Raw genomic sequence first — 72089 nt, 5'->3', positions numbered from 1 at the left:
GTTCTGTAAAGTGTCTTTGGGGACAAAAAATATCTGTGAAAAGCACTATATAAATAAAGACTTACTTATTAGAAGAATAGTTTTTTTCTTAGGTAAGGCAAGTTTATTTGTACAGCACAATTCGTACACAAAGTAATTCAAAGTGCTTTACAGAATAAGAAATACATACAAAATCATAATTAAAACAAATCAAAACATAAATAATCATGAAGATTCAAATTAAAAAAGAGAGACATAAATTGGAGAGAAGGGTGCGGAATGAAAACCTTTCAGTTATATGCACAGTTAAACAGAAATGTTTAGAGTCTGGATTTAAACAGCGTCACAGAAGAGTCTGTCTCACATGTTCAGGAAGACTGTTCCAGGTTTTAGCTGCATGAACCTGAAACTCTGACTCCCCTTGTTTAGTCGTGACTCTGGGCACCAGCAGGAGGCCGGTCCCTGAGCTCCTCAGAGTGCGAGATGGTTCATATGACACTAACATGTCACAGATGGACTTTGGTGCTCGTCCATGGAGACACTTGTACACAAGCAGAGCTGCTTTAAAGTCTGTTCTCTGAGCCACAGGAGCCAGAGCAGAGACCTGAGCACAGGACTTATGTGCTCGTACTTCCTAGTTCGAGTAAGGACCCGAGCTGCAGTGTTCTGGATGTTCTGGATGTTCTGGATGTTCTGGATGTTCTGCAGTTGTCTCACAGCTCGTTTGGAGAGACCAGTGAGCAGACCATCACAGTATCTAACCTACTGGAGACAAACGCATGGATAAGTTTCTCCAAGTCTGCTTTAGACAGTAAACCTTTGATTTTTGCTATGTTTTTTAGATGGTAAAAGGCTGCTATTGATTTGATGTGGCTGTTAAAGTTCAAGTCTGAGTCCATTATTACCCCTAGATTTCTTGCCTGATTTGAAGGTTTTAGAGAGAGAGACTGGAGGTGACTGCTGACACTGTCCGTTTGTTTCTGGGGACCAAACACTATGACTTCAGTCTTGTCAGAGTTTAGCTGAAGAAAGTTGTTTTGCATCCACACACTGATCTGTTGGATGCAGTGACCAAGTGAGTCCACTGGTCCATAGTCTCCTACTGCCTTACACCCCTATTGGAATATTAAGCCAAAGATGTTCATTTTGTTTTCTTATATGCTTTAACTTCTTGGGTTCTTTTTAAAGACAATGCAGTAAAGTGTATTTACCTTGTTGACATGTTTGGGCTGCTTGCTGAGAGCCATCTTCAGAACTGTCCCCTGTGTTGATGGTGACGGGGGACTCACCAGAACACAAAAAGATAAAGCAGAACAGGAAAACCTAAAATCAGACCACTGTAAAAGGAACAACCACATTATGAATCGGGACGGGGCTCGGGTCATTGGATCAGAAAACAACAAGTTCAAACGCTGGATCAAGGAGGCCTTTGAAATCAGGAAACGAGGCACGGACAGCATTAACCATGATGACGGAGCGTTCCTCCTTTCACACACCTGGGACACCCTCCTCCAGAGAACACCGGGCGACGGGAGGCGTGGTCAGTCTGAGCGACCTGCCAGGTCCATCAGGCTGACCACGCCCACAGGAAGTAACAACAGCTGATATACGACACGTCACCACCAACACCAGTGACAGTTCTGAAGATGGCTCGCAGCAGCAGCCGAAACATGTCAACAAGGTAAGGTAGGTTTAAGTGCACTTACTTACTTAATAATGATTAACTTAATACTGATTTACTTACTAAATTATGATCAACTTACTGAATTTACTTTATTTATTAACTTACTTAATTAATAACATTTTTTTATTTAATGATTTAACTTATTAAATGAAACTTAATGACTTACTGAATTGATATTGAATTATTTACTTATTGACATTAATTCACTTACTGAATTTAATCTTAATTGTTATTGTTAAAATGTTAACCCTTATGAACTTTTTGGGTCATTAGTCTGACTACATTTAATTAATTTATTTATTGTTATTGTGTATTCTGATTAATGATTAACTGACTGATATTTTGAATGTATTGATTAATTGAATATGAACTAGTCACTTATATGCTTGTATGTTTATGCATACATTTAATTTATTTTGGGGTATTTAAGACCTGTTAATGTATTTAAATGATATTCATTTGTTTCTTTGGCCTTTTTAGGTCAGGTTTTTTTCTATGGACTGATTGAACTCCAGCTTCGCAGAAACTCTCAACTCAGCTAGAAACTGAATGATGGCGAGCTTACCCAAACCTTGAACTTAGATTAACTTGAATCAGAATACCAGATAACTGGACTGGTTTTTATTTTTTTATTTTGTTTTTGTTAATGTTGTGCTCTGTAAACATTTCTTTCGATATACTTCACCCAACTACAAATTTCTATCGTCTCTTCATTCACACTCAGGCTCCTATAAGAACAATCCTCCGATGCAGCGTTTGTGGCCGTAGTCTGCCCCTAGCCCTAATAAATTTGCGTTACAAACACACTTTACTGCATTGTCTTTAAAAAGAACCTGAGAAGTTAAAGCCTATTGGAATATGCTTTTGATTTGCAGTAAAAAAAAAAAAAAAAATCAAGTGTATGTTGTCTTGTACATTGTCTACAGTTTAAATTTAAATAATGTAAATAAACCTTTTTCCAGAGTCTGTGACATCAGCACGTCTGCCCAACACCTCCAAGACTAAACCTCCTACACCTGATCTGAACGGTCTCTCCCTAAACACCAGCGCCTGCACCAATCCTGAGTCAGTGCTAGTGCGGCCTCTGAAGCTCAGCGAGGGAATTTTGGAGGTTGTGAGCTTCTCATGAAGCCTGGTCTGTTCATAAACTGAGATGAGACACACTTGTGTGATGTGCTCGGAGGACCTACATACAGCTCCTTTAAAGTGACACTTGTGTTCTGAGCTCGTCTCTCCAGGCTTTTGTTCACTCTGCGTTGAGTTAGCCCACAGTTTAAGCTTGACATGGACTTGTTTGTATCAGAAACAGCAGGTTGTAATCAGAGCAGTCATGTGTGATGTCATGTAGTACTTAAAATTACAGAGGCCAGAACGCACTTAGATTGAGACCAGACCAACCTGAAATTGTGAAATGAAATAAAACTGTAGATTAAGTTATTCACTCACACACACACACACACACACACACACACAAATATATATGTATGTATAGGCTATCTCTCTCTCTCTCTCTCTCTCTCTCACACTATATATATATATATATATATATATATATATATATATATATATATATACCCGCTTATCCGGGGCCGGGTCGCGGGGGCAGCAGTCTAAGCAGGGACTCCCAGACTTCCTTCACCCCAGACACGTCCTCCAGCTCCTCCGGGGGACCCCGAGGCGTTCCCAGACCAGCCGAGAGACATAGTCCCTCCAGTGTGTCCTGGGTCTTCCCCGGGGCCTCCTCCCGGTGGGACATGCCCGGAACACTTCCCGAGGGAGACGCCCAGGAGGCATCCGAAACAGATGCCCGAGCCACCTCAACTGGCTCCTCTCGACGTGGAGGAGCAGCGGCTCTACTCCGAGCTCCTCCCGTGTGACTGAGCTCCTCACCCTATCTCTAAGGGAGCACCCAGCCACCCTGCGGAGGAAACTCATTTCGAGCGCTTGTATCCGCGATCTCGTCCTTTCGGTCACTACCCAGAGCTCATGACCAGAGGTGAGAGTAGGAACGAAGACTGACCGGTAAATCGAGAGCTTCGCCTTTCGACTCAGCTCCCTCTTCACCACAACGGTCTGATACAGCGACCGCATCACTGCCGAAGCTGCACCAATTCACCTGTCAATCTCACGTTCCGTCCTTCCCTCACTCGTGAACAAGACCCCGAGATACTTGAACTCCTCCACTTGAGGCAAAGACTCCCCACCCACCCGGAGAGGGCAAGCCACCTTTTTCCGGTCGAGAACCATGGCCTTGGATTTGGAGGAGCTGATCTTCATCCCAGCCGCTTCACACTCGGCTGCATCCGCCCCAGTGCACATTGTAGGTCCTGGTTTGATGGAGCCATCAGGACAACATCATCTGCAAACAGCAGAGATGAGATCCTGTGGTCCCCAAACCGGACCCCCTCCGGCCCCTGACTGCGCCTAGAAATTCTGTCCATAAACACAATGAACAGAACCGGTGACAAAGAGCAGCCCTGGTGGAGTCCAACATGCACCGGGAACAGGTCTGACTTACTGCCGGCAATGCGAACACAGCTCCTGCTCCGGTCATACAGGGACCGGACAGCCCTTAGCAAAGGGCCCCGGACCCCATACTCCCAGAGCACCCCCCACAGGACACCACGAGGGACACGGTCGAATGCCTTCTCCAAGTCCACAAAGCACATGTGGACTGGTTGGGCAAACTCCCATGAACCCTCGAGCACCCGATGGAGAGTGTAGAGCTGGTCCAGTGTTCCACGGCCAGGACGAAAACCACACTGCTCCTCCTGGATCCGAGGTTCGACTATCGGCCGGATTCCAGATATCTATACATATAATGACAAAATAGTGGAAATGCTGTCTTTTGCTACGAATATTTATTTATCAACATTTTTGGCATCACTGTTTTTTTGGGTGGTAGTTGCCTGTTCCAAATCTCACTACATAGAAGTCTGTGCTCGTGTATTTCTCAAGTCCTTTCTCCGAGTCTGTACCCACAAGTCTGTACCCGGAACTACATGAGTACAAAGTTTGCATATGGGGAATTGAGAAACGACCACAGTCGAATCCACTAGCCAGGCCATTCCAAGTAGGAACTGACTTGGTGCGCTTCCAGTTCCATCAACTCTGGCTCCAATTCACTTTCTGTTAAAAACATCTCTCTCTGTAACTGCTGATGTGAGCCTCCTCATTTTGGTCTTAAAATGTTGGTTCAAACACTCTACATGACCCTTCACTATTTTGTCCATAAATCAAGATATGAACTTTAATAAGAGACAAATTCATGTGCCTTCTTTCCCCGAGGTCGCTCCTGCTAGCGTTAACAACAGGGTTGATTGACACGTTGCATCCACTCCCTGCTAAACCAGTGGCGCAGGTGGGAAGGGGCATTACCTTTAGCAGCCTCGCTCCTAATTGGCGGTCAGAATTCCAAATATGGAGCTCGTTTCTAAATTCACCCATATAACTTCAGGCCTTGATGAGCTTCATTTGACTCGAACCGCACACTGTGAGTGACATCACACTCCTTTAGTCCACATATTTATATAGTCATTTTAAAGTTTTTTGTTGTTGTTTTTTTTTTGTATCATTTTAAATATAGCCTGTTTTTGTCGACTAGGGCTATATTTTAGAGAAATGAGCATCACAGCAGGTTAAAATTATTATTATTGAAAGACAGTGGCCATCTTAAGACTGAAATGGTCTGAGGCACGTTGCAGAGTGGACAGCTCCTTCTTCTCCAGGACAACCTATGGTACAGAGCAGAAGGTTGCATTGAGGGACTAAATAAGTTAAAAACAGCCAACTGTTGTTCTTGGACTGACATTTATGTTCACACCAGAGGTCCCCACTCTTCTCCAGTCCATGCCCTCAGATCTACCTCTCCTGTTTCTCTTCCCCACAGGTGTGCTACCTCAGGTTACCTACCAGGAAACACATCACAGGCCAGAACCCCATGTGCCCCAGACTCATCCTGTAGCTGTAGGTCGACTTACGCATGAGGCAGGGTCCTCCAACCTGGTCCATGGTTCAGCCCGTGCACTCGGCCTGTGCATTCAGCCTGTGCACTCAGCCTGTGTGCTCACACCTCCTCATCGTGCTGCTGCTCGTCCTTATGTCTCAGTTCTAACCTCCCTCATCCTTTTGCAGCTCACACACGCTGCCTCCGTGATCCACGGCCCACAGCTCGTGCTGTGTACAGGTCCAGGCCCACACGCCTCAGGTCTCTTCTCCGATCCATCCTGCTCTGGTGCTTCTTCTTTTAACTAATTCCAGCAAGCTATACGCTACGATACACAATCTTTTAGAAGATAGTGATGAATTTGAACTATTGTATTTATGGAAATTAGAATGAATGAATTCTGATTATTTTAAATGTTTAATAATGAATTGGATACTAGTTATTTTAAGGAGACATTGTTACTGATGAAATGTTGTTGTAAGAGTTAGTTTAATGTAAATAGTTTCTTTAATGTATTTTGTACCCGCCCAAGGACTGCAGATGAAAGGAGCTTGTAGCTAAATCTGGCACAGAGCATCTTTTCTCTCTGTGATTAATGTTTTCTGTGCACTGTCCTTGTTTTAAATAAATAAATAATGTCAGACAAAGACTTAATTGAGAAGGGGATAATTCTGAGGTCAGCTAGCTCCTTATAGAGCTGCTCCTCCCTTTACAGTAAATGCTGTGTGAAACCAGGTTTCCAGGTTACCACCGTCACAGAGGACACTTCTCCATTTTAAATAGACAAGCAGCCAAGTCATAATGTCCCAGTTGCAAACCTGCCTAAGACAACTTCATCTCCTTGACAAGAGATTCCACATACCAGGAGTTTTGAGCTGAGGGCTGACAGGACACACAGTGTCTGCTCCACCATCCCCCTGCCATTCCTTCTGCCATATTTTAATACGATGTTGTTTACACACACTGGAACATTCCTGCTCTGCCAATGACAGAACTGCCTATGATTTCCCAAAAATCCCAGCATGTCCCAGGACCCAGACAAACAGAACACTTGACCCCATAATATCAACCACCACCAGAGGTGGACTGGCAAGGGATTTGAACTGAACATAATCCAGTCTTTTCACGCAGACTGAGATCCTGCTGTAGTGCTGATTTCTTCTGCCTTTAAGTGTTCAAATCTGACACTCAGGCCTGGAGCACTGATTACTACACAGCAGGGATTGGCTAAAAAGTCACCTGCGTTGTCCTGGTAACAGGGGAGGAGCTTTATGTTCATTCATAAAAAAGTGAAAGCATGCAGAGATTAAAAACACACAAATGCAAATATGAAAATTAAAAACTGTTAAAAACGCCATCCCACTTGGACCAACTGAAGGCCTGTTTACATGAGAACGCTTGTGGGTAAAAACGACAAAATATTTTATTGGAAGTGCCTTTGTTTAGCAGAGATGGCAGTTTTATATCTTAAAAATGCAAAAATCTGAAAGCACCCTCCAGAGTGGAAAAGTTGAATACACTCCACTGTAGCGTTTCCATCTACACTGCCCAAGAGGCAAAACTCTGTGTTTACATCACATACATACATTACACAGAAACAAACATGTCGGATCATTTCCATGCGTCGGACCTTCCAGCTGCTCTGGCAGCTCTAATAAACTTCCAGGAGACATCCCAACAAATGTACAGAACATGCAGAGATACTAATAATGAACAGAGAAGGATCTGCAACCACCTCTGTCAAATTATGGATGCACCAGTTTGTTGCAGGTGAGCCAGACGGATATGGACAAGACCTGAAGAGTCAGTCGATGGCGGGTCAACTTTGTGAAAGGAGTAGCTGATGAAAATGCATGGCGTGAAAACTTGTGTCCAAAGCTGCTCTTGTTGTTTAAGTACATGCATACCCAATTGAATTCCAGACACTTTTGCATCACCCTATGCACGCAGATCTCCTCCCATAAATGCTCGTCTAAACGCAGAATAAAAAGTGAAGACGCAACTGTTCAGAACGTCATCATATAAATGTAGCCTGACACTCCTCTTATTTGCGTCAGTTCAGTATAGGAGACAACCCTGTAAGTGTGATACATCCTGCTCACTCCTTAAGCTGTTAATCTGCTAAACTCAGATAGTGCAGTTAAAAAATAATTATAAAAGGCTTAGTGAATGTGCAATAATTAATAGAATACAAGAATGCAAGAGTCCTGTTGGTGCATCACTCGTGGTCAGACTTGGTCTCATATTTACTTTGTTCTATGGTGTTTGTTTATGTGCTGCTTTGTGTTGTGTCGTCCTGTTTTTTGATAAAGCATGTTACTCCCTGTCCCAAGACAAATTTCTCCCATGGGAGACAATAAAGGATTATCTTATCTTATCTTAAAATAACGAAAATATTTGTCCAATTAGTCTTGATCTGAGCAGCCCTTGCATCTGTTCCAAAGAACCAATGTGCATGAACGCCTCTGCTGCGCGCACCGGGGACCAGACCGGAGAGAGAGCGCCGCGAGGGGAGGGAGAGAGGACAGGGGGGGAGAAAGAGAGAGTGGAAGGATGGAGGAAGTGTAGTGTACAAAGGAGAGAAGGAGAGAGAGAGAGTGAAGGGAAGGAGCGTAGTGCACAGATGAGAGAGAAAAGACCGAAGGGAGGGAGTGTAGTGTATGGAGGTAGGGAGAGAATACGGAGGGGGCCTACGTAGGGTGACAGTGTGGTGTATAGAGAGGGAGGGAGGGGGCCAAGGGAGCGCGCGTACGGAGGGAGGGGAGCGCCGAGAGAGCGCGCAGCCAGGGCGTGAGAGAAGGAGGAGGAGGAGAAGAAGGAGGAGGAGGAGGAGGCGAGCGGAGCGGTGAGTAGCCTACGATCTGGGCTGGAGGCAGAGCTCGCAAGCGTCGACAGCATGAAGGACCTCCGCGACGAATAACGGAGCATCCACAGCATCCCCCCCCCCCAGCAGCGAGAGGCACCGGAGCGGCCGCAGCATGGACGGGGAGGCGGCCTTTCTGTGCGGCGTGGTGGAAGGTGAGAGCGGCCCCGTCACGGATTAGAACAGCGACTGACTAGACTCATTTGGACCGGGATGCAAGGTTCTAGTTTCGACCCGGTTCAGTCTCGATTTGGAGCTGCGCAGATCGGTTTGGTCCTGTACGCTGTGTAGTTTTAAGATGTGGCTTTAGTCCCGGTTTTGACCCGGTTTAGTCACAGTTTTGGCCCGATGTGTTCCCGGTTTAGACCTGGTTTTGCTTAGTCCAGGTTCAGATCTTTATTTGAGTCCTGGTTTAGTCTGTTTTGGCCCGGTTTAGTCCAGGGTTAGTCCTGGCTGAGCTCTGGTGTTTATTCTCGCTGGATGATGGGATGCTGTGGAGGAGCAGTCATGCGTAAAGTGAGCATCGGAACAGCGCCCATAATGTCTGCTCCGGAACTGCTGCTGCCACGTCCTGGTTAAGACCTGGTTTAGTCCTGGTAAAATCCTGGTAAAGTCCTGGTAAAGTCCTGGTTTAGTCCTGGTTTAATCCTGGTAAGGTCCTGGTTAAGATCTGGTTTAAAACTGGTAAAGTCCTGGTTAAATCCTGGTTAAGACCTGGTTTAGTCCTGGTAAAGTCCTAGTTTAGTCCTGGTTAAATCTAGGTTAAGATCTGGTTTAAAGCTGGTATAAAGTCCTGGTGATGTCCTGGTTTAGTCCAGGGTGAAGTCCTGGTTTAGTCCTGGTAAAGTCCTGGTTTAATCCTGTTAAAATCCTGGTTTAGTCCTGGTTTAATCCTGGTAAGGTCCTAGTTAAGACCTGGTAAAATCCTGGTCTAGTCCTGGTTAAGATCTGGTTTAAAGCTGGTATAAAGTCCTGGTGAAGTCCTGGTTTAGTCCTGGTGAAGTCCTGGTTTAGTCCTGCTAAAGTCCTGGTTTAGTCCTGGTTTAATCCTGGTAAGGTCCTGGTTAAGACCTGGTTTACTTCTGGTAAAATCCTGGTTTAGTCCTGGTTAAGATCTGGTTTAAAACTGGTAAAGTCCTGGTTAAGTCCTTGTTAAGACCTGATTTAATTCTGGTAAGGTCCTGGTTCAGTCCTGGTTTAAATCTTGGTGAAGCCTGGTTAAGACCTGGTTTACTTCTGGTAAAATCCTGGTTTAGTCCTGGTTAAATCTTGGTTAAGACCTGGTTTAATCTTGGTAAAATCCTGGTTTAGTCCTGGTTAAATTCTGATTAAGACCCGGTTAAGACCTATTTTAATCCAGGTAAGGTCCTTGTTTAAGTCCTGGTGAAGTCCTAGTTAAAACCTGGTTTACATCTGGTAAAATCCTGGTCCTGGTTTAGTCCTGGTTAAGTCCTGGTTAAGTAAAAGTGAAAAAATGCCAAGTGCACTCAAATGGCCGATGTCCAAAAGATTTTTTTTAATTTTTAAATAACATTTCGGCATAAAAAAACAAAAAACAAAACAAAAAAAACACAGTATAGTAGTATACTGTGGTCCATACTATATACTACTCTACTACTATACTATTATACTGTGGTCCAAAGCAAGAAAAATATCTGACGAAGACTTTATTTTTTTTTGCCGAAACGTATTTAAAAAAAAAAAAGCTTTTGGACATCGGCCATTTGAGTGGGCTTGGCATTTTTTCACTTTTATTTTGCTGTTCCTTGCATTTGCACCTCTACAAGAACTTTGGTGTGCATTTTCTGTTTTTCATTTGATTAAACCTGGTTTAGACCTGGTTTAGACCTGATTTAGACCTGGTTTAGACCTGGTTTAGACCTGATTTAGACCTGGTTTAGACCTGGTTTAGACCTGATTTAGACCTGACTTAGACCTGGTTTAGACCTGGTTTAGACCTGATTTAGACCTGGTTTAGACCTGGTTTAGACCTGATTTAGACCTGACTTAGACCTGGTTTAGACCTGGTTTAGACCTGATTTAGACCTGGTTTAGACCTGGTTTAGACCTGATTTAGACCTGACTTAGACCTGATTTAGACCTGGTTTAGACCTGGTTTAGACCTGATTTAGACCTGACTTAGACCTGACTTAGACCTGATTTAGACCTGGTTTAGACCTGGTTTAGACCTGATTTAGACCTGCATATGTCATGCATGGGGCTGAGTGATAGTAATTGCAGGTCTTGTTTTAGAACACTAACATAATAACAATGTATCTGTCTTTTCAAAGTCAGTTGAAGATTGTGTGCATTGTTCATTTCCTCCTCAGTGTGTGGTGGTCCTGTTTGTGGAGAATGTGGATGTAGTGGAGACTGATGCAGATCAGAGCACTGTAGAGTGTTGACTTTACATGAATGTCATATCATATCATTTGGGGAAAGTACTGAAACTTGGTCTGGTCCATCTCAGCACCAGAATCATCTCAGAGCTTAGCAGGCCATCAGCTCAAACCATCAGCTCAGACAAATGTAGTTAGGTGACGTCTCATTTATGTTTCAGTATCTGACTTTCAGACGTGCTTGGACAAATGTTCTCTCAGTAAAAAAAATAAACATAATGGGGTTGGGTGGTATCCAAATTTTGATACCGATATCGTTAAAACTTTTCAGCATTTTACAGAGGTATACGGTATTACTTTATTACCAAAATGTTTTATTAAAGCCGCACTGCTATACGGTCTATGCTATGACCTGCAGAGTTATAATCTCTGAAAAGTTTCACATGAACCATCTCCAACTCGATACACGCACAGAACAGACTCACCATCAGCAGCACATCCTCTGTCACAGAAAGAACACATACTCCACTGAGTCATGTCCTGAAGCTGACCGCATCAGTGCACAAGGACCAAGCTGTGTTTATCAGCACTTCATAGTTTACGCAAATTATAGAATAGAAATAGAAAATAGAAATAGAAAGCCTTTATTGTCATTATACAATAGTATAATGAAATTTAGAGCTCTGTTCCGCTGAAAGTCCAGGATGAGTTCCTTAGTCTTGGTGATGTTCAGTGCCAAGTTGTTATTTGCACACCACTCACTGAGTTTCAGGACCTCATCTCTGTAGGACGCCTCATTCCCCTCTGTTATCAGCCTATCACTGTTGTGTCATCAGCAAATTTGACAATGATGTTCTGTGGGTGGGTGGGAGTGCAGTCGTGAGTGTAGAGCGAGTAGAGGAGTGGGCTCAGCACACAGCCCTGGGGGAGGCCTGTGCTGAGAGTGTGGATGGACGAAAGGTGGGGACCCAGTTTCACCTGCTGGGGTCGACTGACCAGAAAGTCCTTGATCCATGTGGTTTTAAGTTTTGTTTCTGTAAAACATAAACAAATGTGCTCAAAGCTGCATTAAACACATTATTACTCAATGTATATTTGAGTCGTCCTAGTAGGAAATAAAAAAAAAATAAATTAAATCAATTCATATTCATAATCCACATTCACCAAGACAGGGAGACAATGCTGGGCAAATTACACCACAATCTGCCGATGGATCGTGGATGCCTGGGCTAAAGGATCAATTTCAGGTGTCGCCTGTTTGTTTCACTTAATGTGCCTTATAATGCTCTTAAAAATAAAGTGTGAGCCAAATACAAGGAGGCAAAAACAAACTCAAACAAATGAAGCGGTCATGGATGTCTAACCTGTCCATTTTACCAAGAACTGAACCATATTTTAGGAGACAAGCCCAGCGTTTAGGTGACTTCCGTAAACACGGAACACGCTCGTCGTGTCATCCAATGCACATGTGGGACAATTTAGGGGGGTTTAAAGTTCTGGAGATCACATACATTTAATTGAAAATGTGCACAACATCGCAAAAAAATTGGATTTCACAAAAAAATCCAACTTGAGCATGCAGTCTGAGGCAGAGCAGATGATTTGGACACAGTAATCCAAATAATGAAGTTATATCAGCATGTCGACTGGACTGAAACAGAGTTGCCATTGCTGCACTGCACCATAACAATGAATTTAAGCAAAGAAACTTAAATAAACTGTATTACTATGAGACTTTTGACGATACAGTCTCACAATATTTTGGTTATTGTTGCAAATGAAAGTTGTTAGTAAGAATCCATTCACTTTGGTGTGATACTTAAGCCTCAACCAGGACCTGTGCACATTTCAGCGCAGACACCAGGCCTATTATTGCTAATTTACAGATACATAATTGTGTCAAAAAATAATTGAGATAATAAACATAGACTTTGCCAGCCCTTTCTGCAGGTCTCAAACTATCATAAAAATACCTTTACTTTTCAGTCCAGTAAAAAAAAAAAAAGTATTGGAGTAGAAAGTACAGGCACTTGCTCTCAAATCTAGTGAAGTAAAGTAAAGTGAAGTCAAGTAAAGTACAGATACTAAATGTACTAGATGTCTAAAATCTATACAGTACCGTACTTTTCTCCTTTTACTTTGTTACGTTTCACCACTGTATATACTGTCTGATGATATCTTATTTTGCAGCTTTTACCATTTAATGCTTGAAATAAAGTGCATTCATCTTGACTGAAACAAATTCAGATCAGGTACAGTTAGTAGGTTGTGGAGATGATCTGTCACTTGTATAATTCCATGATAAGACCATACTTCATAATACTCTCCATAGAGTGCTTTAACTTTGGAGGATTACAGCCAAAGGAACATCATTTCTATAGAAAAAAGCAGGAGGAGCCTCTTCTCCAGGAGGGCTGTGACTTATTGTAGGAGCTATTTGCTTATTTTGTTGATTCTAAAATTTGTTTATTATTTTTGTTTGTTAGTTAGCTTACTAATTTAGTTTTGTTAATTTGTATAATATATTTTTTGCTATGTTAATATTATTCTTGCTAATTTCTTAGTTTAAATTGGTATTATTTACGTTAGCACCTCCTTTTTGTTTTTGGTTTAATTCGGGTCACCTAGGGGATAAAAGAGGGTGGTACACATAGACCAGAGTGCACCTGGGTGGGCCTATGGTTTTTTACCAGTCACGAGGAGAGGCAGCAGGAGTCGCCTTAAACATGTTTTCCTTGTTGTTTGCCCAAACTGGAAAATAAACCTTGGAAAATCATCTTTTGTCATGGACATTGATTTGTACTGCGTAAACCACATACCCATGGTGCTTTTGTTTGTTACTTTTATTTGACAAATAGTCACTTCAGCAGTAAAAAACCTTGCCCTTGGACCTTCAGGACGATTCATTGGATCGATATCAAGTGGATTATTGTGGATTAATGCGCGGATGGCAGCGTAAAGTTTGTTTGATTCATGCCTTTGTTCTCCGGACAGCGTCAGCGGGAAAGTTGCCTCTACCTTTAAACGCTCTCTCCTCCTCTCAAAAGTCAATGGTATGTGTAATATGATTGCTAATGCTGTAAAGGAAAACGGCCAAACTATTGGAGTTTGATGATAGTGATTTATATTGCCATACAAGTCGTCAAAACGGAGATTAATCAAAGCTGGATTTATGTGCAGTACCTTTACGCACCGCTAGTAACCACGTAACAAGTTGGAAAGAAAAAAAAAAAAAAAGGTGTTGTTGCTGTGTGCCCATTGTAATTTGAATTGTGGATCTTGAACAAAAGAAACTCACAACTGATTAAAAAATGTCGAACGTTTCAAAAGTACAAACAGCTGTGGAACATGACCTGCAAGTGTCAGGCAAAAGGAGCCTCAAATTTACGCCCAAAGGTCTGAGCCTTAGAATGCAAACTTGCCAAGAAAAACGGAAAGGGAAATGCAAACAAGCAAAAAGACTGATGGAGGATTTGAACATATTAATGAAATCAAAGCATAATGCAAATTCAGTGATGTCACTTCTCAACGTGTTCGTTCAATGCCAGCAAGACGCACAAAGTGCGCATGATGCGTTCACAAATCTGCCGTTACCTTTGGATGAACTCTCAACACAAAATGAATATTTTGCAAATAAAATGAGTACTTACTGTGAATTTGTTGAGTGTGTCAAGAGCTGGTTGAGTGATCTGGGTCTTTCATATGTGCCACCATCAAATACGGATAATAATCAAAATGTGGATGACTTGGGTCCAGAGGACAGTGCCTCAAATGTGTGCTTTGAAAAGTCCAGTGTATCAAAGACGCTCTCAAACCTCCACTGTGTCCATGCGCCTCAAAGCAGAGGCCGACAAAGCAGCGCTACTGGAACGTGTTGCAGCTCTGAATAAAAAACATGAAATTGAGGCACGGGAGGAAAAAATAAAAATCGAAAGTGAAAAATTGAAAAGGCAAAAGGAACAACTCGAACTTCAAACACAACTCGCTGTTGCAAATGCTAAGCTCCGTGTTTTGGACAACAGTTCTTCTCAATGTGGCTCCAAAAACTCCAAAATTTCCAATGGCATGAACTCGTATGTCACCAAAGCAATGCAATTAAATCCATGTGCAGACGCATTTATGCCTGAGCAAAAAGACAATACCAATGTGCATGTTACCACCACAGTGCAACCACAAGTCGTTTGCTCCAAACAAAACTTCAGTAAAAATGTTTCTGAAAATAAAAGTGTTGATTGTTGCACACAAATTGCTCAACCCATTCCATCTGACGAGTTCCAAACACAGCCGAAAATAAATAATTTACCAAATATAATGGACATAATGCAAAGACAAAATGACATCACTGCCCTACTGGTCCAGCAAAATCTGAGCTCAGTACTGCCCCCTCGAAATATCCCTGTTTTTGATGGAGACCCTCTCCAGTATCAATCTTTCATAAGAGCATTTGAAAATGGTGTGGAAGCAAAGACAACAGATTTGAGTGACTGTCTGCACTTTCTCGAACAATACACCAGGGGGCAGCCGAGAGACCTTGTTCACAGTTGTCAGCACCTACCTGCAGAACAGGGCTATTACAAAGCCAAAAATCTTCTTGCTGAGCATTTTGGTAATGAACATGAACATGAATTGCACATGCATATATGGAAAAGATTAATAACTGGCCATCAATTAAAAGTGAAGACATTGAAGCACTACAGTCTCTTTCACTGTTCCTCAAAGGATGCTCAAACTTAACTGAACATATTGCTCACATGAAAAAACTGGATTTGCCAACAAATATGAGAAATATCATTCTAAAGCTTCCTTACAAACTAAGGGAAAGATGGCGGTGTGTGGCTTGTGAGCTCCAAGAGAGGAGGGGTCAAAGAGCACTGCTCATTGATCTTGTTGCATTCATTGAAAAACAGGTCAAAATTGCATCTGATCCACTTTTTGGTAATATTCAAGATCCACAGCACGTCACATCCAAAACCTCCAATAGCAGTCACATAAAACAAAGGAAAAAGAGTTTTGCCACCAATGTCACAGCTGTAAACAAATTCACAACAAATAAAGTGAAATCTTCTGTAAATTCTGCATGTTTATTCTGCTCAGTGAACAATCACACTCTGCAAAAGTGCTTTAAATTAAAAGAAAAGACACACAAAGACAAAGTGAACTTTATTAAAGAAAAGGGAATCTGTTTTGGTTGTCTGAAAACTGGTCACATAAGTAAAGAATGCAAAAATCAAATGGAGTGTTCTGTATGCCATCAAAGACACCCAAATGTTCTTCACATTGACAATGATACTGCATCCCTCAAGCGCCGTCTGCAGCCTGTCACCAGCTCCACCACTTCTACAATGACTCAAACCTGTGGCCATATTGGGGCCGGTGACCAAGACCAATCTGTACTGTCTATTGTTGCTGTCCAAGTCAGGAGCCAAAGCACGAGTGCACCAGTGCAGACATACGCCGCCTTGGATCCAGGCAGTACCGGCACATTTTGCACAGAAAGTCTGTCAAGGAAACTGAATGTAAAAGGCAAAAAGGCATGTATTCTGCTGCAAACAATGGGGCATAAAAGCGTTGTGAATACAAATATTATTTCTGGACTTGAAATTGCTGCACTTAATGAAAATGAGTACACTGAGCTTCCTGATGTGATGACACAGAAGTCAATGCCTGTTTCAAGATGTAATGTCCCACAGCAAGAAGATGTAGACAAGTGGCCATACTTGAAAAATTTTAAGCTCCACGACATTAATGCTGAAGTTGAATTGCTTATTGGTACTGATGCAGCCAAAGTGATGGAGCCGTGGGAGCTAATCAACAGCCAGGGGGGATGGGCCCTATGCTGTTCGGACCCGAGTTGGATGGGTCATTAATGGTCCACTTCGTGGTGAGGGCAAAGGCAAGATTGGCTTTTCTGCTGTCACTGCAAATAGAATCTCTGTGGAACATCTTGAGAACATGCTGGTTCAACAATACAATCATGATTTCAATGAAAAAACATCACAAGAGCAAAAGGAAATGTCCAGGGAAGAAATTAAGTTTATGAATATAATGAACAGTTGTGCAGCACTGATTAATGGACATTACTGTGTAGATCTGCCGTTTAAAGAGCCAAATGTCAATTTACCACAGAACCGCTGTATTGCAGAGCAACGTCTTCAAAGTCTGAAAAGGAAGTTTGACAAAAATGAATCCTTCAGAGCAGAGTACATTTCTTTTGTTGAGGACATGATTTGTAATGGATATGCTGAACTGGTACCTGATGATCTGCTGATGGACAATGAGGGGACAGTGTGGTATATTCCACATCATGGTGTTCATCACCCCAGAAAAAACAAGTTGAGAGTTGTCTTTGATTGTGCTGTGACCTATAAGGGGACTTCACTTAACAGTCAGCTTCTGCAGGGGCCTGATCTGACAAACTCTGTGGTGGGAGTTCTTCTGTGCTTCAGACAAGAGCATATAGCTCTCATGGCAGATATCCAGGCCATGTACCATCAGGTCTACGTCCCAGAGCAACAGAGAAATGTCTTGCGCTTCCTCTGGTGGCCTAAAGGTGACACTACATTGCCTCCAAAAGAATATCGCATGAAAGTTCACTTGTTTGGAGCTGTGCAAATTATGCTCTAAGAAGAACAGCAGAAGACAATGCTCCTCACTTTCCACCTGAAGTTGTTGCCACAGTGAAACATAATTTTTATGTGGATGATTGTCTAAAATCTCTGCCCACAGAAGGAGAAGCTATAAAAATGGTTCAAGATTTGACAGCTCTCTGCAGTAAAGGCGGATTCAAACTTTCAAAGTGGGTCAGCAATAGCCGTGCAGTGCTGCACACAGTTTCAGCCAGTAACAAAGCAAAAGAAATACTAGAAATGGATTTGGATGGAGATGAGCTCCCAGTGGAGCGAGCACTGGGGCTCCAGTGGTGCACTGAAAGTGACACATTTAAGTTCAAATCATCACTTCAAGAACAGCCACACACAAGAAGAGGAATATTGTCAGTGGTGAGCTCACTGCATGATCCTTTGGGTTTTCTTGCCCCATTCACAATCACTGCCAAGCTGCTCCTGCAAGAGCTCTGCAGAAGAAATCTGGGCTGGGATGATGCTGTGCACCCCCACTTTTCTAAACAGTGGTCTGACTGGCTGCAAGATCTAAAGAGAATAGCAGTGTTCAGAGTCGATCGGTGCATTAAGTCTAAAGATTTCAGTCCTGTTACAATGCAGCTCCACCATTTCTCTGATGCCAGCCAGGTGGGATATGGCACAGTGTCATATTTACTACTCCAAAGTGTCCATCATGTCCACCTCTCATTCCTCCTGGGAAAGGCCAGAGTTGCTCCTCTCAAGCAGACCACCATCCCTCGTCTGGAGCTCACAGCTGCTGTCCTCGCTGTTCATATTGATCAAATGCTACAAAGAGAGTTACATCTTGAGTTGGAGAAATCAGTTTTTTGGACCGACAGTACCACAGTCCTGAAATGCATCAGTAATGAAACCAAGAGATTTCACACCTTTGTCGCAAACAGAGTCTCGCTCATCAGAGATCATACTCATGTTGATCAGTGGAGGTATGTGAGCACTAAAGAAAACCCAGCGGATGAGGCTTCACGAGGAATGAGAGCCGAAGACTTCATGGAGCACAGCAGATGGATCAGAGGGCCTCAGTTTCTGTTGGATCCTAAATACAATTTGCCAAAGTTGGATTTACACAGTGAGCCTATTTCTGCTGATGACCCTGAAGTAAAAAAGGATGTAACAGTCAGTGCTGTCGTGGAGGAGAACAGTCCCACCAGTTACCTCATCTCCTACTCTTCATCCTGGGTGAAGTTGAGGCAAAATGTGGCTTGGTTTATAAAGTTGAAGGAGCTCCTCAAAGTGCTGTCAAAGAAAAGAGAGGAGTTTTCACAGTCAGAAAATGATAAAACCACTAAAGAGCAGAATGTAGCACAAAAAATGCAGCAGTTCAAAGGCACAGTAAAAGGACAATATTTAACATGTGCAGATCAAGACCAAAACCAGTGAGTTGGAGAGACCAGTGACCAAGCTCTGTCTGCTGCTGGAAGCGGCTATGGACTCAAATTAAACTCAAACCTCTGTCTGTCTCTATTCTGCATCCTATGCTCTGTCTATCATGTTCTCTTGCAGGTTTATCAGAAGAAAGAAGAAAAAAAAATTCAGCTAAGGCTAATGCATCACACATATCTAATACTGATACCGTATTAGAACAGCTCCTAGTTCAATTGAGTGGTAATTGTGATTTAATGCACAATTAGGGGCCGGAGTGTAGGAGCTATTTGCTTATTTTGTTGATTCTAAAATTTGTTTATTATTTTTGTTTGTTAGTTAGCTTACTAATTTAGTTTTGTTAATTTGTATAATATATTTTTTGCTATGATAATATTATTCTTGCTAATTTCTTAGTTTAAATTGGTATTATTTACGTTAGCACCTCCTTTTTGTTTTTGGTTTAATTCGGGTCACCTAGGGGATAAAAGAGGGTGGTACACGTAGACCAGAGTGACCTGGGGCCTATGGTTTTTTACCAGTCACGAGGAGAGGCAGCAGGAGTCGCCTTAAACATGTTTTCCTTGTTGTTTGCCCAAACTGGAAATAAACCTTGGAAAATCATCTTTTGTCATGGACATTGATTTGTACTGCGTAAACCACATACCCATGGTGCCCAAAGGTGATTATTTGAGTTATGTTTAGTTCTGAGTTTGCCCACGCTTTTGTTTGTTACTTTTATTTGACAAATAGTCACTTCACTTATAATGACAAATAAATACATCTAAACTAATAGTTGAATACTGTCTGTCTAATAATATCTGTGTATCTCTATATACTATCTATGTAAAAGGTTTCTGTGTGCGTCACGCCCTCTGGCATGTCCAAGTTGATCTTTCAACTGATTAACTGGAAATAATTATGTTTATTATGGAGTTGTAATATTCTTATAATCAACAGTATGACTGTTGTCACTGAAGATGCTGCATAAGTCCTACATAAACATTGTGTTGTATGGGAATAGTTTTAGTAGCCTTATATTTTCACTCTACTAACACTGTAAGATTTTGTATTATTAGTATTAGTATTTCAATAGTTGTTTATCTTGATTTGGAGTACATGTGTGTCCTGTGGTTGCTTTGCTTTGTAACACTGGAATTTGTTACCTTATGCTAAAAAGTCAAACTGAGCTCTTGGTGCTTATACTCCTCTCTCTCACCCACAAGGTGAGCATTTGATTTTAGTACCATTTAATTCATCTGAATCATTTAAGAAAACTTTGATTTCACTCAACATTTAATGTAATACAAAGGTTCTTTGTTTGTCAGTCATGGAAAAAACACAACAGAACAAAACATGACAGAACAAAATGTATGCTTCAAGCTTTTGTGATTCCAAAGAAAACTTATGGCCAGACACAGTATTCATGTTTTCAAGAATACCAAAATTATTATTCTCATTATTTAAACAGCTTCTCTATAGGTTCTATCTTTAAGTGGAATTAATCTGGGCCTTGGTACGTACAGGTCCGTGCAAATTCCTGCTTTCAGCACTGACTTCAATTTTCATGACAGCATCGCCAGAGTTGGACATGGTGGCTTTAATAGTAAGAAGGTCATTCTCAGATGTGACAGAGGAGCCTTTAGCTTTAGCTCTCACAAACCCTTCCTCTTCATTTTTGAACATGCGCTTAAACAGGTGTTTGTCACACTCTGTGTTACTGTCAACAAAGCCTATGGCAAACACAATGGAGTGGAGGTTGAGGTCATAGGGCACCTTGAAGAGAGCGGCCACCTTCCCCACACACTGCTGCTGGTCGTACAGGTCATATGAGAACACTGCCCCTGTCCCTCGCATCGATCTAGGGGACTTTGTGAAGAGCCCCTTTCCAGAACAAGAGGGTTTGATGGTGATATTTAAGGGTTCTTTACAGATTCCCGTATCAGTGTGCACTCTGGAACACAACACATTTTCACTTACACAGACATATGTATGGGTCTTATAATGTTCCCTCTTCTCATTTGCTTTATGTTTCAATTTTATATTAAAATTCACAGAAATTAATAAAATAACAAATCTGCACCACAGGCATTTCTATATAAAAAAAATTAAATAATACAAAACAAAACAAAATATGTGCTACTGAAAAGATGAAGAAATGATCAGAATGGATTTAATAGGGAGCTGTGTCTTACCTTGGGTTGCACAGGATATAAGTTGAACACTCATTCTGGATTTGAACAGAGCATTGTCGATTTGGGAGAGCTTTAGAAAGCAACCCGCCAGCTGTAGAGCTTATATCCACAACATTTTCTACTATGTCCACTACATCAGCGACATCCCCCAACACATCAGTCACATCAGGCTGCTCTTCTTCTTCTGCCATATTGGTGTCTACCAAACATAAAAACAGTGAAGCTATAGTCTCAAGGCACAACTCAACCACAAGCAAACAGTGTGTACACGTACCCGACCTGATCTGTCCAGGACCTGACTCTGTCCACTATCACACAGTCAGATGAGCTTTATAAGATAAAGAAAACATCATCATCATCAAGGTTCAAAGGTCTTGATCCTTCTTGATTATAATTCTGGGAAATGTCTTGGAGTTTATCTTTTATTTTATGTTTGTCTTGGTTATGTTGCCATAGTGAGCAAAAAGAGCTGATGAAATACATACATACATACGTACATACATACGTACATACATACATACATACATACATACATACATACATACATACATACGTACATACATACATACAGTACATACATACATACGTACATACATACATACATACATACACAGTACATACGTACATACATACATACATACATACATACATACATACACACATAGTACATACATACATACGTACATACATACATGTACATACATACATACATACATACACACATAGTACATACGTACATACATACGTACATACATACATACATACATAGTACATACATACATACATACATACATACATACACATAGTACATACATACATACATACATACATACGTACATACATACATACATGTACATACATACATACATACATACGTACATACATACATACATACATACACATACATACATACATACATACATACACATACATACATACATACACATAGTACATACGTACATACATACATACATACATACATACATACGTACATACATACATGTACATACATACATACGTACATACATACATACATACATACATACATACATACATACATACATACATACATACATACATACATACATACATACATACATACATACATACATACATACATAGTACATACATATGTACGTACGTGCCTTTGTGAAGCCGGGGCAGGAGTTCATACTCACTGAGCAGTGGCAGTTTGGGGGGAGGTGGTTGTCTTATGCTTGATGTCCTGCAGGTTGTGTTTAGCTCTAGTTTGGTCTATTTTCCTGAGTTGAGTTCTTTTAGGCTTCTCTCCACTTGAAGGTGCATTGTGTAACTTTTTTGGTGGAGGGTCCGTCAAATGCTTTTCTTCATGTAGATGTTATTGCTTTGTCTGGAATGTTTCACAGTATGGCATTTAACCTTTCTATTATCATGGAGACCAAACCAGACCAAGTTACAGGTCAGATCTGTAGAGAGGCAACCCTTAGCTATAAAAGCTATAAAATCTTTGAACTACAAAACCACATGTAATTGAATAATATAAGGTAAAGCTGTTTATGGTCATACTGTGGAACATTCCAGGCAGAGCAATGACATCTTCATAGAAACAAGCAGGTGACGGACTGGGTGCCCAACCAGGAAGTTACATAGTTACAAGTTACATACTTCGCACTCTAAACATGAAAAGACCCTTGTATTTAAAGGTAGAATCTCTGTTTGCCCTTTATAGTAATGTGTTCTGTGTAGCTGTCCCGCTTTAGTTTATGTCCCAGACTGTACCTTTGTATTCGTAGTACTTTTACGCCACCTACTTTCTTTTCATCTGTTCGTTTTTAGAAGAGATACTCTGCCTTCTCTCTAAGCTAATAATAGTTTGAATAACTAAGATTTCAAACAGGATTTAAAAAGGACAGCAAAATGGACTTTTCAGAGCTCTCAACCATCTTATTATATAGTTTCCTTCTCATCGACCCTCTGAAGTTGTATTTAGAGTGAGGTCTGTCGCCTTTTCCAATATCAATTCATTACGACACGTCTCTATTTAGATGGGCCAGTTTTCCAAATGTTTTGGTATCCCTATTCCGACACGTACATTTTTTTTTTTTGGAGAGTTGTCATAGTCTACCCAGGTGGGTCTCTCACAGTTTTTTTTATCAGTTCTGTAGCGGTGCGGTGGAGTGTCCAAATTGCAATGTGTAGCCAAGCTTGGCTAACAGCCACCTAGATGGAATTGATTTGGCCAAAAGAAATGGCTTTGCGGCCTGTCAGTAGCTAACATCAAGGCTCATGCCATGCTTTTGTTAACTAACTTGTTAACTTGGTTGCTTTCATTGTCACCGAAGAGGGTCTGATCACATTCTAACATCATTCTGTTTATGTACATTTAACATGACGCTGGTACTGCTCGAACTGTACAAATAAATCACAGGTGTCAAACATATGGCCCGGGGGCCAGATCCGGCCCTCCAAGACCTTTAATGTGGCCCTTGGGTGATTTTCTACTAAAATATCTTAATTATATTTTCTATTAAAATATTGGTCATTTTCTGCGGTGCTGAGCACAGAAGCGTCTCCAGCGTCTCTGTATGTGGCCCCTCCCACCAGAGCAGCACAAATGAAGACTTGTCTCTTTCCAAACGCTCTTAAAGGACGATCGTTTTGACTGTTGACCGTGACACCCTCATCAGAAAAATGTCCAACATGAGAAAAGTGGAGCCGAGTGCAGGATTTTCCAAGATAAATGGACTTATTCTTATTTACATACAAGTTCATGTTAAAACATTGTGTTGAAATTGAATTTTTCTTAAAGTTTCAGGTTGTTCATAATATAATATTATAATAAGAAAGAGTTCATCATTTAAAAAATATTTCTGTAATAGATTTGCATTTCTCTGCACAAATATTTGAATTTATTGTTATTTTTGAGGTTTATATGACATGAGTTTTCTGATCCGGCCCCTTTGGGATCAAAGTCGGTTGGATACGGCCCCCGAACCAAAATGAGTTTGACACCCCTGAAATATGATGATACTTATGGATATAACCTCAAGTGAAACACACGTGTTGCCGCTTTGCTTCGACCATAGACAGACAGACACAAAACTTTTTCTGACTGGTTGATTACACGCTACAGGAAAGCCCATTAGAGATTTTTTGTTGCACATTTGGAACGCCCATGCTGCAGATCGACTCTCCTCGAAATAGGTGTTTTTGAGCTGCGACAGTGTCATCTCATTGAGCTGGCGCAATTAACTTGATCATTTGGTTATTTATTTAGGCTATATGGTGTTCTCCACAGATAGCATATGTGCCGTTTTATTAGATATTTTCCCGAAGGCTGGCCTATGCTCTTTTTTAAAATGCATGACTGTTTCTCACGGTGATCAGTTAGGACATTTTCCCATTGTCTGATATCCGATGGTGTTTTGCACCGGCCCAAGCATCTTATGATATATGGGAGCGCAAAGTATAATAGGCAATCACATTATATTGTACAATATAATATTATTCATGATGGAAAAGCGGAATGTTTGAAAAATAGTAAAGTGCCGCTACACCAACAATGGAAAAAAAAAAAGCCGAAGTAGTGCGACAGTGTCACGGGTTCGTCCGAAATAAATGTAAAAATGATGGCTCAGTCAAAAAACTTCACTTAAGTGGGTTTTTATTCGCACCACAGCTCCAAGTGCAGAGTGAAATATTTACAGTGACAAAAAAAAAAAATGAGGTGGTAGACAGAAGTATTTACAAACATATGTACAATAATCACTTACAGTTGCAGCACCCACGTAGTCAGGCCAAATACCCACTGCAAATGACTGGAGCTCCCTCCTTTATACCCCCTTAGCCCCTCCCCCCGGGCTAACCAATTAACGAAAATGGGGTTTTAAGGAATTAACATAAGCAAAATTGTATTGAGGAACACAAATCAACTTGGAAATAAACATAATAAAAATAACTTAAAGAACCCCTCATAAGGTTAACATAAGTTTCATTAAACAACTTCAAAAACCCACAAATGACCCCAAATAGACCACAATGGTCGAGTCCACGATCACATGTCCCCCTGGAGCGCGCCACTATGCGCTATTTAAAGCACAACCAGGAAGTGCCTCGGTTTGGCCCTAAACTCAAGAACGGCGCGGAGGCTGCTGCAGGTTGGAAAGCAGCGTCGGCGTCGAGTGTGCAGCTCGAACGCACGAGCCGGGAAACCGTTCAGATGTTGAGGAAAAACAGGACCGCGAGACACACGAGCGGTCCTGCATAAACCAGTCTATCGGAGCTTAGCTCCGCAAAACGGGGAGGGAAGGAAGCGTCGTGCGTGCTCTTTGGCCAGATGCAGACGCGCCAGTCGGGAGATGACGGGGCAACACAGACGCTCCGTCACAGACAGTTAGACGTGAATGTCTAAATAGAGGCATGTCACAATAGCAGCATGTAACCATTTGGAGTGATTCGTGCATGTTTGAGTCATCTTTATTCTCCTGTATTCAAGATGTCATTTCCCTGATCAACCCCCGTTTTACTGCCTCCACTGCTCTGTACTTACTTCCTACTCCTATTTTATTTTTGGATTTGGTGATGTGCGTAGGACTCAGCATTGTCACATAACTATTTTGGCACAAATGAAAACAAATCTGCTTCTCGCTAGTGTGATTTGAGCTATCCACAGTTCGGAGCCCCAATGTGCGGTGCTTTGTTGTGATGATGTTTACGGCGACGTCAGCTCCCATTGGACACCGCAGTTTACTAGAAATAATCTTTAAATAATCCCCACTTTCTGAAATCTTGAGCTATCCATTTTTGTCAGTATCTTAACACATACATATTCCCTGCTGCCAGAAACCTCAGTGTCATTTTTGACTGTCAACTTCCACCTTCACAACAAAAAAGTTGCCCAATCCTCTTTTCTCCATCTTTGCACAATTAGCAAAATCAAAACGATCCCGCCCTGATCTTGAAAAAGTCATCCACGTGCTCATCTTCTCTCGTCTAAACTATTGTATCTCCTTCCTCTCTGGCGTCAACTCCAAATCCATCTCCCACCTCCGACTGGTTCAGCTCGGCTCCTCACTGGGTTTAACAGACATCAACACATGACCCTGTTTTACTTCTCTGGCTGCCTGTGTGCTTTAGAATCGATTTGAAGATTTTACTGATCACTTTTAAAGCTCCTTTAGGTCTTGCACCAAGTTACATTTCAAAACTTTTAACCCCGTCCGAGCCTCCCGCAACTGTTCCAAAGTCCGGACTCCGGACGAGGGTGATGGAGCCTTTTCAGTCCGGGCTCCTTGGCTTTGGAACGACCTGCCTGAGGAGATACGGCTCACACCATCACTGTCTTCTTTTTAATCACTTCCTAAGACTAATTTTTATTGGTTGGCCTTCCTTTAACTGGTTTTAGCTTGATTTTTACTCCTTATTACTTTTTATTCTATTTCTTTTTATTTATTTATTATATTTAATTTAATTGCTTACCATAGGTGTGACATTTTTATGCTTTTTGTTTTGTTCTTTGTGATTTGTACAGCACCTTGTTTTTGTTTTTGTATTTATTTATTAAAGGGACAATGCATATTAAAAGACTAAATAATGTAGCAGACAAACATGTAATTGTAAATATGCAGGACTGTAGCCAAAGCTAATTTCCATCCTTAGTCCTCTAAAAGTGCTTTATAAATAAAGATTTATTATTATTATCTGCACAGATATAACAAATAATACACTACTCTTTGCTATAGTCCTCAGTTTCTATAGAAAATGTCAGTGACTGTACACTACATGTAATGCAGTGCATTAAACCAAGCCTTCACATAGCCCTGGTTCACTCTCTGACCTACTTGTACTGGAAACACAAAGGAGCGGAGGGAGGCTTGAGATGGTCCAGACTAAAAATAGCCCCGAGATGGAGAGTGGTGCAGATGAGTTGTGTTTGCAGAGCCCAGGAGGTGTGGCCGCTCCAGCACTGCAATCAGGCCTGCAAAAAAAGAACACATTCACTTAAACACTCATTATTTTAGCTTTCAGACATGTTATAATTATTGTTCCCTCATCAAAAACATACCTGGACTTTTCGTACTGCTGTGTGCTTACATTTACAAGTCTGGGCATGTTCATCATTGTGTAGTTTAATTGTTTTCCCCTTGGTAATTCCGTCTGCTGCCAGTAGCTGTCAACGAAGCATTTCTTAACACCAAATTCCATTTGAACAACTGGTTACATGCGGCCATTCAAATATACTGCCACTCCGACATTGACATCTAATTGTCGAACTAGTCGCAATTCCATTTTTCGTCAAACGCCCTTGCACTTTTTTTTCCCTTGTTCAGAGTGGCAGCACTTAAGTTTTGTTTTTCAATATTCCGCCATTCCGACACGCAAGGTAATTATTAAGTTGTGGCAGTGCTCTTTTTGGGACAATATTTTCATGGACTGGTGGCATAGGGGAGGAGATGCAGTGTGTGCTACGTATGGGAGGAGATGCGGTCCGCACAGCATGGTCCAGATTTTTGTACTATTTTAGTTCTGGTTTAGTCCTGTTTAGTCCCGGAGCATGGGAAGAAGCACAGCCCATGCAGCGTACGCGAGAAGACATGGTCCACGTGGCGTATAGAAGACATGGCCCATACGACGAGAAGTGGTCCACGCAGTGTGCGCAAGATGACACTGCCCACACAGCGTACGCAAGAAGACGGGAATGGGAAGAAAAACGGTTCACTTTGCAAACAGACGGAGGCATGGTTCACGGGGCGTACGGGAGGAGGAGCGGTCTACGTGGCGTACGGGAGGAGGAGCGGTCCACGTGGCGTACGGGAGGAGGTGCGGTCCACGTGGAGTACGGGAGGAGGTGCGGTCCACGTGGAGTACGGGAGGAGGTGCGGTCCACGTGGAGTACGGGAGGAGGTGCGGTCCACGTGGAGTACGGGAGGAGGTGCGGTCCACGTGGAGTACGGGAGGAGGTGCGGTCCACGTGGAGTACGGGAGGAGGTGCGGTCCACGTGGAGTACGGGAGGAGGTGCGGTCCACGTGGAGTACGGGAGGAGGTGCGGTCCACGTGGAGTACGGGAGGAGGTGCGGTCCACGTGGCGTACAGGAGGAGGTGTGGTCCACGTGTCATATACAAGACAAAAAGGTGACACTCCGAACTATGAGTAATTTATCAGAATGGTGACATAAAAGGTGTAGAAATGAAGGGTTGTTGGAATGACTGAATATTGGGGCTGGAGTCTGTCGGAGTGGCAGTATGTTGGAATAAGTGTTATACCCCTGACCAAGTATAGTGTGATTACAAGTGAAGAAATAAACCACTTACATAGCAACAAGTCCACAAACACAGATATTTATTGATGCACTTTTGATACACTTTTTACACAATTTCTATTTCAATCTATTTAAATTACTAATTTACTTCTTATCAAAACAGATGCACTTACTAAACTTTTGCAGCCAACATTTCGTTAACAACCAGCTAGCTTCTTCTGGGCTTTGTGTCAATGATTATGGCTACCTCGGGAATATCTTATTTTTGGACATCTAAAGATTTGCTCCAATGAATCTATTTCTTCACTTTGTATTTTGAGCCACGGATTAAACCTTGGTTTTCTTCTTCTTTGCCACCATCACTGTATTGCTGCTTCTGCCTCAAACTTTTCAAGATCAAGTAGACCTCCATCAATGGGTTTTTGAATCATTCGTGTTGTTCCTGTAGTCAAATACAGAAAGCATGTGCAGTTAGAGTGAGTTTCTGAAGAACATGTGGGCATATTTGACACCCCTGACTTGAAAAAAAAAATCATGAAAAGTCTACTCATTAGTACTGACGCTCATGTTTCAGACATTTTTGTAGAACTCTGCAAGTGTTACAAGCATTTCCTTTATTTCATTTTGCCTGAATAATTTTTTCCTGAACACCGTTATTTCCACACTATTAAGCGCACTAGATTATATGGCACACTGTCATAGAGTGGTGTATTTTCAAACTTTTTTCACAAATAAATCGCACCGGACTTTAAACGAAACATTACAGTTGGATGGGTCAGTTGAACTTTGTTTGGTGCGTTTACGGTGACTCTGGGCTTTGTTCAGTTGTGGCGTGTAGGGAGGGTGTTGTCTGGGGCCGCTGGACTGTTGCCGTGTTTGCAGTGACTCAGTTGTTCAGTTGTGTCTAGAAGTAGCACATTACACTCGCTTTTTCCGTTTGTTTCTAATTTCCGTTCCTCGTCCGCGTGGAGTAATGAGTGTGTCTGTGGGTGTGTTTCGCTGTGCAGTCGCTGTCTGCTCCGTGTGTGTTTACGTGCGCTGCGGGTGGTGTGGCTTTGTAGTTTACTGGGACACCCGAGTGGATTCATGTATAGGGTGCTCTGGATTGTGGGGTGTGCAGTCATTTTTTGATGGGGTTGGAGGCTTAAGAGCGCGCCCAATAGCCCGGAAAATACGGTAGCTTTAGATTAGCGCATAGACTAGTATACACTCATGGACCACTGTGGAACCACAATCATTTAATGTTGACAATCGCATTCATTGGTGTTTGAAATTGTGTTATTGTGAAAACACAGGCCCATAGAGATGAAGCCCCCTGACTGTGTTCCCTCCTCTGTGCAGGTTTCTATGGCCGGCCCTGGTCCATGGATCAGCGGAGGGTTCTCTTCCAGTGGTAAGTTTGCCTCCACAGTGAGAATGTACCCGGGTACAAGGGGTAGAGCTGTCAGTTTGGACCATCCGATGATGTTTTACATGTATGTCTATTGTGGAATATTCAGCCGCTACTATGGTGGTACAATTCACACATTAGCAAACACAACCAAAAAGTTTTAAGACAGTCTGAAAACTCAAGAAAAGAATTCCAAAATCGATTTTAAGTTGCACTATGTAAGTTTTTGGTTGGGGGTCCGTCACCTTTTTTCAATGTGTATGTCTTTGCTCTGCCTGAAATGTTCCACAATATGGCTTTAAACAGCTCTATCTTACATTTATTCAATTGCAGATGGTTGTATAACTCAAAAATACCTCAAAAAAATATTCTGGTTTGGTCTCCATGAAGATAGAACGGTATAATGCCATACTGTGAAACATTCCAGACAAAGCAATAACGTCAATAACATGAAGAAAACTACACAATGCACCTTTAAACAATGCATTTTCAGGAGCCTGTGATCAATACAAGCATTCATGGTCCTGTTTAGGTTTGATTTTCAACAAGAAAGTGAGAGTGACTAACTGAAAAACTGTTGGATAATACTAACTAGCATGGGACTGTAACTGAAACATGTCTCTACACATTACACATTAACAGCACAAATCAGCTTACCTGTATTTCCAACCAAGTCAATTCTTTATGGTCAGACTGGCCACGTTTACATGTTTTTAATTTCGATTTAATTATTCTGAATCAAATGGTTCGGAATAAAAATATTGTCCTTCGAGTTTACATGGAAATAATAATTCAGAATTGAGGTTTACATGGACATCTGGGGGTCGGGAAGGGTTCTGTTTGGATAGAGACATGAACGTCTGCCAGAAAAAAAACACACACTTCTGCTGCTACTGACGTTTTGGTCATCTCAGTTTATCGTTACATCACAGACACAAACATGATCCAAACTTTTTCTGCAGTTGTTCCGATGATAATGAAGCAGCAGCTGAAGAATTCTCTCATCACGCTTTACGTCTGTCAGCTGAGAAGGAAGAGTGGGGAAGGGAGTGTCGATGAAAACTGAGTCAATGACTGCTCTACCTCAGCCCACTCCCATCAATCCCGCTCGCAAATCCAAAGAGCAGTGGATAAAAGTCTGAACCCAGGACTGGTGGAGCCGGATTGTCCGGATCGCGTCAGAAGGGCGACCCAACGAGCATGCACTGAATGACCAGAATTATTTTTTAAAAAGAATAAACCTTTAGATGAGCAAGGAATAAATTAATTTACCTTTAAAATCAAAATAAACCACCCACTTACTCTGGAATTTAGTTCAATTCCAAATAATCATTTTCATTAGGAACTGAGTGTTTACATGGTCTATTTAAAGTGGAATACATTTTTATTTAGAATTAAATTACTTTTAATGCTCGCATGTAAAGGTGGCAATTGTGTTACAAAAAAGCTCAGATTAAAGTATAACAAAGCTTCAGACAATGAGCTTTACTCTCCCAGGGAATGTTGATGACATCAGCTGCAAAGTGTCAGTAAATATCACAGTCAAATCAAAATTGCTATTTGAGTTAGTACAATAATCAGTGGCTGTAATTATTTAGAGAATAGAATGTCCTCTGAGAAGACTACATTTTTGAAGGTTTTATATTGTAGAGCTTTGCAGACCTCTACAAACATGTTCTGAAATACATTGGATTCTTGTGTTAGTTCAGTTTATCATTTCAGTCTTCTCTGGGATTTGAAGACTTCTGGAGATTGTCTGAACTGAATCCTACTGTTTAAAGAATCTATATTATGCAAACACAACTCCAGGTCTGTTTCTGAGGAGGTAACAACATTATAACATGACTTAAAGCTCACAAGAGTTAATTTTCTGTAATATACTGTAGAACCTTTAAACATATCACGATCTAAGCCACACTCAGATAAAGTGTGATGTGTTGTGTGCTGGTGGAGGGAGGGGCACGTGGTGGGCTGCAGGGCACTGAGGCACTGAGGCGTACAGCGTGAGGCTCTGAGGACACACTTCTGTTACAGTGACAACACAAGCTGCTACAGAACGCATCATCTGGACCATCTCATGTCTGTTTACGGTGGTGATACTTTACAGCTGATGTCATCAACGTTTCCTGGGTGTATGGTGCTAACTGTAGGTACTGGTAATCTGAGTTTTAACACAATCTCATCAGAAAGAGCTGGTTTAGTTGGAGCAGCAGTTTTTCAGTTAGTCACTCTCACCTTTTTGTTGAAAATAAACCTCTTAAACAGGACCAAGAATGCTTGCACTGATCACAGTGGGTACAACCCTTATTCCAACGTACCACCGCAGTGACATTCCGTCATTCAGACACTTTTTGATGCCGCCATTCCGTCACCTTTTGTCACTATTCTGACAACTTACTCATAATTTGGTGCGTCACCGTTTTTGCCTTGTGTTTGGAGAATACCAGTGTTTTTCTAATCCTAATGTCTAACGAACAGGGATGAAAGTCGACTGGTGCACTCTGGTGCTATGTACGGTTATAAGATTTTCTCACGTTCGCCATGTATGCTCCACCTCTAAACCAGAACTAAAACCAGGTCTAAACCAGGAGTGCAGGGACGTTTGATCAAAAACTGAAATACTGGCACTTCAGCAATTAGACGTTAATGTCGGAGTGGCGGTATGTAACTGAACACAGACTTCTGAAAATGTGTTTTTTAAATCCATAAAAAAAAAAAAAAATCTTGTTTTTTTTAGATGGAACTCAGATGCAAATCAGATTGAACTGAAGGGCGTTTTTTTGTTGTTGTTTTTTTTTAGTTTTTTTTTACCATGGTAACTAAAAGCCTGTTTAACAACTAATAAAGGCCAAACTCAAGAATGATCCACTTTAAATAACTGTCAATCATCATATCGTTGGAGCACTTTCTTCCTATGACCTCTTGTATTTAGCTGAGACTTTATATTTTATCACTTTTCAATTTTTTTTTTATTTTGACTTGTACACATTTACATAATTATGTCTTATCACCAGTCTCTTGCTCTTTTTTGCCAGTTATTTAGAATTTATTATCACCATTTTTATTTTTTCTCTTTGTTCTTAGCATTACCATAATGGCAAAACTCCACTCTGGCCTCTGAAAGTTGTGAAAATCACTTACACCATCATAGCAGTGAATAATTAGGATGCTAAAGCTTACTAAAGTGTGGAATAAGTTCGGACCACTGCAAACTCCAAATGTTTAATGGTAAAAGTCGTGCGCAGCGTCGTGAATATTACCGCACTGTCTTTGTTTTTTCTTGAGAAACAGCGTAGGCTGCTGACTGTACACTGTGGGCATGCGCCGTGTTGTGTAAGTTTGGGTGGAGGTGTGTGTGTGTGTGTGTTGTGTGTGTGTGTGTGGGAGGAGCCTACACACCATCTGTCCAGGAAGAGCAGAGAGGAGAGAGAGCACTCCAACTGCCTACACACAGAGAGCCAGAGAGCCCATGTCCTGGTCCTCACGCCTACACCACTTGTGTTTCACTATCCACGAACAGAAGTCATCCAGAGCTACTCGTACCACTGTTTTCCATTAAAGCCGACCTGTGGATACTTTGCAGTGACATCGTGCTGGGGGTGTTCTGCATGTATATGGTGGAATGTTACAGTTACCATGTTGATCAGCTCAACTGTTGAAGTTCCAGCTAAATCCGCACTTTGTGGTCAGATTGTGGTAAAACAAAGCTCAGATTAAAGTCTAACTTGAGGAGGGTGACCAAATTTTCAAAACCAAAAACTGGATTGTGGTACTTGATAATAAAATTGTGAAACAAGTGCATAATTAAGGAAAATTGTTCTGCACTTGGCCCATTCATGACTAACAAGTGAGTCAGTATAGTCAAATTTTTTTGTGTTTTGATCATTTTTAAGCAGCTTTTCTGTATTTTACCTAATCAAATGACAGTTTATACCTCTCTTTACTGTTGGTAAGGATCAAATTAGTCAAAAATAGGGACACCAGGGCAGAGTCTTGCACCTGCCTGTACCTGCACAGTACAGCACCGCACCCGCCCCTTAACCCGTGATGATATCAAAGTTAAACCCGCACCTGCCCGGACCCGTTAACATTCCACCTGTTATCCACCCATATGTGGATATGTGATAAATCACAAATCAAGCATTCTAACTGAAACATCCATCAGACTATGAATGGAAAAGTTACAACTTCAAGAATTACAATCATGAAATGAAAATGAGTTACACTTTCTTCAGTACGAGTACAAATTCACAGACGTGACTTGACTGACATCACTTCACAGGCTTTATTTACTGAGCAGAAGAAACATTGATCAAGATGCCAGGACTAACCTAGGACTGATTCCAGGACTAAACCAGGACTGAACTAGGACTAAACCAGGACTGAACCAGGACTACCCGCCCGTAAAATTCCAGATTGGTAAAACCTGCCCGTTTCAGCAACTATTTGGCTGTACCCATCATGTACCCAACCCGGTGCAGGACTCTGCACCTGGGACATTTCTTGTATAAAACTAGGACAAATCACAATCAAATCTGTTGGGACAGGAGACACAGGGCTCAAAACTGGGACTGTCCCGGGTAAATAATCTGGTCACCTTAAACTTGAGGAACAGAGCTTCAGACCGAGCAGTGCCTACAGTTAGCTTCACATCCCTTTTCAGAGCTTTTAACCATGTTATAATTGTTTTTCTTCTCACTGACCCTCTGAAATTGTATTTGGAGTGTCTCGTGCATGTTTGAGTCATCTTTTTTCTCCTGTATATTGCTCCAATGAACTCCCGTTTTCACCTCCACTGGCACACACACACACACACACACTGTGACGTACACATTTCATTTTCCAATTTTATTTTCGTAATTGGTGATACACATAGGATTCGGCAGTTTTGTGTGGTCATTTCGGTAAAATGTTGGTGAAGTGTAGATACCCATGGGAGGTGCTGACTGCTGCATGGTTCTTTGTTGTGATGACGTCTAAATCGATGACAGCTTCAGTGAGCACCGCAGTTTTACAACCTGGAAGTTACATAATGATTCACAGGCATCATAGATTAGAACTACACAAGCAGAACACGTGTGCTTTGAAACATACTGAAGTTAAGAAACGGTTTGCCATGGTCCATAGTTCTATCTCACTTACCTTATGCATTCAGAGCATCCTAATGATTCACTTAAAAGCACTTTTCACAATAAAGTCAGAGTGGAGCTCACAGTGTATTTCCTAATTCTGGGACTTTTCATTCGATGCAGACAGAACACAGCAGACTTATTTTAACCTCAAGGGTTGCTTATACAATATACATGCAGTGGGGCAAGACCAGACCAAACCTGACCAGATTTTCAAAATACAAAACTGGGACACTCCTGGGATAGGGCGAGTTGTTGGTATAAAAACAATTGTGAAAAGAGCGCGCAACATTGTCCATTCTCGTCTCACTTGTGGGTAAATATATAACCTGATGCTGTTTTTTTTTGTAGATTATTTTGGCCTTGTGGTCATTTTCAAGCACAGTCTTATGTATTTTAGCTGAAGAAATGGTAATACTAGGATATTTCTTTATTTATTTAGTACTATTGTCAGGTATCAGATTAGTCAAATATAGGGACATCTGGGACATTTCTTGTTTAAAACTAGAACAAATCACTGGTTTTGGATAAATCTGCTTGGACAGAGGACACAGGGCTCAAAACTGGGACTGTCCCAGGTAAAAAGGGGCGTCTGGTCATGCTACGCAATACACATTTTGCTCAAATATATGAAAATAAAAAATATGGTACTAACCCTTAAAATAAAAAAAGTATTGTCCATAAAAATGTCCCTTGTGTGTGGTGTCAGGATGCAGCAGTGGGGGTTGAACACGTATCTGTATGGACCTAAAGACGACCTCAAACACAGACTGCTCTGGAGAGAAGTCTACTCTTCAGACGAAGAAGGTACACATCCTGTCCTCTGTGTCTCAGCAATGTCTCTGTCCCTCTGTGTCCATCTCTGCCCTTCCTTTGTCTCTGTCTCTCTTTCATCTCTTTTTCTCTGTTCTTCTTGTGTTTCTGTCCCTCCTGACCTGTGTCTCTGTCCATGTCTGATCTGTCCCCCTGTCCCTCTCTGACCAATCCCTCTCTGATTTGTCTCTCTCTGTCCTTCCTCATGAGTCTCAGTCCCTCTGTCCATCTCTGACCGGTTTCTTTATGACCTGTCCTTCTTGTGTCTCTGTCCTTCCTGTCATTCTCTCTGTCCCCCAGTCCCTCTTAGACCTGGCTCATTTGGATCTGTCCCCCTGTCCTTCTCTGACATGTTCCTCTCTGTCTTTCTCCAACCTGTCACTCCTGTGTCCCTGACCCTCTCTGACCTGTCTCTCTGTGCCCTTGTCCCTTTGACCTGTCTCTCTTGGACCTGCTCCTCTCCCCCTCTGATCTGTCATCCTGTCCCTCTCTGACCAGTCCCTCTCTGACCTGTCCCTCTTTGTCTCTCCGTCCCTCTCTGTCCTGTCCCTCCTGTGTCCCTGTCCCTTCCTGACCTGTCCCTTTCCCCCCCTCTTACCTGTGTCTCTTTGTCCATCCAACTCTCTCTGACCCTGTCCCCCCCGTCCCTCTGTCCACAGCCCAGTTGAGGACGCTGATCGTGGAGGCAGAGCGCAGAGGCCTGACGTTCGTGTACGCCCTGTCTCCGGGACAGGACATTGTTTTCTCATCGGCCTGTGACCTGTCCCTACTCCAGAGGAAGCTGCGACAGGTGCGCCCCTGTCTTATACCTGCTGAGTGTCCTTTTAGTATTAAAGGGCTTCTGTTAAACACGCTGACATTTTGAGCTTTTAACCATATCATTTTTTTCTAACCTCATCAGAAAAGTCCTTGTAGTTTCCGATTCTGCAGGCTCGACTTTTAAAGCTTTTAACCACATTATAGTTTTTCCCCTGACCATTTCTCCTCTGAAGTCATATTTCGAGTGATTCATGCATGTTTGAGCAATCTTTATATTAGATGTTTTCAAAAAGTCATTGCTCTTATCTACCTCAGTTTTCACCAGCACTGGCCTCTGTGATGTACGCAGGTCCTCTGCAATTTTCAAAGGGACAGACTTTGGCTACGTTCAGACTGAAGCCTGAAGTGACCCAAATCCAATTTTTTTGCCCCTATGTGACCTGTATCTGTTCTTTTCATCTTTCTTCAAATGTGACCCAGACTACTTGGATATGTGCTCCTAAAACTGATACATATTCGATCTTTTGACATGCGACTTCAGTCCGAATGGTCTGGTCACATTCATCCCACAAACACTTGTTGTGAACCAATACAGCTCAACGCCGACGCGTTTGCTCACCGAAATAGGCAGCCGATGACGTATTTCCTCCTGCGAGAGTGGTACAAGTAGGCGCTCACAAATGTACACAAACGTTCTTGTTTTCATACGAAGATTGTGTATGAACTCCACATGTCAGTGAAGCAGCAAAGCACACAACAATCCCACCACTCTTGATTGCGACTCTGCACCCACACGTTCCTTTCTACAGACGTGACTGCCACTGCCCCACAAAACGCCATGGCCAAAACGCTCATCCTTCTCCTTCTCAATCTCCTCCTTAAATCAAATAAGCTGTACATTTTCTGGCTCTGGTACGACAGCCGCTTTGAAATCTTCAGGTGCTCAAAGCTTGCGTCCATATTTAGGCGACTTCTGTAAACACTGAGCATGCTCGCTGAGTGTGACGTCGTCGTGTCCTCCAGTGCACATGCAGGACACTTTTGGGGCATTTAACGTTCACACTGGGGATCACATACAAGTCACATTTAATAGGAAATGTGAACAACCTCACAAAAAAATTGGATTTCACATAAAAATCTGAACTGAGTCTAAAAGCTACGTTCAGACTGCAGGGCTTAATGCTTAGCTAGTTGTTTCTTTTATGAAGGCATTTTAGAATAATCATGATTGTAAATCGAAATGATAACCCACGGGTATCAGAGATTAAAACTATAAACTATAACTAGATAATGATTTGCAGTGGTCCAAAATGTCTTTCACTTTCAGAGTGTCCTCATTATTCAATGAAGTTTATAAGAGCAGAGTTTTGCAGTCACGGTAATGCTAAGAACAACTAGTATGCTAACACAAACTTCCTGATTCTTGAACAATAACAAGCTTTATAACTGGATACAGAAGGTACACGGCAGACTTATTTAGATGTTTCCTCTGCCTGCGTCTGTTTGCATCACACAAGTCACTGTCCATCTTGTTTTCTGTATTTATAGTCCAGACTGATCATTAGTGAGCTCAAAATGACTGACTAACGATGGAAGGATTCTCTCTGGATCATTGTGTGTTGTCAGCTGCTGTCATGAACATTCCCTGTGGGTGTGATGCTAACTCAAGGCACTACTGTCACCTCTTTAGAAGTCCTGTTTAAAGTGTTCAGTTAACCTAGTCACTCTCACCATTCCACCATAGAGATACATGTAGAACTTGTTTCCCAAAGACTGGGTCACGACCCTCAGGTGGGTTGCAAGAGATTATTTTTTTGGGTCACCTTGTCTGCATGTAGGTCTGCAATATACACTTCTGACACATGAGAGAGCTAGTGACTCCTATCTGCCTGTCCTGAACGAGTGTTCCTGCAGCTAAAGTTGAGAAATGCTTGCTCAGTTGTCCAAAAAGAAGGGTGATAAATCAGATAAGGTCACTTCAGGATACTTATGAATACCTTTTATTGCTGGTTCAATTACTGAGTAATACTAATTGTTCAGAGAGACACGATCACTCAGTCGACAATAAAATATCCTCATTAATGTTCAATAATGGTCAAATCCACCTTTATTTTGTGATTTATGAATAATGTCTATTGACTTGGGTCGCGAAAGTTTGTGACTTTTAAAATATAGGTCTCCAGAAAAAAAAGTTTGGGAAAAAATGATGTAGAACACCCCAACTGATCACTGCAAAGTATCGATAAAGGAAATGACAGGGCCATGGGCTACAAAGAATAAAAAAACCCAAGTGTATCAAACAATAATGGAACTGCAGGATTACACTGAGAAGAACATAAAATGTGACCACAATACAAAGAGGATCGTGAAATGGCTGCACATCTCCTCTATAACTACAGCTGCACAAGCTGACTCTTCCCTGCTGCGCTCAGCAGATGCCTAATTACAGTTGTGATGGAGAAAAAACATGAACAAAAACCAAAACACTGCTTTAGATTAAAAACAGTCATGCTGATGGCTGAGGCTGCTGCCCCCCGCGACCCGGCCCCGGATAAGCGGACGAAAATGGATGGATGGATGGATGCTGATCTTAAATGAAGACTTTTATTTCACACAATTGTAGTCTCTGAACGAGCTTTTCTCACCATAGCTCTTTGTGGAGATGCTACTGTAGTGTTTTTGTCCTGTTTGACTCACCGTAGCTCTGTTTAGTTGTTACAGTAGTGTTTTTGTCCTGTTTGACTCACCGTAGCTCTGTTTAGTTGTTACAGTAGTGTTTTTGTCCTGTTTGACTCACCGTAGCTCTGTTTAGTTGTTACAGTAGTGTTTTTGTCCTGTTTGTCTCTGTAACTCTGTGTTGACGCAGGTGTCAGAGCTGGGCTGCCGTGCCTTCGCCCTCCTTTTTGACGACATTGACCACTCCATGTGCCAGGCGGACAGTCAGGTGTTCTCCTCGTTCGCCCACGCTCAGGTCTCTGTCACCAACCAGATGTACCAGGCCCTGGGGGAGCCTCCAGTCTTCCTCTTCTGCCCCACAGGTACCACTGATCAAAAGCCTAACTGTGTGGGCTTTTACACTTCTTCTAACTTCAGCTGGTCATTATTACAGGTTTTAGACTAAGTAGGAACACAAAAGTGGGGAAACAAATAATTATATTTCTGCTGACAAAGAATCAAAGTTCACATTTCACATTTGAACCTGTCCTGGAGTATTAACATTCCTCCATAAAAAGACAAAATAAGACACTGTATTACATAAAGGTGGAACGTCTGTGTTCACAGCCACCCCCTCTTGGCTCCATGGAGACAATCTAATATCTCTTGATAATAACTACACCTGAATTAGCTTTAATACAACACAAACAAAGGGCCCATTCATAATAAACACATAGTTTATAAAGAATGTTTCAGGAGTCTGGGTGTTAATAATGAAGTGGTCACTAAGCCTGAATCATTCTTAATAAATGATTTGTTCATTATGACGGTGTTCAGATTTCAACAGCAGCCTACACATATTTAGAGTACAACCTGCATGTACCTGCATAGTACTGTGTTTTCTATTTGAACCCTGATAGAACCAGTGTACAAAGTAGTTGTGTGCAGAGAGACAGTGTCTGTGTGCTGTGCTCTGTGCAGAATACTGTGGCTCCCTGTGCTCTCCCAGTGTGTCCAAGTCTCCATACCTCCAGACTGTGGGAGAGGAGCTGCTGCCCAGCATCTCCGTCATCTGGACAGGTCACTCACTCACATACTCACACCACTGGTATTTACAGTTAGTTGAGTAAAAAAAATAAAAATAAAATTTCTTCAGAATAGTTTGAGGCCAAATAATGGTAGTCCTTCTTCAGCAATACAATGTAACAGTACTTTTACTTGAGTAAAAGTTGTGCTTCCTCTTCCCACTGTGAGTGACTCCAAAGTGACAAAAGCTTTACGTGACAATATGAAATGATTTGAATATTTTTGCTTCTTGCCCCGCTCCTTCAGATATGATCGAGTTTGTCTCATTTTTGTTTCTACCTTTTGAAAATTTAAGATTTCTGCATTTGTCCAATGACACTAATTTCATATTGTAAATCAAATGTTATGTCTGGATAATTACTATTACTCTTATACAGTAGTTACAGTAGTACCAAATACTTTTGTACTTTTACTTGAATGATTCCCTGGACTACTTTGCACTTCCACTTGTATAATATTAATTTCTCTACACTACAGTAGTAAACTTGTACACTTGTGTTTGTGGCTTGTTCTTAGGGTGATTTGATTAGAATAGACTTTACTATCTTTTGCAGTTTTTTTTGCACCATAACACTTTATTTAGCACTCTCGGAACTGCTAAACTAAAACATAAACTTACAAATAAAACATTCTGGATGGTCTTATGGCAAATATAACACATCTGTTTTTACTGCAGGCAGTAAAGTCATCTCCAGGAAGCTGACGGTGGACTGTCTGTCTGAGGTGGAGGCCGTCCTACAGCGCCCCCCTCTGGTCTGGGACAACCTCCATGCCAACGACTACGACTCCAGGAGACTGTTCCTGGGACCTTTTAAAGGCCGTGATCCAGAGCTCCGCGGCCACCTGAGGGGCCTGCTCCTTAATCCCAACTGCGAGTTTGAAGCCAACTACATCCCTCTGCACACACTGGGCAGCTGGTACAGAGCCGGATGCCCCGACGCCAAAGGTCAGCTCAGTTACACATGTCAGAATGCAAGAACTAACACAACTAACACAGTTAGTGATAACTGCTACAGTCATATCCTGAACCACAACAAACATACAGAAGTCAAAGGACTCTTTCATACATGTTCAAACTGGATGATCTGAATTAAATGTACTGTGTGTAGTCTGCACTCTGGTGGTTTAAATTAGGTTCTACAATCACAACTGAACCAGTGTCACCAGAGTCTTCATTAGCAGATAGACACATCCAAGTTTGTCTCATTCTCAGTGTATGGACAGAACATGGCACACGTGAACGCTCAGAACCTCCAGAATTCCCTCACTGAGCTGCAGAGGCTGCACTAGCACTGATTCAGGACTGGTGCAGGTGCTGGTGTTTAGTGACCATTCAGATCTGAGAGAGACATTTTAGGTTTAAACAAACTGAATTTCAGCATTGAAACTGGCAACCCAAATATGAGACTCATGTGAGGCTCATTCTGCTTTCTGATGGATAATTGTCTTGAACCAAAACAATCAAGTTATCAATCTTGTCCAGTGTTTTTGTAATTATGAATAAATCAGCATTGCAATTGTAAAAGCTGTATTAGATTTGACCATGTTTATGAAATAATACATTACATTAATACATTATGTTCCCTCCCTTTCAGGCAGACTTGAATTGAAATCAGTTAACACCTTTTCCAAAGTACTTTTTTTAAAACAAACATGATCTTTGTAGCTGTTTTTGTTATGTTCCAGCTCTCTCTCACACACATACACGTACATAAGAGTCTCATTCTGGTCTCTGTGTCTGTCTCTCGGTGTGTTGCAGAGGAGTGGGAGTACTGCCCTGAGCGCGCCCTCACCTCAGCTCTGCAGGGCTGGATGGAGGAGCTCAACCGTCCCCTCCACACAGGTCAGACCCACAGCCCGTCCCCTCCGCACAGGTCAGACCCACAGCCTAGGGTGACCAAATGTCCGTTTTTCCCCGAACATGTCCATTTTTCATGTCCTGTCCTGGCTGTCCGTTTTTGGTTTTTTTTGGTAAGTGATGCAGATGTTCAGGTTTTCATTAGCGTTCATTGGGCCATTAAAATGAGCGTCTCTTGTAGTTCTCTGTGCACTCAGAAGGAGCGAGCAGACTCAGACAGCAAATGCACATTTGACTTTGACTTGCACAAGAAATTCCCCGCTTTCTGTCCTGGTCGGGACAAGTAGGCCATGTGCACAGAGTGTGCAAAGCAGGCACATATGTTTCAGTGTCCAGTGGGGGTGCTAGGGACCTCAGAGCTCTCCAGGACACCAAAAAACATTAAAAAGCCCCCCCCCCCACACAAATCTGCAAATCTGCAACCCCCCTCCAGTTTAGACCTGATTTTAGTCCTGATTTTAGTCCTGGTTTAGTCCTGGTTTTAGTTCTGCTTATAGTCCTGGTTTATACCTAGATTTAGTCCTGGTTTAGACCTGGTTTAGTCCTGGTTTTAGTCCTGGTTTAGTCCTGATTTAGTCCTGGTTTTAGTCCTGATTTTAGTCCTGGTTTAGACCTAAACTGTTTAGTTTAGTCTTCCTGGTTTGTGACAGAAGCGAGAATAGAGCCCATAGTAAGACTAAAGGGGAGATAAATGATAATGTTGATAATGATATCACTAAGTTCACTCCTGTGTTTGTGTGTGTGTGTGTGTGTGTGTGTGTGTGTGTGTGTGTGCAGGTCGTCAGGGCAGGCACGCAGAGTCGCGCTCTTCCTCCGGTTCCGCGGCGCACCACCAACACGGCCCAGACAGAAGCCAGTGCTCCGGCCTCAGAGGCACCATACCCCTGCCCGTGTTCCCCCTGGACCCCAGCTCTCCCCCCAGCTCACCCACACAGGCCCGCAGGGAGGCCAGCAGGGAGTCCAGCAGAGACGCTGGAGACGTGAGTCAGAAGAGGAGAGGCAGACAGAGCAGTCCAGGGAGCAGGTCTGAAGCTGGAGGAGGACCAAAAGCCCACAGCCAAAGGTGGGTAGGAAAAAGTTACATTTACATTTACATTGCAATTTTATTCCTTTGTTTGACAGGGAAAAAGTTAAGGACAAGATATCGTGCCTTTAGGGATGTAACAATAACTGAAATATCGTGATATTGTATTGTCAAAGGTCTCAGAATAATATTGTGGGTCATTACAATATATCGGATTACAAGTCTCTTTGCTTTACAGTGGTCCTTCGTTTATCGGGGGTTACGTTCTAAAAATAACCCGCGATAGGTGAAATCCGCGAAGTAGTCAACTTTATATTTTACAGTTAGATCTGTTTTAAGGCTGTAAAACCCCTCACCACACACTTTATACACTTTTCTCAGACAGAACAAGTGCAACCCTTTTTACATCCTTCTTAAAACTTATTACTGCTGTCGTCCTTTTGTTATTTCCTCCTTCTTTATGTAACAAACCAAAGATTCATTTATCCCGTATTGGAGCCCTACAGAGCAGAGTCCTACAGTACAGGGCCGCACCTGCCCAGTAACCTGAGATTATATCAGACATTTGCGCTGCCTACGCCACCGACTGAACCGAGACTAACCCTGGACTAACCCGGGACTAACCTGTAACTGATTCCAGGACTGAACTAGGACTATAACAGGACTATGACCATAACCAGGGCTAAACCAGAACTGAAACAGGACTCACTGTCAGGACAGGCTTAGAGGTGACTGCAGGAGAAAGGACCCGCGCAGAGTTCCACATCTCACAGAGGTAAAGGCGGCAATTGCCAGATCGTGCTTTGCGGACAAACTGTTCAGCGTTCTCTCTCTTAAATCCAAGATTAATCCTGGTTTAGACCTGGTCCTGACCCACAAGTGTGTAATTACTACCTGCCCTTAATACACAATACGCGTACAAAATTACAAAAAAAAAATCTGCGAAACAGTGAGACCGCGAAAGGTGAACCGCGATATAACGAGAGACAGCTGTAATTCATAGTTATGGTGATTTTAATGTGTCTTTGTGATTGTAATGTGTTTTTTATTCTGTAAGGCACTTTGAATTATTTTGTGTACGAAAATCAAATCAATTGTGCTGTACAAATAAACTTGCCTTGCTTTGCCATGATGCAGCAATGGAAGAAACTACATAGACCATGATCCTTTGGTGTTGTCAGTGCAGACTACATGACAAGACATAACTGTTACTGAGCACTTTTAAATCTTAATTCTTCATATTATAACAGTACCAAAGACTTTTCCTAGGCTTTTAAAAGTAAAAAGTAGCATATTCACAATTTTGTAAGCCTCTACAAAATATTGCCATAAAAATCGAAACATAAGATGCATATTGTGAAAATATCGTATCGAGAGGTTTTGATATCGTTACGTGCCATAAGATTTCACGAGATTAAATTGCAACAAGATTGTACACACATGAAGAAAATTATCTTGATTATTTCCCTGTTTTCCATTTGCACAGAAAAAATGTTAGAAGCCATAAACCTACGATAACAGTTACTGTGAAGCACTGTAAAGCACTTAGGTTGTCCTGAAATTATTATTACAGATATTAAATAATAGTTGTTTTTAAAATGTGAGGCCAAAAGTGTAAGATGAGCCACACTATAGGCGCTATTCACGCTTATGTCACCAGGAGCACGTTTAGAAAGACACGATTGCAACTTCCAGTGTAGTTACTGACAACAGGCTTGCCTAAAATGGATCTATTAAAACCGACTGTGATAAAGCCCACTGAAGTAAATGTGATCAGCAGTAAAATGAAGACTCCATACGTATGTGCTGTTTGTAATCATCTTGAATTTGGCGCCTCATCTCCTCTAATCACATGTATCCAGTCCACTCAGAGTTGTGTATCAGTGGGGAAATGGTGAAAACTGATGTATGGTTGTATTTGTTGATTAGCTGAACATAACGGAACTCTACAATGACATGGAAATGGGCCTGTGAAGCTGTAATCGCATCTTTCCAAATGTCTTCCTGGTTTGTGATGTAAGCGTGAATAAAGCCTTTTCATTTATTATGTGTTTTATGTTGTGTCTTGGGAATTGTCTCTCATTCATAGTAATAAAACGGATTTGACTTTAAGTGTAAACTAAACACTAAATCAACTTTTTAAATACTAAACTGTGTATATGGTGTTTTAATAATAACATTTTTGGCAGCTTTAGTGCACACTAGGTCAATTTGCAGTTCCCTAATCAAAAACAGTGTGCTGCCCCCAGTGATCACTGTATTTCAAGTACTATGTGACATCACACGGGACTGCCCTGTTACAGACAGATGATTCTTATTACAAACCCTGCCCCTCCTCCCCCCTCACTCTTCCCTTTAGTCCTCCAGACCTGCCCCCTGCTCCCCACTCACTCTTCCCTTTAGTCCTCCAGACCTGCCCCCTGCTCCCTACTCACTCTTCCCTTTAGTCCTCCAAACCCTCCCACCTCCTCCTCCCTCGCTCTCCTCTTTAGTCCTCCAGACCCGCCCCCTCCTCCTCCCTCGCTCTCCCCTTTAGTCCTCCAAACCTCGCCACCTTCTCCTCCCTCATTCTGTCCTTTAGGCCTCCAGACGCCGCCCCTCATCCCCCCCTCTCTCTCCCCTTTAGTCCTTCAGACCTGTCCCCTCCTCCTCCCTTGCTCTCACTTTTAGTCCTTCAGACCCACCTACCCCCCCCACTCACTCTCCCCTTTAGGCCTCCAGACTCTGCCCCCTCCTCCTCTGTCACTCTCCCCTTTAGGCCTCTAGACCCCGCCCCTCCTCCCCCCTCACTCTCCCTCCTCCTCCCTCACTCTCCCCTTTAGTCCTCCAGGTAGTGCCCAGTTTAGCTGCTCTATTTAAATGTGATCTTGGGCAAAGTTCAGGGGTTTAATCTCACTTTAATTACAAAATTACTACAGCACTTTTAAAGTTGAGCAGAAAAGCTGACCTTCCCTTCCCCCTTTCTTGCACCCACAGACGGACTTCCTCTGGGGGCAAAGGATGTCTGACCGAGTCCCAGGTGCGCTTATTGGTGGGTCTGCACTACCTTCCCCACGAGCACGGCCCTGCTGCCCAGAAGCTCCTGCAGGACCTCACCTGGCTCAAGGCCAACTGCCACACAGTCAGCGCCAACGGCAAGAAGAGCGCCCCCCAGAAGGTCAGAGGGCACCTTCATGTCTATCACACAAATCTGATGTACGATGTATATCACTGAAGAAGATATAGGTGATAAGCCATAATGTTGAAACAAATTTATGCCACTGACACAATAACTCTAAAGTAATGTTTAAAATATGTTCTAAATATACAGAATGATGTTTGTTTTAACTTTCCTCAGTTCAAATTTCTAAATTGTAGATGTATGACCAAAAAAATGATATAAGTTCCTCACTAGTACAAAGAAAAAGTATGCACGATAAATATTGAGCCCTACTCTGGGATCCAAAACATGCACTTCAATACTTTATTAAAATGAGTCTGGTCACCGGTGAATCTCCCAGTTTTCAGATGGGTGTGATTGACAGGGACATGCATGGTCAGTCCGTATCAAATAAATATGGTTCCCTATGAGCAAAAAGAGAGGGCAACAATATCACCAGACTGAAAAACATGGAGGATTTCTGCAGAATCAATGAGTGAAGCACTAAATTAAACTAAAATCTGATTGGACGGTCATGTTTGGGCAAACTTAAATGCTCACATTTTTCCAGAGCGCTTTTACACCTTCAAGGCTCAAAGCACTTTCCAACAAGGAACCACTCACCCATTCACACACACATTCAACCCCACAGCCTGTACGCAGACACTGGAGGCCAGGTGGGTTAAGTGTCTTGCCCAAGAACACAACACTGGAAAAAAACATAATCTAGGTAAATTAGAATGACTGAAATTAAGAACATTTTACTTTATTTGAGTAGATTCAACATGACAAGTAAAAAGTACTTGTCAAGTGAAATTTACTCAAATTATGATAAAACTTTCTTAATTCAAGTCAACTGAACTTGTCTAGATTTAGAGTTTTGTAATGAACAACAGTCATCAGTGAGAGCTGGAATCGCACTGCCACACTTCAAAAAAGCTTGACCAAAATGTAAGATATAAACACTTAAATCTATCAGACATATCTATCCACCTCTAGATTAGAATGAAGCAGTCTCAGAGCTAGTAAATAGATACTAAATCTGAAAAAAAAAAAAATCATCTGATATAAATTTTAAAATCTTGGCCAGATCAGAGAAATTTGCAGTGGATATGACCGCTCAACTAATGATATTTATGAGGAGAGCATGATTCTAACTGCCAACCTTCAGATTGTTGGACAAATGCTCTACCAACTGAGCTACTGCTGCCTTAATTCCCATTCATTTCTGCTGCCTGAGATCTGAGAAAAAATAAAAGTAAATACAAATTTCAGGACAAAGCATGTTCTAGAGTCTGTGTGTAGTTTAGATAACAATTATTTGATTACTTATAGGTTCTACGTGTAAGTTTTTGGTTGTTAGTCCGTCACACTGCAGAAAACACAATCTAGTTAAAATGACTTGAATTAAGAAAGTTTTATCATGATTTGAGTAAATTTCACTTGACAAGTAAAATTATTTGCCAGTGGAACAAGACTTTTTGTACTTAAAATATGAACATACCACTTGTTACACTTAAAATGAGAAAAACTAAATTTTTTTGCACGTAAAATAAGAAACAAAATTGAATGTTGCTTGAATTAAGAAAAACATACTTAATCCATTGGTAGATAATTTTACTTGACAAGTTGAATCTGCTCAAATAAAGTCAGATATTCTTAACATAAGCCATTTTAACTTACCTAGATATAGTTTTTTTTTCCCAGTGCACCTGCTTGTTTCTGACTGATATGTCATTGCTCCACTTGGATTGTTTCACAGTGTGACATTAAACAGCTATATCTTACATGTATTCAATTGCAGGTGGTTTTATAGCTTAAAAATACTTAGAAAAACAGACATTCTGACTGAGTGGGGTCGCCTCTCCACAGATCTTACCTGTAACTTGGTCTCATTTGATCTACATGAAGATAGAAAGCCGTAACACCATACTGTGAAACATTTCAGACAAAGCGATAACATCTCCACAGAAAACAGGTTTCGATGGTCCCTCCACCAGAAAAGCTGGGTTATAATGGATGAAGTTGTCCCGGCCTGACTCGTGCTGTTGTCCTTCAGATGGAGGAGTGGCGTGGTCGGGCCTGCAGGTTCCTGTCCCTGTGTGAGGACATCGCTGATCTCCATTGCAGCGTGGTGGGAGGGGCTAACCGTGCCGTGCTCTACGACCTGTACCCCTACGTGTGGGACCTCCGCAACACGGCTCTAGTGGCCAAGGCCTTCATCTGCTGGCTGGGTGAGGAGCACAGGCGCAGTACAGTTCTTTAAAGAGCATGTATTATGTCCATTTTGTTTCCTTTTCAAAAACATACCTAGAGTTGTGTTTTATTTCATTCACGCATTGTTGACGGCACAAAGTGGAACAAAGCATTTTGAGCTTTGGAGATATAGACAGACTAATAAATAATAAACCAAGATTACTCTAATGTGTGTGAATGAAACAAAACTCAACTCCAGGTCTGTTTTTGGTGAAGCAACAACTGTAAACACAAGGGCAGGGGCAACACACTTACATGGGCATCTCTCAAAATGCACTTTCCCGTCTGTAGTTAGTCCAGAACTCTGTGGCACGACTTTTAACAGGAACCAAAAAAACTAGAACGTATTACACCAATCCTTGCATCTTTGCACTGGCTTCCTGTTCGATTTAGATTGATTTTAAGATTTTATGGCTTATTTTTAAAGCTTTGAATGGACTGGCCCCACAGTATGTCTCGGACCTCATCCAGATATACACCAGGTCCGAGGGCTAGCTCCAGCTCGTGGTGTCTAAGACGAGACTTAAAGGGACAGTTCGGAATTTTTGACATAGGGCCTCATTTCCTAGTGTCGTCGATGTAAGTGTCTGTGTCGATAGAACAATTTTAGAAGGAAAACCAACCTTGCATTTGAAGGATTTATGTCTGATCAGCAGCAGCGAGTTTTACTTCCTTATAGAAAGCTTGGCAGAGGCGGACTGATATATGAGAAAATAGTCCCTCAACATGCGACGATTCATGCGACATGCATGCAAGGTTACTTTAATTTCAAACATTATTCTGTCAACACAGATATTCACATCAACAGTGTGGTGTAATAATACACGTCTTCAACATTCTGGCTCACTAGGAAATGAGGTCCTATGTTCAAAATTGTGTCCCTTTTTTTATTTATTTAATTTTATTTATTATTAATTTGTAAAAAAAAATAATTTTTAGCTTTACGCATTTTAACACTTTTTATTTATTGTTTTTATTTATGATTTACTGTCTTTTATTGTATTATTTTTTTTCTGTACAGCAATTTGAATCTTTATAAAATGTTCTACGTAAATAAAGTTGATTAGATTGGATATATAACTCTATGGGAGACACTGTTTTTGAAAGAAATTTCCAAACTTATGATCCAGAAATGTTTCTCCTTCTCATTATTTGTTTGCAATCAGCTCCGCAAACTTGCCATATTGATCTTCTAGCTTAAAGTCCTTTCACTTGAAACACTCTTTGGGGTTGTTACTGGTACCACTTTCTGAAGCTTAGTTTAAACTGTAGGGATTCTTCAGTGTTGTGATGTCACATGACTCAGCCTTTTGTGCGTACATTTCCTGCATGAGCTGATACTGATAGTGAAACTGTGGCCTGTGTGTTTCAGATGGGCGTGTGATGAGTGACAGCTCGGCCCTGGGCTCCTGGAGGAACTGCTTCCACTGTGAGGAGCTAGTGCCACAAACACACACATACATACACTGCATCCTGTGTCACAAATACACTTACAACGTACATTTTAAATCCAGATTTAGATTAACACACAACACTTCCAGGAACTTTTACGTTTGAGCAAAAACTCAACTGCTAAACTAATACAGGAATGTCAGAACAGGGTAATAGGTCAGGTTTTATAAGTCAGGGCTTGGAAGAAAGACCACTGGGAATATCAGGTGCAAGAATAAAAATCTTTTTAAAAATGTATCGTTTAATGTGATGATACAGTATTGATATTGAGAACTGCTGTATCGATATATAGCCAAGAGTATTTTTTTGTATATTTTACTAAATTATTTTGTCACAGCGCTATAGTTTTGTGGTTTATTCAGTGGAAGGAAACTTGTTTATGTGACGCATTTGACATTTTCACAGTTTTGATGATTAAAATCGATGTGTTTCATATGAACTTTGCACAAGAAGTGGTTTAACAAAGCCTTTTAGTATCACAGCCATGATTTAAGTCATTATATCTTATCGAACCATATTGAAACGATTTGTACTGTATTTTCCAGGCTATTAGGCGCTCTGGATTATAAGACGCACTGTCATTAAATGGTCTATTTTCGAACTTTTTTTACAAATAAACTGCACCGGACTTTAAACGAAACACAACAGTTAGAGGTCAGTGGGACTTTGTTTGGCGCGTTCACGGTCACTCTGGGCTTTGTTCAGTTGTGGCGTGTAGGGAGGGTGCTGTCTGGGACCAACGGATTGTCGGCGTGTTCACAGTGACTCAGTCGTTCATTTGTGTCTAGAAGTGGCACATTGCACTCGCTTTTTCGCTTTTTTTCATTTCTCTGTTCCATTCCTCGTCCTCGAGTGATGAGTATGGCTGCAGGTGCATTTCGCTGCGTGGTCGCTGTTTGCTCCGTGTGTGTTTGCGTGCGCTGTGGGTGGTGCGGCTTTGTAGTTTACTAAGTCGTGCTGGGACACCTGAGTGGATTTGTGTATAGGGCGCTCTGGATTTTGGGGCGTGCAGCCGTTTTTTGATAGGGTTAGAGGCTTACGAGCTCCCCTAATAGCCAGGAAAATACAGTAATATGCTGCATCAAACCAAAAGCTCACTGTATCGAGATATGTATCTATCATGGCCTATGTATCGACATATATATATATTGGCAACTTCTTAATGATACCCAGTCCTAGTCCTTAAGCAAGACACTTCACCCACATTGCAGTGTTGGTGGTGGTCAGAGGAGCGATGGTTCAGATCGGAAGCCTTACCAGGAGTGAATGAATACAGCACCAAACTGTAGAGCAGCTTTGGGCGTCTGTAAAAGCGCTGTATAAGACTAATGCATTATACACGATGACAGTAAGTAGATTTGTTAATTGCGTAGATTTAAATTTTTCACAGATCATCTTGTCCTATTTATAAACATGTAAAAACTGCAAAATGAATGACAACGTGAATATGGGCTCTGAGCAGTTAGGTAATCTGTGAAAACATCTGTGCGTTAAATATGTATGCTTCATGAAATGTTAATGAGCCACATGTCCAGAGCCGAGCACAACACAACACAAGTCATACACACGCGTCACGTTTTCATGAGCGCTTTAACTCTGAGTAAAAATAACTGAATGCTGAATAAAAATGAATTCCACTTTAAAAAGACCATGTAAACACTTAATTACTAATGAAAATAGTTATTCAGAAATAAACTTAATTCCGAAGTATTTGGATGTTTTATTCTGATTGTAAAGCCAAATGAATTTATTCCTCAAACATTTATCCTTCTTAAAAATATTTCCGGTCGTTCAGCGCATGCTTGTTGGGGTGTGGGCTGAGGTAGAGCAGACGTTGGCTCAGTTTGTCTTCTTCCTCCCTTCTCCTACACTCTTCCTTTCTCCTCCTCAGCTGACAGACGTAAAGCGTGATGAGGGAATTCATCATCATTGGAACAACTGTTTGTGTCCGTGGCGTTACGACAAACCGAGATGACAAAAAAGCCGGTAGCAGCTGAAGTGTGTGTTTTCTTCCGGTCGATGTAAACATGTTTATGCACCCCCTGTCCAATCAGAACCCTTCCCCACCCCCAGACGTTGAGCCGAATTACATAAAGGCGATTTGATGTGTTTTCCATGTAAACCTCAATTTGGAATTATTATTTCCATGTGAACTCGAAGGAGAATATTTCATTTAATTCAAAGCAATTCAGAATTCAGAATGAAAAAACATCATGTAAACGTGACCAGTGTCAGGTCTGCTCCCATCTCTATCTGATTGACTCTGAGTGTGTGATGTCACTGTGCAGGGTGTGGCCAGAGCACAGGCGGAGACCAGACGGGGGTGGAGTCTGAGCCGTGGGTCTTCAAAGGGGGCGTGTCCGGAGAGGTGCAGGTGGGTGGAGTTTATCATTTTGAGGAGGAGGGGCTAGTTTAAATTAAGAAAATCATTTTGTCTACTCAATCTCTCTATATACATTATTTTATTACATCAGGTTATGATGATGAAGTAACATTTTTATTTTAGTATGTACTCAACTATATATTTTGGATATCTTTAATTGATTAAAAGCCCACTGTGTAGTTTTTTTAGCTAAACGCATACTTTTTTTCCCTAATGTTTTCTAATATTTCCATGTAAATGTTGTTCCTTTGGCTATAATATTCCACTGTATGGCATAAAACTTATCTATCTCCATGGAGAATATTCTGAAGTCTGGTTTTAACTTCTGTTTTCATGGAGTCAAAACTTGAAAGTGTATTGTGGCTATGCTGTTTTCAGCCTTAATAAAGAATATACAAGTTAAAATGATAATGTTCAAATATTTATATCAAATAAGAATGATCCAGGCTTAGTAACTACTTCTTTAATGGCTTTGGGTTAGGAATTAGGGGTATGGTATTAATTAAAGCGGAGTTCTTATACACAACCATTTTCTACCATGTTCTAATGCTGTTCCATCATCATGTGTGTGTGTTGCAGATGCTTCTCCCAGTAGGTGGCAGCACTGAGCTCTTCACACACCCTCCTCTGTTCCCCACCTCTCGCTTGTACAACATCAGGCCCTACCACAGCAAAGACAAGGTGATGCTTGTAATGTGTGTGCTATAATACACACATTAGCAAATTCTGGGGCCTGTGATAAATATGAGCGTTCATAGTCCGGTTTAGGAGTTTGCTTTTCAAGAGAGTGACTAACTGATAGTGCTGTAGTCAAAACCGCACTTATCGAGACCAAGACCTGTCCGAGACCAGGAGAAGACCAAGACCTCTGAGGGTCAAGACCAACACAAGACCGAGACTTTTAAAGGTCAAGACCGGGACAAGACTGAGACCATGGCCCATCGAGACCAAATCGAGACCATCTTTGTCATTTTCTACATTTACATATTTGTATTTTACAGTTATTTTACATATGTATCAATGTTTTTATAAATCTATCTCCATTTGATCTCATTAATGTTCATTTAAGTCTAAAATAAGACAGGCCGAGTCCAAGCACCTTCAAGACCAAAACAAGAATGAGTTCAAACGCGGACGAGCCCGAGACAAGAGCAAGACCATAAAAAAATGCGGTCTCGAGTCTGGTCTTGAGATCAAGACACTGCAACCTGAAAAACTGCACTGGAATTATCCTGCTTTGCTGTACTGTCATTATGTCAGTGATATAAAATATGTTTACAGTATTTCTCTGTGTCCATATATCATGCTTCACACTGTGTCACTGTGACAGTCCTACACGTGTACTAAAGGTCACACACAGAGTGCATATAAATACACTTATGTTTGATTGACAGGTGGAGTTGTACCGAATGGTGCGGCAGCTTCACCTGCGCACCCAGGCCAGTCAGGAGTCCAGCGCTCACCCGGACCTCATCGGAGACAGGTGCGGCACCTTCCCTGCAAAGACATATTCAAATCTAAATGAGCATACTTATTAGCATCAGCGCTGCAGTGGTAAACTGACAGATTTTAAGCTGAGAAAAAGTTTATGATGTGAAAAGAGTCAAAAACTGTCACAAAATTGGACCTTTGTGAAACTTGTAGGACCCTCTCTGATCCTGTCAGTTTGATTCTTAAACATAAAAAAGCAAAACATGGTTGATTCCTTAATATATTTTGTATACTTCTGACTGGGTTTGGTGGATAGTAATTGTGGTAAATATTTGTCATAGTTTTACATGAATTAAGTGCCAGTTTGGGAAAAAAAGTGGAGAAGCAAAGTACAAAACTACAGGAAGCAGTACTGAGTTAAAACAGAATCCCTCTGTGTATATGTCTTTAACACGGAATCTATCCAAAATGAGGGGCCATTTATGCCCACTGAAGGCCTTTTTCTGACACTTTAAACCTTTATTTAACTAAATAAAGGTGTTTCATTCATTTTATTTGTCCAGTTATAACTATTGTGTCATTTAGATAAATTTTGGCCCTTGCTAGATAACATACCTCTACATAAGTCATATATGACACCCATGTTCAAAGAGGAAGCACAATTATGAACTTCTCCAAAATGACAAAATAAGAACAGATCCAATCATGTTTTAAAGAAATGAGTCATCTAATCTGTCATATGTCACAAATCTCATTTTGTATTTATTTTCAGTCTTTGACATTCCAAAACATAAATCATTTCTTAATGCCATATCAGACGTTCCAAGCCAGACCCAGCTAACTTTGTTGTCGTCTGTCCCGTGAGGGCAGGTGTCTGGGAGCGTGCCTGGCTCTGTGCCCTGAGTACAGCTTCATCCTGGAGGACGAGCTGGGCGTGTGTGGCTGCGTGCTGGGCGTCCTGGATGTGCGCTCCTTCTCTAAGAGGTGTCAGGCCAGCTGGTATCCTGCCATGAGGGACAAGTACCCCCCCAGAGCAGGCTGCCAACTCGCCAACGCACAGGTGGGTCTGATGGAGGAGAGCTCAGCCAGAATGATAATAAATATTTTGCAGTGACACACATTGGATGCATTCTATCTGTCTCGATGGTGGAATGTTCAGCAGTTGCCATGGAGACACAATGCCCACATTAGGAAGCACAGTCAAAAAGTTTTAAGATCATCTGAAAACACATTTAGGAGTTAGATTTTCAATAAAAAGGTGAGAGTGACTCACAACCATGCACAAGAATTCCAATGTGTATGAACTGTTGTGTGTGCACAAATGCTAAATACATTTTTTACGCCACTTTAAAGACAAATTTATGGTCGTGCTTCACATCGTCCCCTCCGCAGAGTGTCTGTGTTGACCGATGTGCATCTCCAAAATTTTGCAACAGTGCGTTGAACCTCTGCAGAAAACAAGGGAAAGCGATGCAGACGATAAGGGCTGTGATTGGTCCTCATTTTCTCTACAGGAAGGCCTCCTAGCCTGCTAGTGTTTTAGCTGTGAATTACTTTGCGGCTCATAGACCTCGATGCAGATCCATAAATCAAAAACGAGGGTGACAAGGCAACAGCGGCATTGTGCGCTGAGTCGATGTAGAACTATAAAACGGCCTTAGTGGTCATGAACAGTCACTATGGTAACGGTCACTATGGTAACGGCCACTATGGTAACGGCCACTATGGTAACGGTACTATGGTAACGGTCACTATGGTACCACGCTCACAATTGTAATGGTAACGTCACTGCTGTAACGGTCACTATGAAAATGGTTGTAGCGGTTACGGTCAATGTGGTAACACTCACAACAGTAACATCTAAGCTTATAACTCAGACTGAGATAAGAATACATTCAAAACATTTTCATTCATGTATTCATTTTTGGTTTTGTGTACAATCTCTTCCAAATATAACTAAGCACCCGCGTGTGTGCAGGACCTGGTGGAGCGCATGCAGGAGGACCAGGGGGAGTACCCGGACTCACTGCTCTACCACTTTCCCTCTCAGCTTCGCCTGGATGCCCTCCCGGAGCTGGTGGACGTGAGCGTGAGCCGCACCCTGCTCACCGCGTTGCTCACTGCCCTCAAAGCAAACGGTCAGCATTCAACTTTGTACAGTGTTTGTAAAAGATGGCAATTATGATTAGGTTTGCGTTTTATATTTTCATATAACAAAGCAATCACTATAGTAATTATTGATACTTTGCAGTGACATCACGCTGGGGGTGTTCTACGTGTATTTCTGTGGTGGAATGTTCAGTCATTACCATGGACACACAATGCACACATTAGCAAACACTGACAAATAAGGTTTAAGGCAGCTCTTTCTGGTCAGATTGTGTTGAAATAAACCTCAGATTAAAGTCTAACATCCCTCTGATAGAGCAGTGCTTACTGTTAGCATTTGTGTTTGTTTGGCCCAGGTTCACAGGGTGTGTTCTGTGAGGTCCAGCCCACTGACCGCCAACGTCTGGAGTTTCTCACCAAACTGGGCTTCCTGGAGATCCTGAGGGGAGAGGCCCGGAGCAGAGAGGGCGTGGTCATGGGGCGTCTGCTCTAAGCCACGCCCACCACACACACACACACACACAACACTGCACACAGGAGTACACACCTCTAATCTAAAAACAAGTGTGGACATGAACAAAGGCCATTCTAACATTTTATTACATAGAAAGGCTCATTTAGATAATAGATCAGATTAATACATAGTAAGTAGCGATAGAACAATCACTAGTGAAATGTATTCACTCTAAAAATATAATATAATGTTGTATAAAGAGCAGTGTGATTGGTCGAACCGGTATCCACACTTCAAACTCTTGACCAGAAAGCTGCAAATTTATTCAAAAAACACTGTATACACAGTTTAGTAAAGAAAAAAAATGGATTTTCCTCCTGACTTACAACTAGAAATGTATACAGCGACTCCTGCGCTGGTGTGGACAGGCTGGACAGAGGGGTAGTGGACACAGTTAAACCTCAGTAGTGCTGTGATTCATTATGGCCTATTCATTACTCTATATATACTCCATAGTCACGCTTACAAACCAGGAAGACATTTGGAAACATGCGATGACATCTTCTGGTGGGCTCTGTTCGCAGTAGTAAATCTGACAAAATCTAGCAAAAATGAGAAAATGTCCCAGGTTTCTTCATTTCCATGTCATTGTAGTGTTCCGTTATGTTCGCTCATATCATTTCCCCACTGACACACAACTCCGAGTGCACTGGGTACATGTGATTAGAAGAGATGAGGCACCAAATTCCAGATGATTCCAAACAGCACATATGTAAACCTGAATAAGTTACCAAACTCAAAATAATTGAGGGAATCGATTGAATCAATTATTTTAAGTTGATGAACTTAAAAGTTACAGTCTTCCAGAACTTAAAAGGTTGGATGGCTTGCTACTTGTACTTTATGGTGACAGCTGAATTAAAAGTAATTTAGCTCAACTCAAATATTTGCAGTTAGATTTTTCAAACCACTGGAATAATCACATTTTCAGTTTTGCATGTAGTTTATGATTTTGTACACACATTGTACACAGAATCCAGTACAGAATCTGTATCTACTCACATTATATTATACATATCTTATACTAGAAATACATGATATTATACATATAGACACATTATATGTTCGATTATACACGCCCTAGGAAGGGGATTTAAACCTGAGTTCTCCTTGTGAAAGTCAGGGGATTTACTAGTCTAATCAATATTATATAATATGTATATAGTTTAATAATACATACATACTTACATACATACAATACATATTATAGTATACACATAGTACATTATACACACATTACATGTTATTTTTTAATTACTTAATGCTATTAAGTTGTGTTAAAGATGATTGATGTGGCTGTGGAAGAAGGAAACAGAGCTGCTGCATGTAACTCGGCATCAGTGAGTTGATGGTGAGATTTTGGCGACTGCAGTCGAACTGACTCAATGCAAAAAGACGACAAAAGCTTTTAGAGGCGATAAAAGAAGACGGCCCCATTTCAAAAAAAAACTGAAAATGTGGACACCTGTGGCTTTTCAGGTGTGGCCTATATAGGTACAATTTAAAAAAAAATGTTAAAATGTTGTTGATGCGGCTTATAATCATGTCTGGAAATTATGGTAATTAAGTTAGCTAATTAGCTAATTAGCTAATAAGCTATTTCCAAAACTTTTGAGTATACACAACTTAATCTGTTTAATTACTTTGAACGTTCAGGTTTACAGTGTACATATGCAGTCTTCATTTTACCGCTGATCACATTTACCTCAATGGGCTTTATCACAGTCGGTCAGCGAGCCCAGTGTCGGGAACTACACCAGAAGTTGTCATCGTATGCTTCCAAATCTTCCTGGTTTGTGATGTAGATGTGAATAGAGCCTATAGACCCAGGCCCTTTGGGTGTTACACAGGTCTAGAAAGTCAAACCCAATGGCGTGACGTAGGCCTGTGCCACGAGCCACTTCTGGCTCACATGTGCTTAGCCTCTCACCAACAGAAAAGCTCTTGTTTGTGTCCACACTGCTCTAACAAACACCTGACATCTTAATGTTTACATGCATGAATCACCACACTCACTTAGCTCTGAACAGGGACACACATCTCTCCTTTTCAATGCAATACTTTGAGTCTGGGTGGTTCTGAACACAGCATGCACTCTCATTCACTCGTGCATGAGATTTATGCAGTAAAATACCCAATAGTTTACAAGTTTTCCTTTGTAAAAGATACCTCTCCCTTTTGATAAGTGTGAATATTGTTGTAAATATTGTGTCTAGTGTCTGTATCATTTTGAATCCAACAGCAAAAGAAGAAGCACACTCCCATGAATGTCACTTTTCTAACAGAGACATTAGCACTAATATTTGTACCTTTTCTTTTATTAGCAAAGACAATACGGCACTTTCTGTCACTTTGGTTCCACTGCAGAAACCAACATCTACAAGAGTTAAGGGTGCACTGTGGAACTTTTCTGGGGGAGGGTACACTGCCTGCTTGTCTGCATGGAAACGCTATTGCTTTGCCAGGAATGTTCCAGAGTAGGGCATTACATGTCTCTATCTCCATGGAAACAAGCGGGTCCCCAGAAAAGATGCACAGTACACCTTCAAAATGACTTGAATTGGGAATGTTAAAGAGTCTGTATTACGCTCTGTTCTGATCTCTGTTATAATGTAGTTTCCTCATCACAAACAGACCTGGAGTTGTGTTTTGTTTCGATCACACATGTTTAACACACAAACCTGCACATTTAGGAAACTGAAAACCAACTTGTGATGTCACGTGGTAATATAAGAAGTGCTTTCACTGTGTTTTTAAACTCCATAAACCTTCACTAGAGTCATTTGAATGATGTCAGCGCTGGAATTGCCAATCTCTACTGAAGATAAAAGGAGCTATTAACTTTAAAACTACCACTTCATGACATCACAAGGTGGAACAGAGCATTTTGAGCTTTGAAGAGTAGACAGACTAATAAAAAAATGATTCATCAAATGTGTGAATGAAACAAAACACAACTCCAGTTCTGTTTTTACGAAGGTAACAACATAACAAGTCAACAAAAGTCAATTCTGTGTAATATCGGACCTTTAATATTGATTTGAGGGGTTTTGTTTGTTTATAAATATACAAATTGAGGTCTTTCTTTTTAGCTGTTTTTGTTCACCTACACTACCTACTACTACTTTTAGAACACCAGTTTTTTACTGTTTACTGTTGACCAAAACATATTCTAAACATTTGATTTGATTGAGATAGAACAGCTGAACACACTCACAGCTCGTTCTTTTTACAACAGAAATTAAATATTCTTCAGAAAGTTCTTCCTAAGTCTGTTGCAGAAGTTCCCATAAATGTGTGGCATTGTAGGTTGCTTCACTCTTCTGTCCAGTTCATCCCAAAGCAGCTCGACGGGGGTTTAAGTCTGGACACTGTGCTGCTGCTGGACACTCCAGGTTTTCAAGCTTTACCATGTTGTCCTTTTTTCCTGAGGTAGTTTTGGCAGAGCCTGGACTTGTGTTTTGTATCTTTTATCTTTTTTTAACCTCTGGCTTCAAGCTCTTCTTTGGACTTGCTCGACTTGAATTGCAATAAATAACTGGCAAAATTAGAATGTTCTAAAACTTAGTGTAGATATTTTATGTAGTAGCCAGGATTTTCTATAGTTGAAAACCTTTTCTAAAAATCAGAAAGCAGATTGAGCATAATTTTTGATTGCCAGGTTCAATACTGAAGTCCAGTTGTTTTAAACCTAAAATGCCTCTCTCTGATCTGAATGGTCACTCCCTAAACGCCATCCTGAATCAGTGCTAGTGCAGCCTCTGCAGCTCAGGGAGTGAATTCTGGAGGTTCTGAGCTTTTACACGAGGTCTGTTCGTATACTGAGAATGAGACGAACTTGGATGTGTCTCTATCTGCAGGCAACACAGGTTCAATTGTGATTGTAGTTCTTTTTTTCTTTAACAGTAAAAAACACGGAGAAGCCTCGTTAAAAAGTAAGAAAAGTATCTAAACTATCGACAATCACTCAAATCAACATTCTGATTTCAAGTCATTTTACTCCTAGTTGTCTTTGCAGTGCTTTTTGCAATCATTCAAATCTATGTCGTGTCGTCAGAAACTAATGCACAATAAAAACTACATGTGTGAATGTAACTCTCTGAATGTTAGACAAGGCTCCCTCTGCACTGTGACCTGAACACACAAGGTCCTGTATTCTGCTCAGACACTCTGGAAACCACTTTTGAGGAGCTGGTTTACGGTTCAAAATTTAAAATAATGTGCAGAAATTAAAGCAGAAGTACCTGATTTTTACCATCTTACAAACATGAAAAACAGAACTACCGTAAAATACCAAATAATAGCCGGGTTTCAATTAACCGCTGGGTCCTCTTTAAATGCCGGGTGCAGGTGTATATTTTGATAAATAACCACCAGTTCCAAATAAACACAGAGTCTGTATAGAAAGTAGCCTATGCTGACACCCCAAGCAGTCAGTCTGGCTGCAGTTTTTTGTGCTTTATTTAACCAAGATATCATGATTAGTGCAGCAACACCACGAAGAGCATGATGTTTATAGACTTCAGTTCAGTCCTGCCGACACCAGACTAGTTGCGTGACTGAATGGATAGGCTCTATTCTCTGCGCTGCGTCCAATCAGCCTCACCTTCACTGAAAAAGTGGAGGAACAGATGATTTTGCTGTGAAATCCCTATTTTGAAGTGATGTAAAAAAGAAAAATGGCACAACACAGCGGACTCCATTAGGCTCCTGCTGATTATTTAATCATTTCTTAGATGGCTTTAATTGAAATGGTTTGATGGATGGGCACGCCATGGCTCTCATTCCCAGCACGGGGGCCTAATCGCGGCTCTGTCCGGAGAGCTTCACCTTGGCTCTGAGGAAGACTTTAGTCACAAGGAGGAGAAAGATGTAGGACATGGTATCATTTAAGTTTGGCAATTGGGAGGATGCAGTAATGTCGTTGTAGCTGCTGTGGCGTAAGAGGAAAGTTGTGGCAAAGGGGTGAGGAAAGACAGGGGACAAGGCGGCAGGAATTGTGCCCACAAGGTCGGCAAAGTAGTCGCCAGGCCATGGTATAACAGCGACGCGTCATCTGAGGCGTGCCGTAAAAACTGTAAATTATACTCATACTGGTCAAAAGAATTTCCCAGTTTTGATGAGCAAGATTTTTGCCTGGTCTCAAATAAATGCCTGGTCTGTTACGTGATTGAAACAAACACCCCGGCTATTACTGCGTATTTTATAGTAGTTAATTTTTAACAGTTAAATTTCAGTTAACAGTGGTCCATAGTTCTTCCTCACTAACGTTATGCATTCTGAACATCCTAATTATTCACCACAATGAGATTATAATAACTTTTTATAACTTTCAGAGACCAGGGTAGAGTTTGCCATAACGGTAATGCAAAGAACAACTACCATGCATGTAGTATTTTGCTGAAATACATGGAAAAATCTGGTACAGCATCTTTAAAGTAATTCAGCATTCCTTTCTGTAAATACTAAAGGCTGTTGTTGCCAGGAGAGGGCGCAAAACTGTTATTTAGGTTGAAAATGAAAGTAATTTATAGACTGAAAAGATCTGCTAGGTATATGGACTTCCTGGAAGACATGACCCCTTATGACATTATTAGGTGTTTTTAGGAGTGTTTTAGGCTCTTGAGAAGTAAGCAGACCAAAAATGTTGGATTATATGAATGAAACAGAATATAACTACAGGTATATTTTTGACAAGAAAAATGTAATTATAACATGGTAAACACAAAAAGCAGAATATGGGACCTTTAACATGAGAAAGCACTAACAATAAAAAAAAAAATCTACTAGGCCTGGTGTAGTTCCCAGTGTATTCTACTCTGAGGTATTCTGTCTGGTTTCCATAATCCACTTTATTCTGGAAATTGCCGTGGGTGATGCCATCTTCATTTGTGTTGTATTATTTTGAATAAATTTGTGGATCTCCACTCAAAAGTTCTAGATCAGGGGTGTCAAACCCAAATTCACAGAGGGCCAAAATTAAAAACTGGGACTAAGTCATGAGCCAAACTAAATATTTATTGAAAAATTTCAACAACATCTGCATGTTTTCTCTTCTTTCAGGATATGTGATGTTAAACCTTTTCTTATTAAAATAAATGTTTAATAATAGTTTTACATAAACATTGAATCTAGAACAAGCATAATATAAAATAATAACAACATTTTAAATAAATAATGTCTCTATAGCTTAGCAGTAGCAAGCAGGCCAGCTCTGATACATATTTGATATGATCTCATGGACCAAATATAGTTATATCGCGGGCCAAATTTGGCCCCCAGACCTGAGTTTAACATGCCTGTTCTAGATGGACTATAGAGGCATTTTAAACCTCCAAGAGAATCAATGCAGTGTTCACTTCTTTGTCACATAAACATTTTACTCAAATCAAACAACTTTACATCACATTTTAGCGCCCAGGCCTTTTCTCAAATTCTCCATTGAAATATATGGGATTCCCACTTAACTGAAAGTGCCGCCACAAACAAAGTGCGGTTTAGAAGCATTTTGAGGCAAAAGTGGGTGGGGCGGAATAAAATCAATGGAGCTCAACAGTCCTGCACACTTTGAAGTTCACTGGCTGCAGAAGTTAATTTTCCATTAAGTTTCCCCATAGACTTTTCAAAAAATTCAAAAGCATTGCAGAGACTAACCAGCTGTGTGGTAACTAACAGCTGTTTTCAGTCCAAAAAGCACATTTAACACTAAAGATTTGACAAAATGTTTTAATAGTGGTGTATAACAGTTTCAGAAAACAGATTTTATGTAAAATTATAGGTCTTTGTGGCGGTGAAGGTGGAATTATAGTTCTGTGTCGACTCAGCACACACCCCTGTTGTGGCCGTTGTTTTTGATTTATGGATCTGCGTCGAGGTCTAAGTAATTCACCGCCACAACAATGCTAGGAGGCTAGGATTTAAAACTGGCATTCATGTTTACAAAATGAAGCGGGAAAACAGAGTTCCGGAAGTGTATGTAGAGCAGATGTAGAGAACCAATCACAGCTCTTATTGTCTGCTTTGCTTCCCCTGATGTCTGCGTTGGTACGACGAGTAGTTAGAGAATTTTGCAGGTGCACATAGGTCGACGTAGACGCTCTGCAGAGGGGGCTCACAGCGATGGAGACGATTTGACACAAGACCATAAATTGGGCTTTAGTTACCACAGAGCTGATTAGCCCTGAGCATGCTTTTTTTTTTTTTCCTGGAAAGTCTAAATGAATGGGACGTTGACTTCCAGATTTTGGTTAGTTGGGGCATTTTTATTGGACCAATCACAGGCTGGGGGTGGGGTTTGCATCATACTGACAGTTAAGTATGACATCGCAGGTCCTAATGTTGAGTTGTTTAAACTCAAACAGCAGAAATATGGACTTACTGCAGGTGTTTTTATTGTTCAAAATGAGCGCAGGGTCACCTCTCCACAGATCTGACCTGTGATTTGGCCTGATGGCATCACCTGCTTGTCTACAAGAAGGCTGCCACACTGAGGAACATTCCAGGCAAAGCAATAACATCAATGGTTTCTTCATCTAAAACACTCAAGACGGCAGCCACTTTCATCATTCGCTGATGTCACGTGTAACGTCACTCTCTGACTCTAGTCCTGCCTTCAAACGTCCTTTAGACCAAACAGAACCAGACGACCTCCTCTGTAGAATACAATGGGAACGTTGTATAGCTACCACTTACCCCCCATGTCCCTTAGACCTCATGTGTCCAATGTCATTTCAATAAAGTTTTATGAAAAAGAAAAATCATGATGACAAATAAAGATGTCTGACCAGACTTTTTATTATTATTATTATTATTAAACAGAAATTGTAGATCTTAAAAAAATAGCTTCAAATATTGCTCATAGGTTGTGTGTACACTTGTTACTGTGGTCCTAGTTAGTCCTGATCCTGGACTAACTGGAGCTCATGTTATTTCTGAGGTATACCTGCTTTGGTCCTGTTCTAGTCCTGCTTTAATCTAGGTCTAGTCCAGGTTTAGTTCCAAGTTTTGTCCCAGTCTCATGCTTTGATAAAGTAACATAATGACAATATAAAAACAAAGGTAATTTTTTTTTAAATCTAGCACACTGCCCCCTGGTGGTGAAAGATGAAGAACCAATTTGCCATCCAGTCTGTCAGGTTTACTGCACTGGACCAGGAGCAGCAGAGCACCATTGTGCGCTTTGCAAAAGTGGAATTATTTCATGACAAATATTTGAAAATCTGAATAAGCTGAGAATTTCGAATTTAAAAATACATACATAATTTATTGAATGAATTAAATAATTGATCTATTTGTTGTCATACTGTAGACTGTATAAGTGGAAATATCTAACCTGCTAGCTGCCATGTTCCAAATAGGAAAAGAGAACGGGCGCGATTTGCTCCAATTCACTTTCTAGGGAATTCTGCCCTTAAAATGCTGACATAACTCTACATTGTCCTGGTGTTTTTATTTCACTACTTTGTCTGTAAATCAAAATATGAAAAATTGTAACAGACAAATCAGATACCTTCTTTCCCAGAGGTAGGCTCCAGCGAGGTTTGCAACAGGTTTTATTGACAGCTACAGACCATTTTCACGATGTTCAAAATTGCCCGCTGTAGGGTAAACGTCACTTCCGGTTGATGCTTTTCTATGGCAAAATATCCGTGGAAATGTCTTGTGTATTTCCCACCAGCTTCAAAACCTGCCCCGTAACCAAATCTTCAACCTACAAAGTCCACAAAGGATAAACATTCTACCATGAAGATTTTTTATTCTAAAATTAAAATTAAAATTGATTTCTTGATGTAGATATACTATAGATACACTACAGATGTTCACAGACTGCATGTCTCGCATTTAAACTGCACAAATCTCTCAATCTATGCTAATATTGACATAATGAAATACATTTTTTATTTTAACTCTAGAGTCAGTTTGAGTTAACTTACTTATGTTTTATCCATGACCATAATGTTAGTTTTTTTCAGTTGTTCACTAATACAGTAATGTCGTTGTTCGACTTTAAGTTTTTGTCTTTCATACCTTGATAGTTGTTGATAAATTCTTCATGGACAGATTATGTCCTTTGTCGACCTTGTTGGATGAAGATTTGGTGACGGGGCAGATTTGTGAAGCTGCTGGAAAATACACGAGACATTTCCACAGATATTTTGCCATAAAAAAAAACATTAACCGGCACTTCTGACTGTTGTGAAAAAGGTCTATTGTACCTCGCGGCTAAGTGCCCGCCCAAGGGACAAGTACCTGCAACAAACTCCGTCCTGACTGGCTTTGGTATGAAACACACATTCATAATTCCTAATATGAATCTTGAGTCTAAATTAGCCACTATAACTTCTAGACTTGATCGGCCAATTACCTGGAGTCCTTTAGTGCTCTCTATACAGTCTGTATTTGCAGTACATTTTCATATTCTTTCAACAATTTTTAGGTTTAAAAAAAGTTTCAATGGTGGTCATCTGGACACTATTTTTGCAAGATGTTTAATCTTCAGAGGTCATTTTAAATTTGATGGAAATGGCTTGACACACTAGGATTTATTCTGCTCTGAGTTAATGAAGTGAAACTGCCCTGCCCTCGTTTACACCTAACATCATTATAGTCTTTGTGTCCTTATTGTGTGTTGGCTGTGTCACCTTTAGCATTGTTTTGTACTTGACTAGCATTTATTTGGCTTGTTGTGGTCTTATTCCAGCTGCGGATGGTGCTTCTGTTACACTTGATCAAAATCTCAATCCACCATCTCTGTTCAAAGAAAGACTCTCTTTCTTCACAAAAATAGCTTCTTTCACTTTTGTTGCAAATCAGTTTCTCCCTCCGCTTAAAATCTGCCCCTCGCTGTCTTCAAATGAGTGGTTTGTGGTCTACAAGGAAGGACTTGAGCTGGACTTGTGGACTAAGATCCTAGTTCTTCAAATCAGTTCCATCAAATGAAAAAGAGCTTCTGGATGGAGTTGAAAAGTTTCCAGAAGACCAAAGATGGAAACTTCTTGACACTGAACCACTTCTGGACATATGAAAAATCACAACTTATTTCTATGACTTCATATAAATAAGGATGACCAGTTTAGGAACTGCAGGTTAGGACGGACCTCCACAGTTCTTGGACGTGGTGGAGCTGGACTACACATCAGTGCTCTCTCTGTCTCTGTCCTTGGGGCTGCCGGCCTCCCATTGGTTGCGAGAGCGCAGGTTGTGCTCAGGCGACCGGACCTGGCCAATGGGGATGCGGTATGTTTTTAAAGTCCCTGTCATCAGCATCATCAGGGTGGCCACTATAGTTGCTGCCCAACTGCATGCTGGGAGTCCTATCTAGAAACAGAAGAGCGCAATTAGAGACAAGTCAGTGATCAAGAAGTTAAAAATAAGTCCCATATAGTGACCCACCATACTAATAAAGAAAAAGAGCACATAGTTAGCAATTATTTACAATTTTGAAAGAGAAACTGGCGAAGAAATTTCAACTGGCTGCATTCACATTTGAGAATTGACGGCAAATTGTACCATATAATTCTAAAGGGATTCTAGAATATTGTGAGTGCACATGAACACCACCTCTGGTTTCTTCAGACCACCATTAACAGTTATGGGGTTACTCAAATGAGTGGGTGCTGCAGGAGATGCGTACCGTCCCCAGGAGGTTGCTCAGGGCGATGTCCATGTACGCGGAGAAGAAGCCTGCATACACACAAGCACAAGAAATATAATAATTTTGACAATTTTAGTGCAAACAGGGTCAGTGCGCTTGTGATGTAGGTTGACCGTGAGCAGACTGGGGTTCAGTGAGTAAGGGTAAAAACACAGACAAAGGCGTAAAGATGTGGTCCACAGTTTTACTTTTTTAGTTTTTCAATCAATGTTTTATCGATAAAATGCTTTTAAAAAATCTTGCTGTAAAGTTGCCGTAAAGTTGATGTAACGTTGCTGTAAAGTTGTGGTAAATTTGCCGTAACGTTGCTGTAAAGTTGTGGTAAAGTTGATGTAAAGTTGCGGTAAAATTGATGTAAAGTTGTAAAGTTGCTGTAACGTTGTTGTAAAGTTGCGGTAAAGTTGATGTAAAGTTGCGGTAAAGTTGATGTAATGTTGCTGTAAAGTTGTGGTAAAATTGATGTAAAGTTGCAGTAACGTTGCTGTAAAGTTGATGTAAAGTTGCGGTAAAGTTGATGTAACGTTGCTGTGAAATTGTGGTAAAGTTGATGTAAAGTTGCGGTAAAATGTATGTAAAGTTGTTGTAAAGTTGATGTAAAGTTGCTGTAACGTTGTTGTAAAGTTGCGGTAAAGTTGATGTAAAGTTGCGGTAAAGTTGATGTAATGTTGCTGTAAAGTTGTGGTAAAATTTATGTAAAGTTGCGGTAACGTTGCTGTAAAGTTGATGTAAAGTTGCGGTAAAGTTGATGTAACGTTGCTGTGAAATTGCGGTAAAGTTGATGTAACATTGCTGTAAAGTTGCAGTAAAGTTGAAGTAAAGTTGCGGTAAAGTTGTGGTAAAGTTGATGTAACGTTGCTGTGAAATTGCGGAAAAGTTTACTGTGCCTTTACTATAGCTGTTAAAAGAGCAATCATTTACTCATCTCACACAGAAAGTTGAATAATCCAGATCTGATTCTACTGACTGTAAATGTACCCAGTGAGTGGATCTTACCGCTGGCGATGGCGAACAGGTGCGTCCTCCAGCTGAAGGTGAAGAAGAGTCCTCCTACAGCCATACAACCCAGAGCTCCGTTAAACCCGGAGAGCCCAGAGTACAGGCAGGTCTGAGACACGCCCATGGACAGACCTATGGCACACACACACAACACGTAAAGAGAGTGTGACAGGTTAAACTATACATTTTAAAAACATATTTAACATAATTTCATCAATTCTAGTTTTACAATTTTGTAGAACAACTAACAAATCTTTCTTTTTTACATGGAGTTGAAAATTAAAACTATACTTCGGAATATTCTCCATTGAAGATTATAGCTAATAGTACAACATTTCCTTGGAAACAAGCAGGTGGGAAAACCTCCTCCAGGCCCAAATAAGGTTTATGGAGATGCAGGTTCAACACGTTATTACAGAATTCAGTAAAATATAAACATACAGAAATTATATTATGCTATTTCTGATAGTTTTTTCAGAACGTTTAACCATGTAAAAGTAGCTTCCCCGCACTATTCACCTGAAGTTTTATTTGGAGTGATTCATGCATGTTTGAGAAATCTTTAATAGCTTATTTTCAGACACTATTCTGCTGATACACACCTGTTTTCACGGCCTCTGGTACATGCCCACTGCTCTCTACTCATTTCTTTCTCCAGTTTTATTTTCTTAATCATACGTGGGGTAATTTTGGTACAAATAAAGTGTGATGAGCAGTTATCCATAGGAGGGGCCCACAGCCTGCGGCGCTTTGTTGTCATGACGTTTATGGTGATGTCAGGTCCCATTGGGCACCACAGTTTTCTAACACAGAAGCACAGACTGCATATATACATGGACATAGATAATGTGCTAAGCCGCTCAAATGTTCGAATTAACCAGCACTGCATGATCATGTCGTCTGTTAAAAAAGTTCTATTCATGATGTAGAAAATGTTCAAAGTGTAACATAGTGATGGTGTCATAAATTATAACCACAGAGCACACACAAGCACAACACAATTCTTTTCTCTCTCTTGACACTCACCGGTCAGAGTCCCTATAGCAGAGCCGAGCAGAGCGTGGACGGCCAGCAGGGGGGAGTAGAGCAGCACGGCCCCCAGGATGAGGAGGGAGGGGCCCAGGGCAGAGCAGGCGTAGATCTGCCCCACCCCAAGAGGAATGCCCCGTACGACCTGCAGGGGGCACAAGCACTGGTCACCAACAAGTACTGGTATTACACAGCCAAGTACACCGATGTGTTTACAGTAACATAGAGTGCACAAAAAAATAGAATAAACAGTCCGCTAGAAATGAAGAGCTTCTCACTAATCATTTTAGACATTTATAGGGAGTAAGTAAGTGTCATTATACTGATGGAGGGTGTCAAATGCCTGTCTCCATGGAGGTGTCATTACTTTGCCTGAAATATTCCATAGTATGGCTTTAAACACAGACAGGCAGGGGACAGTCTCCATAGACAGGATTTTAAGTACAGAATTTTAGAGATTCCTTTCAAAAACAGTAAATCTCCCATACAGTTCTATCTTTTTTGAGTGTTTAGAAAAACACTATATCTATAATGAAACACAGCAATAGACCTCGGTCCTTCATCTGAAATTAGAACATGATCAGATTTTAGAACGTGAACAAGATCCCGTTCCATGATTCACAACATTACAATCAAACCATCACAGGCCTTACTATGTATAGAAAACAGGTCAGGGTAATTCAGTCAGTCCTCGTGCTTACATAACAGCTGACAGCAGAGGGCGCAAATGAGCATAGGCTAAAACCATGAATCTGAAAGTTGTCATGATAAATTTCACACTTTTGATACTAAAGAATAAACTGGATACTGTTGTCGAAGAAATTATATATCTCTTGTCAAAGCCTGATCCAGTCACATCTCAGAAGCTAAGCAAGCTCGGGCCTGGGTAATACTTGGATGGGAGACACTGGGAAAATCGGGTGCCACAGGGGGACTCCAGTCACAAAAACTGTCCTTATGCCCTTAGACAAAACACTTTACCCTCAGTGCCTAGTATGAAAGTGGTGTGTGTGAGTGATGGTGGTGGTTGAAGGAACCGATGGCACTGATTGCCATGGATGAATAATACTGAATAATGCTCTGCCAAGTGTCTTTGTGACAAATGTCTGTGAAAAGTGCTATAGAAATAAGTAAAGAAGAAGAAAAAAGTAATTCATCCATTTATGAGTTTTTGGAATACAGACAAAAGTTTATTCTCGTTACAGCAGATATGGACTGGACCTAGGTCTGCCCTGGCCAGAGACCAACAGCCTCTCCTCCCTGAGCATCTCCTACCCAAGCATCTCCCAGAACATCTCCCAGAACATCTCAGCTCTGAGTCTCTGCCCCCAAGGGTCTGAGCTCCGAGTCTTTATACAGAAATGCAAGTTACATACATACCAAAGCAGAGTGACTTTTGTTTCACGGGCTGGTGCTAATCAACTTAATATACACTTGAAGACAGCGAAGACAACACACAGTTTCCTGAGGGTAGGGACAGGTGTGTCTGCAGTTGTCACAATACTCAATACCGATTCTGATACCACGATGATAATGAAAACACTTTCTTTAAACAATAGAATGTAAGTAAGTAAGTAAGACTTTATTTACAGAGCACCTTTCACAGATCAGACATCACAAAGTGCTTTACAAAGTGCAATAAACAACATGTACAAGAACAGAGGAATTACAGACACAGTCAACCAAAAGCTTGTCTAAACAGCAGTATCTTGAGTTGCTTTTTAAAAAAGTCAGTAGAGTCTGCCTCGTGGAGGGCTAGGGGGAGGGCATTCTGTAATTTGGGGGCCACAGCTTGAAAGGACTGATCCCCCCATGTTTTAAAGCCAGACGTTGGAACCATTAAGAGGCCCTGACCTGAGGAGGGTGGAAGGAGCAGTAAGTCACTGATGTACTGGGCGTCTGTCCATTTAGAGCTCTCCATGATCTGAATGTCATTTTTGACATTAAATCGCACTTTCTTTTCTATTCCCACATGGTCTTATCTCTGTGTAATCCGATACTATGAGTGCACAATCACAATAATGTATTACCTAAACTGTGTGTGTGTGTGTCATGTATGTTAATGTGAGCAGGACCAGGCAGCAGGCTTTCTCCACAGACTGGTAAAAATATGCTCTGCGTCATGAGCAGTTCAGAGGGAGGAGAGACCGGAACGACAGGAGCAACAAGGGCTGGAAAAAGACGAGAGACACGAGAGACATGAGCCCTTTCTGGAGAGTAGCTCAGAGGGAGACAGGAGAGACAGGAGTAATAAGGGCAGGGGAGGCAGGTGCGACAGGAGAAGGAGAGACACGGGCAGGAAACACAGGAGTGCTGACGTCCATAAACTTCTGTACAGGGGCAGTGGGGCTAGTGGGCACAGGGGCAGTGGGGCTGGTGGGCACAGGGGCAGTGGGGCTGGTGGGCACAGGGGCAGTGGGGCTGGTGGGCACAGGGGCAGTGGGGCTGAGCACTGGGCATTGGGGCTGGTGGGCACAGAGGCAGTGGGGCTGGGCAGGGGTCCAGAGCTGGAGCAGGATCAGAGGAGCTGAGGACACATGTCTCATTCACATGCTGCACAGAGGAGACTATAAACCCTCCAGAGGCAGCACTAAACATGAGGGCTGAGCGAGGAGCAAACTGTGAACAGAGAAAGAGCCACATTTCCTTGTTTTCATAAGTTCATGAACCTGACTAAGGTCACACTGACGTGGTAAGACTCTGAACTGAGTTCTCCACATGATCAGCCTTAGTTTTGGCTTATTTGGGTGCTTCACCTTTGGCTTTTACACAAACCTCAATACTGCTCTGTGATTAACCCTCACAGTGGGAGTCTCACAAATATCACAAGAATTTAGTCTGGAGGACTAAAGGGGAGAGTGAGGGGAGGAGGAGAAAAAGTTGAACTAATGCAATCCTTCTCAAATGGGGGGTGCAGTGCGATACCAGGGGAGGTGCCTGTGATCTCGAGGAACATGCTTTTTTTTTGCCGTACTAGAATAAAGTGTAATTGCACATCCACTACAGTAGTTAGCAGTAGAGTGTCAGGTTTTTGCACCAAGCAAATGCACACACAGCACAGAGCAGGAGAAATGAAGTGCAGAGAACAAACCCCCAAGAGACATCATGGAAAAACATTTAACAGGGAAGAAAAGAAAGACGTAGAATAGGGCGATAATGAGCAGTCT

The 72089-nt window shown here is 41.4% G+C and overlaps 3 protein-coding genes across 4 annotated transcripts in view; 1 reads left to right on the top strand and 2 right to left on the bottom strand.

The window, feature by feature from the left end:
• Nucleotides 1-20211: 20211 nt before the first annotated feature.
• On the bottom strand, nt 20212-24784 carry LOC129409858 (uncharacterized). Of its 2 annotated transcripts, none has more exons than XM_055156716.1 (4): nt 24759-24784; nt 21281-21334; nt 21007-21205; nt 20212-20765 (listed from the first exon to the last, which is right to left on the bottom strand). In XM_055156716.1, exons 3-4 carry the CDS (start codon nt 21195-21197, stop codon nt 20303-20305), a joined length of 654 nt encoding a protein of 217 aa, XP_055012691.1. In that variant the 5' UTR covers nt 21198-21205; nt 21281-21334; nt 24759-24784; the 3' UTR covers nt 20212-20302. The 2 variants fall into 2 exon arrangements, with proteins under 2 accessions (XP_055012691.1, XP_055012692.1); XM_055156717.1 differs by lacking the exon at nt 24759-24784 and adding an exon at nt 22185-22234.
• A 2794-nt stretch (nt 24785-27578) lies between these two features.
• si:dkey-183c6.8 (protein O-GlcNAcase) lies at nt 27579-56222 on the top strand. Its single transcript, XM_055156252.1, has 18 exons — nt 27579-28084; nt 29570-29638; nt 35474-35571; nt 36237-36367; nt 39203-39374; nt 39973-40071; nt 40754-41023; nt 41837-41920; nt 42713-42998; nt 45936-46116; nt 48158-48332; nt 49727-49783; nt 52095-52180; nt 52769-52870; nt 53584-53672; nt 54491-54680; nt 55599-55758; nt 56086-56222. The coding sequence occupies exons 1-18, from the start codon at nt 27579-27581 to the stop codon at nt 56220-56222; spliced, it is 2892 nt and encodes a 963-aa protein (XP_055012227.1).
• A 10149-nt stretch (nt 56223-66371) lies between these two features.
• The window catches only part of si:dkey-183c6.7 (urea transporter 1), a 16968-nt gene continuing 11250 nt past the window's right edge, over nt 66372-72089 (bottom strand). Inside the window, exons 5-8 of the mRNA XM_020940803.2 lie at nt 68920-69067; nt 67891-68025; nt 66877-66926; nt 66372-66560 (exon numbers count right to left, since the gene is read on the bottom strand). Coding sequence (XP_020796462.2) covers nt 66372-66560; nt 66877-66926; nt 67891-68025; nt 68920-69067 — 522 coding nt within the window. The remainder of the gene's footprint in view (nt 66561-66876; nt 66927-67890; nt 68026-68919; nt 69068-72089) is intronic.

The sequence above is a fragment of the Boleophthalmus pectinirostris genome, unplaced genomic scaffold, assembly GCF_026225935.1.
Source record: "Boleophthalmus pectinirostris isolate CB_2022bp ecotype Guang Dong unplaced genomic scaffold, ASM2622593v1 HiC_scaffold_20, whole genome shotgun sequence".
In the NCBI taxonomy this organism is placed as follows: domain Eukaryota; kingdom Metazoa; phylum Chordata; class Actinopteri; order Gobiiformes; family Gobiidae; genus Boleophthalmus; species Boleophthalmus pectinirostris.
Note: the sequence above shows the minus strand (reverse complement) of the source record. Positions and strands in the feature narration are given on the sequence as shown.

Coding starts and splice junctions, on each gene's coding strand:
- si:dkey-183c6.8 (XM_055156252.1), top strand. CDS start 27,579: ATGGTCCACGTGGCGTATAGAAGACATGGCCCATACGACGAGAAGTGG. Junction 29,639..35,473: donor CGGAGGGTTCTCTTCCAGTG/GTAAGTTTGCCT, acceptor GTGTGGTGTCAG/GATGCAGCAGTGGGGGTTGA. Junction 52,871..53,583: donor CCTACCACAGCAAAGACAAG/GTGATGCTTGTA, acceptor TTTGATTGACAG/GTGGAGTTGTACCGAATGGT.
- LOC129409858 (XM_055156716.1), bottom strand. CDS start 21,197: ATGGCAGAAGAAGAAGAGCAGCCTGATGTGACTGATGTGTTGGGGGAT. Junction 20,766..21,006: donor TATATCCTGTGCAACCCAAG/GTAAGACACAGC, acceptor GTTGTGTTCCAG/AGTGCACACTGATACGGGAA.